Source organism: Physcomitrium patens, chromosome 9, assembly GCF_059467195.1.
Source record: "Physcomitrium patens ecotype Gransden chromosome 9, ASM5946719v1, whole genome shotgun sequence".
NCBI classification, from domain to species: domain Eukaryota; kingdom Viridiplantae; phylum Streptophyta; class Bryopsida; order Funariales; family Funariaceae; genus Physcomitrium; species Physcomitrium patens.
In genome coordinates, this window is record NC_143418.1 from 10,317,171 (window position 1) to 10,378,118 (window position 60,948).

Genomic DNA, 60,948 nt, shown 5'->3' on the forward strand with positions numbered 1-60,948 from the left:
GTTTTGTTCCATTGTCCTAAGTGTTAGAGCAATATCGTGGTTCTTGCTGCGGTGAAGCTGCGACTGATTGAGTGCTTGTTCTAGGCAATTTTGCAAGGCTCCTATTGGATGAAAATTAAATAAAAGATGACATATTTAAACATGGATGAATTGTTATTTAAGGATGAATTTTCATTCATGGATGATCTTTTATGAATGGATGAATATTGATTAAAATTAAATAAAACAATAATATTAACAATAAAATAAAATAAAATATATCAATAATGATAAAAAAAAATAAAGAAAAAATTGAAAAAAATTACCGAAAAGAATAAAAAAAATATTATGGCATTAAATTGTTGAGTGATTTATTATTGTGAATGTGGATTAGTTATAGTGTTTTGACTTGATTGCTGGGATTATTTTAAGAAGAATAATAAGTAATTGAATTAGGATCTAATTAATAGTTATAACCACTAAAATTTGTAAAATTAATTTCTTTGTTGTGAATTAGAATAAACTTTTAATCAGTGGAGGTTTTTTTAGCTCACACTAATGAATCAAGCTTTGGATGGTAATTATAATTGGAATAAATTGGTGTTTGTTGAATCAAAGTATAAAGTGTATTATTGTACGCAAACTTTGCTAAAGTCAAATAAGAAATCCAATCATTTTGTTGATAATTAATGGTATATTACAAATATTGCTTCAAAACTTGATTGCCTTGTTTGTTTGACCATTTGTTTGAAAGTGAAAGACAATAGAAAGTTTATTATCCACCTTTAATATCTCAAAAAATGAATTTTAAAAATTTCATATAAATTGAAATCCTTAATAAAAAACGATGTCATCAAGTGGGCCATGATGTTGATATATATTAACAAAAAAGAGCCTTGTCGTTTCTTCTCCAAAATTTCATTTTCATATAGAACAAAATATATCATCTTTGTATGTCATTTTGCAACAATATAGATAATATGAAATGTAGCTAATGATGTTAGATTAGTGATGAAATCCATTGATATTGAAGACCATGGTTGCTTTGGGATTAGTAATGGTTGTAGAAGTCCTTAAGGATGATGTCAAAAATTCTTAGAACTTGATCACATGTCACATGAGATGCCTAAGTCCTTCGTGGTCTTTTACATTTGAAGCCACTTAAAATTTCAAGAAATAAACTCAAATATTTTGTTAATTTCAAAAGGTTTTACAATTAAAAAATCATAACATGATTGAATAAAAAGTTGCATTGGTCTTTTTAGAATATATAAACAAACTTTAAAATACAAAAGATCTTCCATAAACTTGAACGTATTATTATCAAGGTACTCATTGTTATTACAAACTAATGAGTCGTTAGTTGATGCTATAGAAATTTGTTAAAAAAAACTTGAATTAAAAAATGTAACCATATAAGTAGCACAAAGACAAAATTGTTCTAACTTCACGACAATGATATATAACTAATCAAATGTTGCTTTGTGAGCCTTGGGAGTAAGATATGATCTCTTTAATAAAACATTTGATAGTCTTTATTGCTTTACTTGGTTGTTATATAATAACAAAATTAAAATAAGATAATGACATATTTCAATGAGCTTGGCAGTGATTCAAAATCTAAGCTGACAAGAAATATTCTAAATTTTTGTGATCTATATATATAGTCACAAGATCTATAGCACCTTCTAATAAATGATGTCATTTTTAAAAAGTATCTACAATTATAAGAAGTTTTTTATTGTGAATTTTATAATTAATCTCTCTAGCTGAAATTTTCTTAAAGTAGAACACTATCGGATGGAGCTTTCTATCTTTTTTCATTTGCGACTATATAGCTCCTAATACAAACTCAAAAGCATCAATCTCTAAGTAGAAGGCCTTCTTAAAATCTAGATGTAATAAGATTGGAGTTGTAATAAAAGCTGCCTTCAAATCTTGAAAAGTCTTTTGTACTTAAGGTCCCCATTCCAATTTGTCTTTAGATGTCAACCGAATGAGAGGAGCAACAACTTAGGAGCAATTCTTGATAAATATCCGATAGAAATTAACAAATCCATAGAAAAATTGTACATCTTGTATTGTCTTTAGAATTGTCTACTCCGTTACAACTTGACTTTTTTTTAGTTCCATTAACAAGCCTTTATTGGATATAATATTTTCAAGAAATTATACTTTTAATTGATGGAATACATTTTTTTCTAATTTGGCATATAATCTTATATCTCATTATTTTTTCAAGACTAATCTTATATGATCTTTATATTCTTTATGTTCTTCAAGAGTCTTGGAGTAGATTAAGATATCAACAAGATAGCAAACAAAAAAATTATCTAAAAATTCTTGAAAAATATTATTCATCAAATGCTAGAATATAACTTGAATATTTGTCAATCCAAAAGGCATGATATTATATTCAAAATATAAATACTTTATCTAAAACGTTGTCTTCCATTCATCTCTTTCTTTAATCTATACCAAATTATATACTCTATGGAGATCTATTTTGGTATAGATCTTTGCTTAATTGAATTTTTTTAAAAGCCTTGATATCAATGGTAATGGATAATAAATTTTTACCATTATTTTATTGAAGCCACAATAATCAATACATATTTACAAAGATCTATCTTTTTTTTTTTACAAAAAATATTGATATACCTGCTACAGATTTAAAATGCCAAATAAAGTTCTTTGCAAGATTTTTGTTGATGTAATCCTTCAATACCAAAATTTTATTATATAATAAGTTATAGATTGGGCCAAATGGTGGTTAAACCCCTTCTTTAAGATTAATGGCACTATCATATGGCCAATGCTTTAGTAATTTATCAGCTTTTTTTTTTTAGAAGGCATCTTAAAACTCCTTCTACAATGCTAAGATAGCTACTAGCAAGCTTGCTTCTTCACGAACTAGAGTTTCATAAATAGCAAATAGAATTTTCTTCTTAGTCATCTTTATAAAAGCACTTGCTCTAAAAAATAAAGGCTTTGTTGTTAATAACTTCTTAATAGGTTTTGCCCAAAAAGATTTTATAGAGAATTCAATCTTATGAAACCTCCAATCTATAGATGGAGTCTATCATTCTAATCATGAAAGTCCTAGAATGATAAGATTGAATGGAATTCTAATAATATTGAATATTATTTTGCTACTATGACCGTCAAATAACATTTCTAGCAGAATAGTCTTGTGAGTAACATTGCTTGAAGATAAAGGTCAACTATCTATTACTTCTATATGTATAAATTTTGACTTTTATACTAAAAGAATTTTATGAAGTTTGAAAAACTCCTCTTTGAAAAAGCAAGTAAATGCTCATGACTTTTAATAACCCATTTCTTTGAAGTTTGTATTGGCCAGAAAATAAAAGTATAATAAAACAACAAGTAGGTTGGGTAGCAAGAGAGGGACCTTGATGAATTTGAGGTGTTGAAATGTCCAACTGCACAATCCCTATTGTCATTGGCTTCTTCATTTTTCTTCAACAATTTTCCTCCTAGTCTTGGTTGTATATTGTTTCTTCAAACAATTTTCAGATTTGTGACCTTTACTACAATATAAGCATAGGCCTTGTTGAAATCAACCCTTCTTCTTCTTTGTTGTAAGAGGATTGAATCATATTGCATCAATTTGCATATCCTCAGTTCTAAAGTATAGAAGTAATTGTATTTGTTGAAGTAGCAAAGTACAAATTTGGAGTGTGTTATTTTATCAAAGTCCACAAGCATTGATCTTAACGATGTTGAAATAATTGATTATCACACTTCACAACTTAGCTGATAGCTTGATTGAATATTTGAGGATCAAGTAATCATAATAATAGGTCTTTTACATTATTCCTTAGTTCCTAATAGATTTGGCTCATAAGATCTTGTTTATCCCAATTCATGTCAAAAGCCAATTACCTAAAATTAAATACAAAATGTGACCCTAGACGTAATAAACAAATCTTTCTTATTGTCCATTAGATCTTATCATGTTTTCTAAGTGCTTCCACAAATGCTTCTAAAAAAGCGTCAAAATTACTCAAAATTGGAGATCTCTTCTCAAATAAATAAGCAAACAAAGTTAAGGCTTATCCTATCACCAAGGTTCCAACTAAATCAACTTGCAAATCTTTTGTTGAATAGTCTTCAGGTTGTAAAAAAATTACCAATCAAATTTGGTTAACAAACCTTCAAAACTTCAAACATGTGTCATCAAAATTTTCTAAAAGACTAATTTGAGGCTCCTTACATTGTTGAATAGGTGAATTTTACTATTGAGGTATATGTACCACTACCTCTTTGGATGTACAAGCTTAACAAAGTGGTTGCATCATAAACTCATCTACTCCAAGACTTCCATTATTATGAAATCTTGTAAAAAAATCCCTCAATTTAAGCAGTTTTATTAACTAAAGCATTCAATGTCTTCATAATAACATCTAACTTGGACTTGAGAGATCTAACCATACTAACATCTTTACCTCCAACCATCCTGAAAAAATTAAATTAAAATTAAAATTAAACAATGTCAGTTTAGAAGAGGGTACTCTACAACCTCTAAAGCGCCTAGATGCCTTCAAGAAAAGAGATAATTCACTCTCTAGTAAAAAGAATCAATCTCTAGTTTTGATAAGAAAACAATCTTGACAAATTATCATAGATATACTATACATGAGATCAAACAAGAAATTAAATGGATGAGTTTCAACAAAAAAGCTAACAAGAACTTGATTAAACCTAATGAATACAAGCTCAACACTAAGGAAGATGAATTACAACTCCTAAAGATATGTGGTCAAGACTAAGGATCTTCTTAGTATCAATTCTTATATATACTAGGTATCGAGAAGCTTCTTAAGAAGTTTTCATGTTGCTTAAAAATGAAGCAACCTTAGGAAGTTCCTTGAGAAGTTCCCATGTTGCTTGAAGATGAAGCAACTTTAAACTAGAACCTAATAGAATATTTTAAGAACATTCCTATAATCTTCTTGTTGGATGTCCGTGACAATTGATACTTGTTGTATGGACCAATCAGAAAATCTAAATAATTCCTCACACCAATACATTTTTATAACTCCTTAACCCTGTCTAATTGTTTGTAAATAACTTTGTTTGTATGCTTGTGCGTTTTTCTTTTCTTTTCTTAAATCTCCAAACCCTTAACTCTGCACCCCTTCTACCAATATTTCAAGGGCTCCCAACAATTGGTTTCCATTCTCTGAGCTGTGGTCCCTAAAGAATGAATGAATGTAAAAAGATCAGAGTGCAAGCTGGGTACTTGTACTTCAAAATCGGCAAACACAGAAGTGCACATCATAATTATAACCATAGTAATAATAACCTTCACGTAAACCACTGATTCACAGTGTTGTAGGTTGTACTGCAAGACTTTGAGCTTGATTGCAAGTACAGTCTACAGCATTGGGATTCTACTAACGTCATGAATGAGCTACGAACTCCATGAAATGTTATAAGTCTAACGAAATGGCAGTCCACCTTTTGTTCAACAATTCCTGAAAAAAATGCTATGAAGACCACAGCCACTTGCCAAATTGACTTTCAGGTCTCTCGCCAACTATGCTCATCAATCCATGAACTGTACACTATACTTGTATCTGTATCCATCAATATACTTTTTGCCATTCAAACGTCCAAGTAATAATTCCATTCAGTTTCCTGTTACATTCTGCAATTGATCGTAAAAATATTCCGTATTATTAAGGTCCCATCATAACCAATCTATGAACAACTTGCGAACTCCACAAAAAGTTTATTGTAGAAATCGAACAAAAAATGGAGAGAAATTTTTCACTCTCAATTAGTTCCACAAAGCCCTTCATGTAATAAAAAGCCACAAGCACGTCTTGTTGACTTCTGCGTTGACCACCAATAAGGCTTATCATGTCATACACCACGCATACTACCCATGCCTACCCATGCACTATTTACCACAGATTTCCAGGTATCAATCCCATTAACTATCCTACTAGACTTTGCACCTTATTCGAAATTTTTCACTCTCAATTAGTTCCACAAAGCCCATGTTATTGAGATTCTATTGCCAATCTGTGAACAACCTGTGAACTCCACGAATTGTTCATTGCAGCGGTCGGACAAAGAATGGTAGGAAACCTTTCGCTCTCAACAAGTTCTGGAAAGCTTGTCGTGTAATGAAGGCCACGACTCTCTTGCCGTGTGAGAGCGCTGTTCACAATCAGGTAGGACACCGATACCAAGTTGCGCATCTCACAAACCTCTAAGCTGACCATGGTAGGTTTCCAACCATGTCTGAGGAGTTGTGCCTCCCATTCACACTCCAGCTCCCTTAACTCCGCTTGAGCACGCTTGAGACGCTCTGTAGACCGAACAATTCCGACAAAATCCCACATTGCTTGTTGCAATCGCTTCCTTTTCAAAGCTGTAATGCGGAGAATCTCATCCATCTGCAAGTCATTTGAAGCTGAGGGAGCAGTAGGACGAGGCCACTCCTTCGCTTGCTTCACCTCCGATCGTCCAATGTTACTCTGAAGTGCGTAAGCAACTGAAGGCTCGACAGCTCTCTCCGCAAACACTAAAGCCTCCAGTAAGGAATTGCTGGCAAGTCTATTTGCACCGTGCAAACCGGTACAAGTAACTTCACCAGCGGCAAAGAGCCCCTTGATTGAGGTCTCTCCCACCAAACCAGTCTGTACGCCTCCACACATGTAATGTGCAGCAGGTACCACAGGGATGGGTTGCTTCGTAATATCCAGCCCATACTTCAGGCACTCAGCAGCAATATTTGGAAAGTGAGACATTATCTCGCTGGCTGGTTTATGGCTGATATCCAGATAAACGAATTTCTCATTACGTTTCTTGAGTTGATCATCAATGCTCCGGGCCACAACATCCCGAGGTGCGAGCTCCGCGCGAGAGTCATATAATGGCATAAATCTCTCCATACTTTGGTTATACAAAATTCCTCCAGCTCCACGCACAGCTTCCGTAATCAGAAATGCATTGTCCCGTTTGGCAGGTTTTATTGGTAAGCCTTCATCCGCCAAAGCCGTGGGATGAAACTGTACAAATTCCATGTTAGACACCACTGCACGAGACCGTTGTGCCAGAGCAACTCCATCGCCGGTTGCCACCAAAGGATTGGTCGTAGTAGGATAAACGTGCCCTGCACCTCCTGATGCTAACATCGTAACTCCGGCTAGAAAACGCATAACTTTATTTTTCTGCGTATCTAGAGCATCCACACCATAGCATACTACACTGTCCCCGTCCTGAAGAGTGAGAAGATCCACAGCAGCATGATGTTTAAAAATTACAATGTCCGGATTTTGAGAAACGGTAGTCAAAAGAGCTCTCTCGATCTCTCGCCCAGTCATATCAGCCGCATGAACAATGCGATGATGAGAGTGGCCTCCTTCCCTAGCTAGATGGAGCTGACCATCTTCACTTTGATCAAACAATGCACCCCAAGCCATCAACTCTTTCACACGCTCTGGACCTTCTCGACACACGACCTCTACAGTCTCCTCATCACATAAGAAAGCACCAGCGACGATCGTGTCTCGGATGTGACTCTCTACAGAATCTTCGGGATCTAAAACAGCACTAACACCTCCCTGTGCATACACAGTGTTACTCTCGTGCGGTTCGGACTTCGTGAGTATTGCAACTGAACCGTACTTGGCAACTTCCAGAGCATATCTCAAGCCTGCTATTCCACTTCCGATTACGAGGAAATCGAAGTATTTCGTGATCTCCTCCTCTTCGCCATCACCAGATAAGCTCGCTTCTGCCTGGATGTTACGATTCGAGGCGGCAATAAACTTTCTAATTTCATTTCTCCTGTCCCGCCCGTTTAGCTGCAAGAAAACACCACAGAGATTTATCGGAATAGCGTTCAAAAAAAACATGGGCTTTTATGCTGCATGAATTGATAAGATACGCGACACAAAGTCATCAAGGCTGCACTGACCTGACTTCTATCCTAACTCACAATTCGCAGAACAGAGCATTACAACTGGAGATGTCTGCTATTCTAACGTCCAAAGATGAAGGGTGGAACAAATCTAAATAAATAGATAAAACACAAAAGAAAAAAAAACAACAAATCCACGAAGCGCACACGAATGTTTAATTGAAGATTATGCAACACAGACACTGACAGGGCAAAAGATATCAAGAATCAAGAAACAGGTAGTTATTGCAATCGCACTTACTGCATCACAACAGACGGTCGCAATATTAAATATAAAAATAAATAAATAAAGAAATAAATAAATAAAACTGATGCAGATCCTTACTATGTCCGATTCCAAAACACCAAAACCAAAATCGGAAAAATAAGAAAAATCACACTCATCTCTCACCTTAGCGTGCGAGCAATAATTCCCACATTTCCAGCAACTCGCCAGGAACATATCCCCGGACGCGACACTCGGCAAGATCGGCAACTTGGAAAGGCCTTGCGCACCCCTGAAAATCATCAAAGGACCACCATTCCCCGCCGCTGCACCAGCAAAGGCCGTCACCACACCCGAATTGGCGTTCGCGAGCACGGCAGTACTTGCCATTTCCCGCACTGAGGTCAGTTGGCCTCCAACGAGCGTCATTCTCCACCTCCTCCCCCTCCCCTCGCTTCTATCAATCCCCGGCCTCCTTCCTCCCGTCACTAATCGCACCACCACCACCACCAATCGCACCAACAACAGGCAGCGCTGAGCCACGGCGGCCTCAAAGATTGCAAGGCAGCACAAGATGTTCGGAGTCTTCTACGCCGCCCATCTCTTCATGGCTTCCAGAAGCCGCTCTCGCCACCCTCCGTCCTCGTCCACCGCCGTCGTCCTTCGCTCGTCATCTATCCCGACGGAAAACGACGACCACTCGTATATCAGTCGATATTCGTCGTTGATTGAAGTACGTCAAGCTGAGAATAGAAAAACGGTGGCAGGCGGCGCATACTGGGGACAAAAGACCCACCCTTCTTCTACGTCGAACTTCTCACGAAACTTACACCCCACCCCCCCGTTCACGAAAATCCGAGTACGTCATACAACGGAATCGAATGCCATTGATTCCCCGATCGTGATGGAATCCCTCGCACGGAGCGTGGTGGTTTCCCTTGTGAAGAGAAGGACGGGAGCTTCCTCGAACGCTCTCCCTATACATGTATATTCCACAATTCCAACTTATTCCAAACTCTACAGGAATCACTCATTTTTGGGGGGTTCCAGTCTCTTCTTCGTTCTTCTTCTTCGCTTAGTTGGTTCACTTGGTTCGCTAACTCCACTACCAACGCTGTAGAGCAACCCAGTTGGGTGGTTCGCTTGGCTGTGGATCTCCAGTGGTAGGGCCCGTTTTCCTTTGAGTCCGTATCAAATTTGGTCCAGGAAAATTCTGGTGGCTCTTTTGGGAGCTGACCTGTTCTGCATTAGTGGGCTTTTCGAAACCATTTGGAAAGTGGAACCCCCCCCTTTTCTCTTATCCAATGATGGTTTCTGGTACTTCAAAAGCCAACAGAAAATTAAAATTGGGTGGTGAAGTCATCAGATTGAAAGCTGTTCTGGACTCACAAGAGTTTGCCTATCATACTAACACATTACATAGTATACATGTGTGAGCAGGCAGAGTATTCCTTTAAAAAATGTTCTCCACCATAATTTAAAACAATAATGACATAAATAAATGAATTATAGAAAGCAAATGGTGGCATGAACGTGAGTAAATGTGTTCAACCAACCATGTCATTATTCAAGGCATTAGCCATGGGTTTGTTGTGGCTAAATTCATCCTTGTTGAATGAAGGATTGTAATAAATATTAAAGCATAAAATCACACACTGTGTATTATAGTGTGTTAACAAAATACCACAAAGCTAAATATGTATTGAATTGTAGTAGTGATTTTATTCGTTTATTTAATACCTATCATGGGTGTTTGTAAGATTATTGCAATAATATCACGTGGATTTAATGACATAGGGTTAGTTACACATGTTTTTAAAATAATCAAGTCTATCAACAACTCCTCAAGTTGATCCTCGTATGTAGTAAGTAAAACACCCTGATAAAATATTTCATGGATTCTTCGACAGAAATCCAGAATAATCTCACAAGAGGGGCCTGAATTCCCATATGCTTCTCACAGACATTACAAACCCAATTCTAAAAATAAATAATAATAATAATAATAATAACTTACTCAATTGATAAGAAGAGTGATTTTATTTCATTTTTATTTTGCAGGGTTGTCGGGTTGCAAACAAACGTTATATTCTGCATGTGCTCTCGAGATATGTTTACTCAATTGTTCATGGCGTCTTGAATCTCAAGTCATTGATTTCATAGACTGACAGTTTACACGACCCCCGAATAAGCAAACAAAAATAGGATTCTGAAAAATGGGTTTACTGCTTCTATACACACACAATTTAAAACATCATGTGATAAAAGAAATGAAAAAAATTGGATATTGAATAAACACACACACACATACATACATACATATATATATATATATATATAGCGAGAGAGAGAGAAGATTTTTTTTTTTTTTTTTTTTTTTTTTAATTCTGTTTTCCTTCTCCACCCTGTTCATAGATTATGATGGACACCCTTTCTTTTCTTTTCTTTTTTCTTTTTTTTTTGTACTTTTTTTTTTTTTTTTTTTTTCTCGAATGTGGACACAGAATTACGGTGTGACGCCGGGGAATCTCCGAGATCCAGAAGATTCCTACGTAGTCAGGAAAACTGGGCCGAGCGTCAATCTTTGTGACTACATCTCCCGAGTCGCACAGGACTGGATGGCAAGCAGTTGCAGCTCCGTCGCGAATTGCGATTTTGGGAGAAAAAAATAATTTTTACGATTGGCAGGCGAAAGAGATAACTGAATTCCGTCGTCCGCCCTGCTGCAGCGCTCATTTCGTGGCTGGCCCGGACTCCTCGAAAGCCGATGTGCTACAGAGACTGGAAAAGCGCATTCTCGAGGTGGCTTTCCCCATTGAAAGGGATTCCTGAGCGTGCGTGGCCTCGAATCTGCATCACGTATTTGGTCGATTGATCGGACGCTTCCTGGTCCGATTCCTGTGAACTAGCGTGTCAGATTCTCACAGGCGAACCCATCCCCACCTTGCAACAGGCCTGTGGCTTCCAAGTTGTTCCGGAATCCATTGATTGGTATCGTATCTCCCCCCCTCGCCCCCAACTGTTGTTTGCTTGCGACGCGAGCTCTCGATGGCATCTAGCTTAGTTTTGCTCGCCGAGGGGTCGTCGTTGTCGTCGTCGTCGATGAGTCCATGATCTCACGTGAGGGTTCCTCCATGATCGCAACCCTAATTCTGTGCCACACACAGCGAATGCCTCTCCAACACACACGCGCGTGTGAATGCGTTCAGAAAATGACTCTCTTCTTCTTCTTCGTTGTCAAATCCATGTCTTGATCGTTCAGTAGATTTCGTCTTTTGATTTATTTATTTATATTTTACTTTTTTAGTTCTTCAATTTCATTATTTTACAAAATTACGAAGAGAATAGATAATGGTTCAATTTTGATGAGGTTTAGACAATGAATCTTATTATGTTTAAATTATGTTTATTGCCATAAGTATGCCATAATTTTCTCTGAGTTACTGTTATTATTACTATTTTAATCCAAATTTTTTATGCCTAATATATTTTTCTTACTATGCTCAACTAAATAATTTTACCCTATAGTAATTGTTATAAGCTTAACATATTTTAGATTTTTTGGTTATAGCTTTCTTAAACATGAATAAATCAGATGCCATCTTAGATTTCATCTATTTTACTTTTGAAAAAAGTTATCATTACATTCTAAAGTATCAAGTACCAAGAATAAAACATTTATCTCTTATAAAAGAAGTATTGTTTAACTCAGGTAGATTATTTTTTAACTCTATGAGTATATTAAATTTGAAATACAAGGCAGTAGACCCTTCTGCTATTACATTTATTCTAATAAAATTATAATTTAGAAAAGGTTTTTAAAAGCATCATGTGTTTGAAGTAAGAATAGTTAATAAATTTCAAGATTGTAAAGTTCCAAATAAATATATGTACGAACATTTTCAAAGATTCAATATGATAACCAAGGACTAAATCTGCTATTGTTAAAAACAACAACTAATTTCAATCATGTTACTGCTTTTTATGTTTCAATCTACAAGTGCTTTGGTTGAGCTATAATCATACATTATAAATTTCATATATATTACATGTTTCTACACAAATAACATGTTGAAAGAATTTTATTTAATGTGTGTGTGTATATATATATATATATATATAGATATAAATATAAATAAAGTATTTGACTGATTTTTGTGCCAATTATATTTCTCATGTTTATGGTTTCAAAAAGATAATAAAATCGTATAACCAATAAATAAAAACTCGAAACAAGCATACAGAAACCTCAAAAGGAAAGGAAATCTCAGGAATAAGTAAACCAGTCCAAAAGGATGAAGGAAAGGGCGAACGTAAAGTCTGATGCAGGCAAAAACCAGAAGAAAAATGGTATTTTGAAAGGAGGGTGCTCGTAGTAACTGGGAATCAGAAAAGACTATGGATGACAAATAAACTGGTGGACTTGTTGTTTACTTAGACGTCAATATTGACTTTTCACAAACAAAACGAGCGGACTGCACAGAAATACACGAGGATTTCTCAGATTCTTGTTTCACTTGTAGAATGTTATAAGCAAGTTGAATATAATTTCCTCAAAAAACAAGTCATTTGGGTGGTTAGCATCAGCCTAATCTACAGCAGTCTGTTAACGATGTAAATCTGATGATTAACCCTTTCTTAAGGATACCGTTGAAGTTGTGAGTACTTGGGATTGTACACAATGGAGCACGTGCGTCATGGCTTGCACATTTTACTGAAAGTACGAATGCCAAAAACATCATTTTTGTTTCATTTTCTCAAAGATTGGAAAATGAAATCTGATTGCTTGCCCTTGCAATTCCACCACAAACTATACTGTTGGGACAATGTTTGGGAACAAGTCCAGGCTACGCAACCTCTGAGAATTACACTGTTCGAAAGGAACAGCAAATTGCACACATGTTCTCTGCTCACATGAGTCCTCAGGTGACATAGACATCCGCCTTGTGGTTTATCAAATACAATATTTAGCTTGAAAAAGGGCTGTCGTCGGAGCAAAAGGTTGTATCTAAGATGAGATGTTAACTTTCTTAAGTTTACAGCAGCTGCCTTGGAAGCTTCAGCAAAACAAAGCCTCGTCACCCACATTTCGCTTAATATAAATTCAATTTTAACAGGCTTGGATAAACTTCATATATGTCTTACATGCTTGAAATTCCATTTAAACCTATATCATGTATTTTGTCTTCTACAACTTCATTTTATTGTGATTTCTCTTTCTTGAATGTATAGTTTATGCTGTTAGCTTCCAAGATCATATTATTGCAAGAATTTCACTAAATTAAAAAGTCATTGATATTTGTATTGATAAAGTTTGTTTTGTTTTGTTTTTTTTTAGCAATGTCCAATGATACTTCTTAGATCTTCACATATTGAGCTCACAAATGCATCATCATTGTTGGAACTTCATCCTTGCTTATCATCTAATATAGATGATTGTTGTAGGGTAGAACTGAGATCCATAATTAGGGCCAAATACTTAGCTTCCAACATGGGAATCATTTGTACTTAAACGTGTGACACAATAGTCGCAAGGGTAAGCAAGCATACTCTTTAATTATTATTTATTTTGTTTTCTCTTGATATTAGAGCAGAAGTTCTTCTCTCTTTTGAGTGTTTTTTCCATTCATTGCTTATTTTTTGACTACAGATCTGTATTTCTCATCTTGATTCTTTTGGCATCTTTTTTTGTTTTGCAAATGATAAGATTTATATATATCTATAGAATTAATATGAATAACCTAGAAACAATCTATTTGAAGGAGACTATATTGATAAAACCAAAGAATTATAAATATTGGGCAATTACACTTTAGAACATTTTTTAAAAAAAGGACATGTGGGACCTCATCAAACCTCTACCACCAACGAGCATTTCAAAAATAATAGCTAATTCATAAAGAAAAACCAAAAAAACACCAAATTATAAACATTTTGAAGTGAAACAAGTTGGCACCAAAAGAAAAGAATAAAAGTAATACTCCAATTATTCCTAGTTTCAAACTTACATCATAGTATTATAAATGTTGCCTATGTAAGAAAAAAATGGCATTTCTTGAGTATTATGTTTTATATGAATATGCTATTAAATATTATGGTCTTATTGAATCAATAGGAGTATCTTTATATATGCAAGTAATCAGATGTCTCTATATTGATGGAGAATATCAATAACATCTTCCAAGATCTCAAGGCCATGAACTAGATACAATTCAATAAAATAATAGTACATATGATATTAAACTATTGCCTTGCATGTTTAGAAAATTAGTTTTATAAATCCAATCCAAAAAAGATATTTTGAATTTACAAGCACTAGAAAATATGATGCATATAGAAAAAATAAGCACCATTATTCAACAACTTCATTAAGCACTTGAAGTACTTATTATGTAAATTTGTAATATCTATAGTTAGAAATTTAATAGGAATCACACATCCAAGTATATTGGATTAGAATAGAATCAACAAATCATAACATATTGTCAAAATTCTAAAAGCCAACCTTTGATATGCTCCATCATTTGCTATCATTGTGAAAAATCCAAGCATACTTTTTAGTTTTGCAAAGGCTCCATATCAATGCCCTATTAACAATACTCCATAAATCCTTTCTATTTATATAAGAACCATAATTCAAGAAGAAATTATAATCCAACATATAATTACAATAATAGTGTTAGTTCTACATTAAACTTCAAAATCAATCTTACAAAGAAATACTTTGATAAACTAAACTAATTAGATTTATTTAGTGGTAATGATGTCCTTAATGTACTAGAAATACTCACAATCAGCCAACCAAATAGATTAGATTTTGGCACTTCTACATATTTCTCAGGTAATTATTCAACTTTTAGTAAAGTAGATCACTTGAATGGAATCATAGTAATATCTTAAAGCAAACATTCTTCTATGATAGCTTGAAAATGATTAATCAATCTATTCTTACTCAATAGTGAAATAAAACCCTTAAAAGATGTTTTTTACACAAAAATATATTCTTAATAAGATAGATAATAGACTAAAGAAAGCTATACATATTTAATCTAAAAAAATTTAGTATTACATCCCTTCAAAAATCACACCACATAGTAGCCAAATGTTCCTTGGATCAAACAAATGGACTTTATAAATTTAAAAAAATTAAATAAAATTTTAAGTAAATTCCTTAAAAATCCAGTTATCTCTATCATATCCACTTATAGTGAATTCAATATGTAGTCAATAAAATGCACCATCTCCAACTAGTCACATAACACTTGAGTTGAATATTTTAAGCAAAACCAAAAATAATCAAGACATATAAGTTTTAGAAGCCTAGCTATATTAACTTCACAAGATTTACCAACCAATATATCACATTTTTTCATAAGAAGCCAAAGTTACCTTACTTATTATTAAAAAGAATTAATCCATCAATTTTTTAAAAAATATCCCTTATACTAGCCATCAAATTAGTGGCTCTTATTTATATAGATATTTGTGAACTACTTCTCGTAAAATCATTGATATATTTCAAATATTTCTTTTCATTTATAAAAAATTACAATAGGTACTCTTAGATATACTTTATGGCCACAAAAGATAAAATTCTTTACAAATTTTGGTAGTTCCATATAATGATTGAAAAACAAACATTGTATTGCATAATATGTATGAGATTCAATATAGAAGCAAGTTCATATCAATTGAATTCATAAATTATCTTCAATAATATGGTATTATTTGATTTCTAAGTATAGCCAAAATATGTCAAAAAAATATGCTATCTAAATAAATAAATAAAAAAAAACATACAATATTAAACAAGGTTTGAAACATGCTTCTGAGCAATAGAGTCTATGTCTTTCTTCAGACAAAAGTAACTCATATTATTCTTTAGCTTGTGAACTTCAGCTCTACCAAATTGAACTAAGACCACACTCTCCCCTAAATTTTTTATTAGGAAGAAATCCGACCTTGGCTATATTAAGACATTTGGATGCTTATGTTTTGTTGAATAAAATCATTAACAAAGAAATAAATTAGAATTTCAATCCAATCTTGAAATCTATCTTGGATTGGATGATACCACAAATATATACAAAGTTTTTTTTACCTACATACAAGAAGATACAAATCACGCATGATGTGTTCTTTGATGAAACTCAATTTCACAAAATAGATCTAGCCAAATTAACTTTTAGCATGAACATATCAAATAATAGTTATTTTTTATCTTCACAAACTTTGTTCCTTACTTTCTTGACCTCAACACAATTAACAAATGGCCAACAAATAATGACATAAATGACCTATATACTGATAAAAGCCTACAATTCTATAACCTTGCAAATTATTGCAATCTAAAACAACAAAGAACTCATGATCTTCCAACACAATCACAACATACTAAAAAGCACCTTTCTTAGCTCCATAATTAATTTTGCAATCTTTTAGATCTATCAATCAAGCCTACATTTTTCAAGAAGTAGCTTAAGATGAAGGCTGGTGGAATTCAATGATCAACAAAATCAAGTCAATTTACATCAAAAATGCATGATCACTCACTTCTCTTTTTCTAAAATATTAAGCAATTTCTACAAAATGGATGTATATAACAAAAATAAAACTCAATGGTACTAAGCAAAAAATAAATAAATAAATAAAAATAGACTTAGTAGTTTGCAATTTTGAATAAAAAGAAGATCTTGACCATGAAGAGATTATTGCTTTGATAGTCAAGTAGAGCACCATATGCATGCTACTAGCTCTTTTGCACAAAACAAATCATAACTTTATCACATGGATGTGAAGATTGTATTTCTTCATGGTAATCTCAAGAAAGAAGTTTATATTATATAACCTTAAGATTTTGTATATATATATATATATATATATATATATTTTCATAAAGCCCTCTCTCGCCTACAATAAGCACCAAAAGCTTGATATGATAAAATTATTTCTTTCTTATAAAACTAATGCTTCACAAAAGAGAAAGGTTACTATAACTTTTATATAATTTATCATAAGGAGAGGATTTTCTTCTTAGTTTTCTATATACATAACCTTCTATTCATAGAAAATTGCATCAAATAGATAACTTATTTCAAATTACAACTTGAATCAAAACTCAAGATTTCAAAGTGATATGACACTCTATCTCAAGACTAAAATAATCAAGGTACCACAAGGACTATTTATGACACAATGGAGCTATGTTATATGGGAGATTTGCCACTTTGGCCTTCAAGGGTGTCAAATTGTTTCTGCTTCCATTATTGAGCAACTAAAACTCACACTTGATATGCATGAAGATACTATTGATCCAGCTTACTACCAATCCATAGTTGATAAGGTCATACAACTAAGTCATTCATGACCGAATGTTTCCTACTCAATTAAAATTGTTACTTGATTCATGATAAAATCACAATTACTATATCTAATAGCAAAAAAAAGAGAATCTTGAGAATCATTAGCCTGTAGAGTCCTCTACCTTACAAGTTTAGCTACAATTTTATCAAACTATATTGACTCAGATTGAATAAGAGACTTAATTGATAGACAATTAATCAATTGACAATGGAGTTTGTATTCAAAATGAAAGTAAGTTCAATGATTTGGCTTTCAAAGAAACAAGCTATAATTGCCCTCTTTTCATCTAAAGTTGAGTACATGGGCTTGTCTATGGCATCTAGAGAATTTGCTTGGCTACACAAATTCACATACACCTTTGCACTAAAAAAATTAAAACCAATACCAATCTTTTGCAACAATGAAGGGAGTATTAAAATGACAACAAATCTAGATATCAACCCACTTACAAAGAGCATAGCCACACATCACAACTTGACAAGGGAGAAAATAGAAATGGAAGAAGAAAGTTTGATTTGATTTATATGCCCTTTACAGAGTAGCCGACATATTCACCAAATCCTAGGAGCAAGGTCTATTTGAAAAATTCAGTGCAAGATTGAACGTCATCCTTATTGGAGAAGCACAATCTTAGCATTTGGAAATAATTGCACTACCCTGCCTCTTCTTCTCTAGCCTTTGCTTGTAGCTGTAAGCCTCAACAGATTCCACTCCGTAGTTACAAAAATATGACCCTGACCACTACTCTCTTCCCGCTCCATCGACACAACAATTTTTCAGCCTCTGTCATCCAACCTTCCGAAGCTTGAGACACCAACCTCAATGACTGAAGTAGTCAAAATAGCTCATCATTAGTTTTAGGATCACAGATAAGATTTGGAATTAACACCTTATGGAGGAGCTCCACTGGCACCTCACACAAATAGAAAGCCGCAACTCTAGCCTCTTCAACAATCTCTTGGAATATAGCATCCTCAGAAACAAATTCACTTACGACATGTCAAATCTTTACTCCAATACCTGTTGGCTCCTTCAAAACCTCCGCACTCACTTGCACTGAAACAAAGGCCACATTTGATCGATCAGATATCGATTGAGAAGCATAATGGTCAAAATCTACCGACAGCCGGATCAGATTGTCACTCGGCAAGCGGCTCTCCTGCGACGAACACGCCATGCTACTACAACCTTCAAATCCATGTATGTAATGGTTTTGGAAAAGACTTGCAGATGAAAACAGCTCTCAGTTTGCAACACCATTATCTAACACCGCGACTTCATTCTCAGAAAATAAAAGAGCACACTCACAACCCAAGAATTCGGTAATGTTGTAGAATCAATCTCAGAACATCACTCACTTTGAATTTGCAAACTAAATTTCCTGGGTCATTCAAAAATATAAAATTAGGGCTCATAGGTCAATAGCCAATTTCGTTAAAAGCTTCGTAGATGATTTTGGAGAGGGAAGATGTTGGAGCTTCATCCCTACTTATCATCTAATATCTAACATAGATGATTGTTGTAGGATAGAACTGAGATCTAGAATTAAGGCTGGACAGTCAGCTTCCAGCACGGAAACCATTCGTATTTTAACCTGCAACTCAATAGTCGCAGGGGTAAGCAAGCATACTCATTTATTATTATTTGTTTTGTTTCCACAACCTTAACAGTATGTTTTGAGTGCTTCTCCGTTACAAGTCACAAGAAGTGTTTTCACCGAAATGAACTAGTTACAATATTTTACATCCATCGATAATATTGAACACACCAGACGTTGAACTGGAAAAATATGTAGCACTTGAATCATCTATTTTTTCCTAGTGATAATGTATCAGACTACGCAACTTGAGGATTCAACTCAGTACTTGATTGCGGTCAAAGACACAATTTAGGTTTACTTTGATGCATAATAACAGCATCAAAATTGAGTGCAGAAGCTATATTTGCCATCAATACTGCTTTCATTGACAAGTTAAAAATTGATACTCATATGAGAGCTGTTAAAGATCAAACAACAAAAATATTCACTTTCTTACCCATCATACAGGTTGCATTGACAAAGATTTGACGAATCAATCGTCTTTAAAATTGCGAAAAATCCAAGGAAGAATGTTACAAATGAGCTAGCGAGGGGAGATGCTTCAAGTTACAACCTTTCTTATGGCGTATTAATTGAACGCGTCTCAAAAGGAGTGTTACGAGTTCTACCCCGTCTAAGCTTACATGAACATAAAATCTGCCACATGCTCGAATGTTAAGAAAAGCCACGGAGCCTGCGATGGTCACTTACTGAGAACGGTACCTCCCTTGAGTTACATTGGGCGTCTGCCCAAAGCATGCTCGTGGATGGTGTAGTCACCTGCTAAACTTGCTCTGGTCTAGATCTTTTCTTCCAGGATTTTTGCAGATTGGACTATATAACTATTGAATACAACAAATCAGTATGACATGGTCCCAAATTGAGGGCTGAAAATATACATAAAAATCTTTGAGTCCCGCATTTGAGGGACTACACCAGTGCGCGCATGGAGTCTATTCCCCCAAATTCGATTGCCACAGATCGTTAAAAATTGTACTCCTTGCAAGATAATAATACCATTTCTGAAGCCTGAAATAACGCAGTTGGTGTGCAAATCGTTTGAGTATAAATCCAGATGATATTTAGGAATGGAAAATATCACCTGAGATGAACTATCTCTTGAGTGTCGAGAATACCAGCTTTAAAAGGCATGAAACATCCGAGTGGTCAGCTCCAAAGCTCCAACCTCTGTACATGAATGGAGTCACCGCGCCACTATGCATGGTATGGCTTTTGGCTGATATTAACTAGCTTTCAATCACGACCGCTCTGTTTTGAAATGCACGAACTGGAACCCTCATTTGTACCATCCTTGGGACGCAAGCTGCGACTCCTCCGGGAACCCATCAAGTCAAACACAGAGGCCACTTTCCACACCTAGGCAAAGCTCACATTGATCTTCCGGCTATCATAGCTCTGATAAAATGGCAGGAATGTAATGGGAAAGCTCGGCTGTTAGAGACTGAAAACCAATGACAAGATTTGAATGAAAATCTTGATCTTCCTCTCCAATTAACCTGGCATGAACGCGAATGGCCTTCTTGCATACAGCCATAAACTCCATTAAAGCAGAAATTAGTTGCTGAAGCTCTTCTGGCCGAAGCTTGGGTGTTGGTTCCCCTGACAAGAACGCAGTGCACACTCCAAGAACTCCGCTATTAACCTGAAATGGAAAGACACGGCAAACTTTAGTTGCTGTAAATTGAAATAAGATCAGACTGCGGCAATCCAAAAAATAAGCAAGACACTGCGTCTCCTGATAATTAAAACGCCAGTAAGCTTTAACACCTACAAATGCACGAAAAGCCATAAATGAACATCATTCCAACCAACGCGTTCTGCGCAGAATACCTGGACTGCCACGCTTCCTTGCAATATTCGTTGCAGACTTTGCAACCGTGGTGCCTGGTCGCCATCCATTCGGTCATGCTCTTCGAGTTCTCCTAACAAGGCTTTATAGCGGCCCTCAATCATGCCAATAGCGTTCTCAATGGGCGAGAATTCACGGGACTCTGATTTGATGACCAACAAGCGATTCACGAGCGCAGGGAAAGGTCCCTCAGTTTGCAAAATTGTTCGACGTTTCCACTGAGCTTCTAACCCTCCCTGTGTTCGTCCATTTTTGGTAAAAGGAGTATCGAATAAGAAACGATCAAAAACTCGTGTGGTAACTCTTGAGATTCCTTCCGAGGGTTTCCTTTCTTTGCGGATATCTAGATCCTCATCTTCGAGGACGGGATCAACAGAGGTAATTTGCAAATAACATACTCCAGGTTTAAGATCTTGGTCACTCACTTGACGGGAATCAGGAATGATATGCAATGTTTGACCCCCTTCGACAACTTTGGACTCGTAAATGGTTCCCATTGCTTGCATAACATCACCAAGACGAACATCACGTGCCTCCCTGTAGACATACTCCTTCCGGTCCATTTTCCCAAACTGCTTGCCGTAGAACCCAACCCTGTAGTATGTTGCGTCCTTGAACGGAATGGGGCTTGCTTCTTGCTCTTGTAAAGCCTCATAAATGCTGCACAAAGACGTGTAGCATTTTGATAATTGGCCATATGATCTTCGGGCCTTATGGACAGGGATAATAAGCTCTAGAATGTCAGCGCAAAAGTGAAAGAGCTCTGCTTGAATGAAGAGCTTGTTAGCTAATTGCAGGTACTTTACAGCCGACTCTACTGTCAGCTTGGATGTGCCATAACCCTCTACTTCCGCAGAAGCAGCCTCACCAACAACAGAACCTCTAAGCATTGGACAAATCTTGCAAAGGGCAGCCACATGATCTTTACCCCATACATTGTCCTTCTGCCCAACTATAGCCTGGAAAAAATGTAAAGTAGTGAGTGAGCAAAGCACGAAACAAGTCCTCGTAAATAACTGGACTGTAAATCAAAAAAACACCAGCAATTCAATTTGAATGCTTAGCAGGTAAAGGAGGTAAGACTACCATCGACTGAAAGAGCACCAAAATCAGACCACACAAACCTAAGAACAACAAATCCAAACCAAAATCAATCTAGGTTCATCCAATTTACCTGCATGATAACACCTGCTACAGCAACTGCACACTGAGCAGCTTCTGCCCACGATTGGTTCTGCTGATGAGCATCACATAGATATAAAAGCCACATAATATGCAAATCTGGGACGTTTCTATAAGCCCAAGCTAGGCCATGAAACCCTTCAGTAGTGGAATATTTATCTGTCATCATTGATGGTGCCTGCAAAATGTCATAGATGTGCCGATTTAAAAACAGGAAAAAAAAACTGTATTAAGAGATGCATACTTAAAATCAAATTTGCAAAACAGCAAAACATGAGCTTAGCAATGGAGGCGATCGTTTCCGACAAAATACAAGGTTAGAATACATACCATTAAGGCATGCTCAGTCGCTGCATCAAGTGCTTGCAAAAGAGTCTCCGATAAATCACTAACTTCTGACCACTTCCATAAATCTTCACCCTGGTTGTTAACTCTAGCCTTCAATGCATCTTCGGGAAGACCGCACTCACGCAATAAGTCCTTGCTATGAGAAGGCATAGCTATTAGTTTTAAAGAGCTCTGAAGACGCTGGGCTTCACCACTCTTTTCAAGTCCACCATCCATTTTTGTTTGCGTGACTTGCACATCGGACATCAACTCTGACAGAGTGATAGTCAGCATAACTCTCAGCCTTGAGATGTTCTGAAAGAAACAGAATGAAGTCTGCAAGAAAATGTACATTTGTCAAAGCTCGTTCCAAAAAATTCATATTGTGAATAGAACAAGCTTCAAGACAGACGAAATAGACTCATTGACGCCTAATTACAGCCAGCCTTGCGGAGATTAAACCCAAATGCCAACACTTAAGTCTGGTAAATTACACAGTTATCAGTAATAAAAGGCAGCAAGAAGAGCCAAAGGCGTTGCGAATTTCTAATAATAAATGGAACCAGTATGGTGAAAACTTACGCGAACTAGAATCTGAAGTCCCACAACTGCCATTTTGCGAATAGAGTCGTTTCTGAATACAGCAAGGCGCAGCAAATGAAAAACCACTTGTTTCAAAAACCTGTCGTTCTCTCGAGTAATCAATATTGACCCGTGACTCTTGAAAAGGGTATTGAAAACTGGCAGAAAAGCTTTCCAGAATGGTAGAGGCTGGCTGTGGCTTAAAAAGCCAATAAAGATGGTTGTGATACAGTCAAGCTTGACATAGTCCGTAACTACCACATTGCCTGCTGCAGCATCCATGAACTTCTCTACAATTTCCAATATCTGTAGGGTCACGGAAGCACTAAGGTTTTCCTCCCACAATTCCTGAAGTTCCAACATATTTCCACGCAAGTATCAGAGGGAATGCTTTTACAGCCGCACTAAGTAAACATCAAGAATGAATAAACGAAATTTGCAAATGAGAGTTGCATCTTAATGCAGTAGTCCACACGAAAACCTCTACAGAAAAACCACTGCTAAAGACGAAAGAACTCTACAACATATAAAACATCATTTGAGAAAACGTACAAGTTTGTGTCGTAGCATAGGATGCAGACTAGCACGAAGTTGTGCACTCGTTCTTCCAAGGATGTTGCCTGGGCCTAGTCCCTGCATTGGAGTTTCTCGGTATGTTTGGGTTGGGGAGCTCATTTGTGGACTAACCCGCTTCCAGAAATAACTACCATTGTCTGCAGTGGCTGGGGCGCTTGACCACTGCTCACCAATACGACAAAGGAAGGCGCACAACTTAGTGACATCCAAAAAAGGATGTAATAACTAGGATTCGTTTCTGATTGAAAACTAAAACTTACGCATAAGAGGTTATTAGATTCAATAAACGAGAATCGAAATAAATACTCAGCAAACGGGCAATAAATATGTCCATTCATATTACAAAATAACACAGAAGGACGCAATTCCCAGTACATACAATAAAGAACGGGCCGCGGGAATCACAATTATGAACTAGACTCATCGGAGTGAATGTCAAAGACTGCATCAACCAGCTCAATACATGAGATGTGCATACCCGACTATCCTGACGAGAAGCTTCCGCCAAGAACAAATTAACAGATGGTGATAATTTTTCTGTGTACCGGGTACTTCCATCACCTTGGTCAGACAGTGGCATGGCACCCATTAACCCATCAGCTCCAGCCTTCTTGTACTGTAATATAAAGAAAACAAGTTCATAGATGAGTATTAGCTTGCATAAGTTTATATCTTCTCTGATACAAGGTGCATGCCAATACCTCACAAAGCTAGTTCCAAACAACAAAGTGCAGGATTTTAGCATTCTGATACGTGTTCATACAATGATTGCCAAAAATAAGTATGTCAAAAAGGAACGCAGATATAACACCAATATGACCACTAAGGATATCACAACGTTACAAAATATTCAACTGAAGACCAGACCTCAAACAAATTCTGGCAGTCTTCAAGCAACTTGAAAAACAGTCTTGTTTGGGCTGCACTTTGTTGCCACGTCTTGATCAACGTAGGATCGTCTAAATGATGAAGATATTGGAGCATGCACACCAATATCTCGCGCTTCTCCGGAGGATTCAAGTTGTAGAAAACAGGCATTTCCTCGAGAATCTGTATTTCAAACTTTAAAGCTCTTAGGGAAGTTGTTTGGATTTTTTACCCTAAGGTACTACCTACTATTCCACTCTGGACTCAAATTGAGCGTGTAAATTTGGCGACATTAAAAAAGAAATAAACAAAACAAAATTCAACCTACTTCTGTAACGCCAACACGAGAGGACAGCTTACGTGAGTGATCAATGGAAAATAGCGTTGTGCAATGTACAATTTGTCATCCAAAGTTTGGTATCGGGCATCGTATTCGTGCTTAGCCATGAGGACAGCAAGAGTCCGAGCAGCCTGCGCAACTCCAAACATGAATTGGAATCAGTAAACTGCTGCAAGTTTGAACGCGTACGTCCACGTTTCAAACCGAAACGTGAAGCAATTAAATTACTTACAACAAAAGATCAACAAATTAAGAAGCAATACTATAAGATTGTACAGCCAAAGATTTCAGTCGAAGTGGTACAGATGAAATGCTCTAGGTTGTTGGGTAGTCCGACTCAACCACATTATCTGTATATGATAAAATTCCGCAACAGAAGGACAAACAAGAATTGAACATACTTTGCTTTTCAAAATGGTATCCCCATGGTCAAAAGTAATGAAGAGCTCCTGCATCAATATAGATGCGAGATAGTTTCTGCATAATACCATCAATGTCAATTCGAAAAATTAGTATTGTGGGCATCAAAGGAAAGGGTTCATCTACTAATAAATCAGAATCAGCGGTGTATAATAAGCAAAATTATGAATTTCAATCACGATGGTTTCTGTACCTTTCTGAAGGATCCCGACCAGGCATCTCTACAAAGAGATCATGATCAGCAATGATGCGAAGAAAATTCAGCTTACACTCATGCAGCATAGATTGACAGGCACCACTAAATTTATCAAAGTACAGCGCCACCTGAATAGGTAAAAACAACAATAAAAAACAGGAATATGTAGAGGTCAAACTTTCTTTCACAAAAAAAGATGAAATACCAGTTATCTAATTCAAATACCTTTCACTTTCAAAGGATAAAAAGTCACAACCAGTCCATTTTCTCCCAACTAAGACAATCAATACCAAGTCAATCGAAAAAAACATAACAAAAGCACAGGGACGCACCAGCTGAAAAACTTGTCTAGGTTCAACCACTGAGAGAAGATCATAGCAGAAAAAAGCTATGCTACTATTCAGACGTTTTGCAAGTGCTAGACCCTTCTTACAGCGGTCGTAGACCTCTGTAAGCAAGCAATCATAAAGCTGGCCAACACTTTTCAAGACCTCGTCATTAAGTTGCAAAGGCGGTAAATCTTCGCCTGCGAGGAACAGTCAAGCGATGTCAAAGTACACCCGAAAGTACGACGGAAACGATGCAAAAAATGCTCATAGCCGACAATGCTCTATTGACCTAAAGAATGAAAAATTCGAAAACTGAAAGTGTATACGCACACATTGATCTAAAGGTGGGTTCAATGCTGCGTTAATGGCATGCTACTCCACAAAAGTTTTAAGCCGAAATTCAAGACGTTCAGTACCGGGAGGAAGATTCTCAGAGTACTTGCGGGCCTGCTCAAGTGCCATGGATTTCACAATGAGTTCAAGAAAAAACCATGACATTGATAATACGTCGTCGTAGACAGGGCCTACCCTGTAGCCTTTTGCCTGCAATCGACAATTGCCAATTAGCATACATGGGCAAGAATGGGTCGTGCTGATTTTTCAAACTAACTTAGTCATATTATTAATATGATAACCACACGGTATGACTTACAACAAAACCGCTATCAAATTAACACTGAAAGACCACTTAAGCAGGATCATAAATCGAATAAAGAACACACATGTAGAAAATAAGGATTGGAATGACGCAACAGAAATATAGCACACCTTACTGCGAGCAAGGCTACGCCAGACACTACAAAGGCCTGGATACACAGGTTCGGAAACACCTCCAAAATCATCAAAGGAGTAATCAACATATTGCACCAAATACTTGTTACGGTCTGCTCCTACATCTGAACTTTCTTGTTGTACCCTGCTAAAAAAAGAACATTGCAAATTAGTTAAACCAATTTCAGGAGGACTTAGCAACACCACTCATTACAGAAATGTCGAGGACATTCATGCCAGAAAAGTATAACTGAATTCAGACATATCAGGAAGAATTACGATCGACACCCCTTGGTTCACGAAAACCTTGAAAAACATGAAGTTCACGACAAAACCACCGGAAATTGATTAACTCAATCGGTGTCTTTTTGTGCATTTTAATTTACTGCATTATTATGCAGCTTCAATAAGAATAAAGTCAAACCGATGATAGTTACTTTTAGATAACGAGCAGTTCTGAGGAGTATAAGCACTGAAAGAAAAATCTAACCTTGAGATGATGTTCACCATTGCCCGGAATGCAGCAACCTATCAAATAGATCAAGCAAACAAAAGATCACAAGAGGTTCAAAACGCAAAAATATTATAACCCTTATATGGCATTATGAAATATGAAGTTCAAAAGTATCGAAGACGTTATCAAACTAGGCACCCGAAAAACAAAACAAAACAAAAAACAAAAAAAAAAAAAAAAAAAAAAAAAAAGTAAAGAAAGATAGGTAGACCTGAAGAGTCTCCCCGCCGTCACCTATCATGCGAAGTAACATGTTCAGTGAAGGCAGCAGAAACTGCAACATGGCTGATGGCTCAACATGCTTCAACCCATTAATTGCCTGCACATTGAGCAGCATCACAATTTTTATGAAATTCAAACTAAAAAGAAAAGGGAAAGAACTTAAACTCCAATCGTGTAGAGAAGTAAAATGAGTCACTATAGGTCGTCAAAAAGATTCAATTTCACCAGACATACATGACCAAAATGATTCAGGAGCATGTTCTACCTCAAGATGCAAATGCACACAAGATTGTTAACATACAATAAATCAACAGCTACGTAATGCAAAAGTACAGAATACATGCAATAATCATAAAATTAATTCTACCGCTTGTTACAGATCAAAAGCTAAACTATATGTTCTTCACAACTGAGCATTAAAATCCTACCTCCAACAGCTCACTCCCCAAAGGCTGATTTGTGTGAAGGACATATCTGTCATATTCAGCAAAGAAATCTCGGATTTTATCATTCACGGCGTAAAGAGATGAACACAATCTGGAACGAAGCCTGAAAACTGCTTTCCCCTCGTCCAGTAATTCCATTTGTTCCTGAAGAGAAAAACAGACTTGAGTTTAGATCATATCAGTTCGTCAAACTTAAGTAAGATAGCAAAGAGATGCTAAGTTATATGACCAAAGATTTCATCCACAAAATCATAACATAATAGAAGGATAAGAATTGGAACCTTAACACTCTCCTCCAAGTAATGAGGGAGGAGCTCTTTTACTACGGGTAAAGTACCATCTAGCCGTTGCACCCTGCACCACACAAAACCTCACATTGAGCGGACTTCATGAATTTGAATCGAGAAGTCCATACGTCGAAAGAAGCAAATAGTCTTGGAGAATACAATCGGTAAAAAGCTGAGAAAAGAAGAGAAACTGTTATTATACAATAGAGAAGGATAGATCAGGCATGTCCATCCGATAGATTGGGACAAACCAGATGCTAAGACAGAAGAGCATAATAGAAGGGTTAAAGGCTTACTGGACACCAATAAGCAAAGGAAGAACTGAATATCCAACAACAACCTGGGACACAAGCAAAATTTCACAATCACAGTAAGTAAATCACAGGATGGATGAAAAAAAGAGCGAAATTTCGAGACTTCAAACGAAAACACAGCACATAAGTGCTCATGGAAATTTATCTAAATCACAGGCACAAATGCTTGGCAAATAGACACGAACACTTCATAAGGGGGATGGAAGGTGAGAAACATTTGACTTACTGGCTTCGGAGCCTCCAATTTCATCTGAAGATCGACATGAAAGAAGGTGAAAAGTAGGTGATGCTGTGGAGTGATCACAGCAGGAAGGCGAATCTTGAATTCATCGTGAAAATGGGGAGTTTTAGAGTTGATATCAACTTGAGAATGACCGTACTTTTGCATGTTATTGTCAGTATCTCTTGGATAAAGAGCCTGCAATATCAGAAAAAACATAAGGAAGCCATTTTTCAAGAACAAACCAACTGGATTCGCTTCATGGATTCAGTCAATGGACGAAATCAAGAAAACGACAAATCAAAGAAAGTATCAACTTAGAAACGAATTCTGTTCTTCATCAAATTCTTCAAAAATCTGGCTTTCCTTGCGGAGATATTATAAGCGAAAGCCTTTTTCCAACCCAAGGCACAAAAGACAAGAGTGACGAGTCTGATACTTTCCCAACCCATTTATACTGAACCCCTTCGCTTCCTTGCTTATGAACACGCATGTGCGGTATTCAGTGACAAGAACTTACTTCTAGTGGAGGTTTTCGAATATCGTAGTCGTCCTTACGAAGCTCCACACGTACAAACAAATTTCGCTTCTTGCTGAGATTCAAAGTTTGTGGATATATATACAAGCAATGCAACATCTGGGACATAAGGTCGCCTCTATTCGAGGTTCGAAACTCAATAGCTTTGAACTGTATCACCAAAATCGACAAATTTACTCATTAGCTTCTGAACAAGGAGATCCACTGGAGGTCGTCATGCATTGCTACGACGAAACTTAAGCAAAACCAAATTTAGTAGTCAAAGTCATTGCAGACGACAAGATGACAACTAGAGTTACGAGATGTACATGAGGTCGCAGAAATTCGAAGCTGTTAGCGCTAGCGGAATGCGCAAGTCGACGCTTGTCCATGGAACTCCACTTGGGACGTCCACTGAAAGCTCCCCTCGATACACCAGAAGAAGCCTGCGGTAAATGCCTGGATAATGAGGCTTCTCTACCCTCCCCTTCAATTGAACTGTTGCTAAAACTGCCACATTCAGATATAGCGTCTTGTTCCACTTCATCTTGTGATACCCTTTCTACTTCAAGACGCAGGGTAGCCTTCACGGGTTTGTGCGCTAAACGTTTCGGATCCTGTGCGTCAACGCAAATGCGGATGTAAGAAAATCGAGCCATCCCACAATATGCTGAACATAATATCGGATGGAAAATCATAAGATACAACACTACAACTAATGAAAAAAAACACAAAGTGGTTTACACGGTACACACCAGCAGAGTCTCCTCCATATAGTTCTCCTTCACACGATTAAGACCAGGAACATCGACAAGGACAGGCTCATGTTGTCTAGTATCATGGTGCTTAGAATCGCCGGATGTAAGCAACTGCCCGTCAATGTCAACAGCTGCTTCCATCAGGCCCGACCCCAATAAACTAGAAGGTAATGGACTGCTGGGTGAGGTGAAACCGCCTACTCCTCCTGTCACACTAGAATCGAAGAGCGACACAGTGGCCCACGCGAAAGGTTCCCTAAAAGGCATCACCCGTGCCCAGACTTGCAGCTTTTGCTTCTCTCTCTCTGATAAAAATGCCTGAAGTACATACACGAAAAAATATCAGAATTCTGAAATCGAAACTAACTTATTACTGCAGATTCAGATTCATGTAAGATAATTCAGATTCAGATTCAGATTCACAAATTTTAGATTCATCAGAACAAATTTCACAAATTGAAATGCATTTTTTTATTGATATGAAATGCGCATACAGATTGAACGACTGACTTGGCATGACTTAAAATCTGAACAAGGGAATCGAGATTAAATCTGTGAACTCACGGGCTCTTTGCGAGTATAAACAGAGGGAGAGACTCCTCCTTCCTCAGTCACATGCTTCTCCAATTGAATGAGCAAACATATGGCCGGTGAACCAGCTTCCAATGAGAAAAGCACACTCCTCTGACCTCCACCATTATCCTATCAAAAGATCATCGAATATGAATGCACTTCATGACTAAAAATTAAAATGATAAAAACCATCTTGTTAGTATAAAAAAATCTCATGCGGGTAGATTTTATTCATGACAAGATAAAAGAAATTTAAAAAAATAAAAAATCGTACATCTTGAAACTCTGAGGGAAGAAATCTGAAATGAAAATCTTCCGAAAGCTTTTCGCGCTTCTCTTTGTTGTACAGACACATTGTTCCATAGACAGGTTCTGCACAAACCACCAGAAACTTGAAGCCGTACGTCTACATCATGTACAAACATGGGGTTCTAGTAATATAGAATAGTTATCAACTATTGAGATGCGATCTTTTAGTACCGAACTTACCAACAAGCCCAGCTTGCATTGTGAGCGATACAAGTTTCACTGAAATTTTCAATCCACTGCAGCACAACAACCAAGACGGGTCCGTATAAGAGTTACACCCCCTCCATAACAATGCAAACGAACAAAACAAATTGAGTCCAAAAAAGACCTCAGTTTAAATCCAAATGCTACTGACAACCTCGTGGAGAGTGAAGGTGGTAGCTCTGGTGTTCTTTGACCGTAGACAGCGGATCTCTCGACATGCCAGTTGAAAACAGGATAGTAGCATGGTAAAGGAGGCCCTCCATAGTGCTGCAAGGCGAAACATTCGCTGTAAGTAATGTCGTTAACATAACAGAGACATAAAAGGCTCGGGCATCGAACACCAAAACCCACTAAGAATGACGAACTAAACACACTCCGAAGAAAAACTGCTTAAGTTAAAGACCGAGGTACACGAACTTCAGCTCTAAGATTCTGAGTAGCAAATACAACCGAAAAGAAACCAACGAGTTTTTGATCAAATCTAGCCCTCAGTTGAAAACCTTTTTCACATATGCAGCATCTGGATCACTTCTTAACGAAAGCCTTCCTGATGTGCTGACTTCTTCCTCTTCAGCATCCCGGCCCCTTGCTGCAAGACGCAACTCTGCGAAAACGAAAATCCCGGTACAGAAATCAATCACTGAGAGAGAAGAATAGAGACAGCAATATTAACAAAAATAAGTTTCAAGTACAAATGCAATCGATTTAAAAGGGAGAAATCTCTCCTCCCAGCTGACCTGTCTCAACATCTGTATCAGGGCCTTCGAAGATTTGTGGCTCGAATGCAGGAGGGGGTACAGCATCGTAACGCCCATATTTATTGTCGTCTTTAACCCACTCTGCTTTGTAACTCTGTAATAGCTCCTTCAAATGAGGCCAGCTGTCCAAATTTCCGCTCAGCTGCACCACCCACCTCCACAGTCAAATGCGAACGATCCAAAAGCACGAACATTAGAAAAGAGGTTACTTGCTACAAAAATGAAGACCTAAGTATCATCAGTGGTATCCGACTATGGAAATCCAAGTCAATTCGTTATAATATTCTTACCAAAGGGTCCAAATCCAGGCTCTGACTAGATGATCGGTGTATGATGCGCTTGAACCGCTGCCCGTTAACTCCATTTTCACTCACGCCCTAAACACCATTGAACAGAGATGAAATACTCAGTAAGAAAATGCTTGCTCGGGAAACAGTCTGACTACTAAAGCGATTACACCCCGTTAACATAGACCTCACATCCACGCCGAAGCTGCGGCAAAGGTCGACAGCTTCGACGGCGCATCAAGCATGATTAACAACCACAGGCCTTTTCACGAAGCAAAGACTTCTAAAAGTTCAACTAACGTAGTAATTCCCAGATTGATGAAGAACGTCATAGATAGAAGACACTTTTCATACCAGAAAATATCCACAATCAAACATAATTGTCACACGATATATCCTTCGTCTGTTGGACATATTCCACTTAGTATGATAGCGCAACTTAATCAGACAAACGTAGATGACCTGGAATTCTACAATCGAGCAAGTCTCGTGTGGGCTAATCAGCAAATGAGAACATCCCGAATATGCGAATAGATTAGCGATAATATGCTCCGTCAAGATGCAGACTAAGCACAGTTTCGAATGAACGAATACGAACAGTGCCATGCCGCATGACCGAAATCACAATTGTGATGATAAGAGAAACAAATACCGGTGAAATACAAAAAGCCGTAATGAAGCAGCAGAAGCCACTAGCCATGTAATGCGACCTATAAGAATTTATCCAGGTAGTTCACATACGTTTTCATCTTCGCACTAGTTGAACAAGCTCTAATTCACAATAAATACTCGTCGTGAAGGTCTAACTGTCGAGAAAGAAAGAAAGAAAAAAGAAAAAAACGAGTCATTGACTTTACTACAAGATTCGAACTTCGCAAAGATGAGGGGAGGGATTATTGTGGATTCACCGTTCTCGAAGAATGAATGGAGAGGCTCGAAAAACCTTCATAATCTCTGCCGCTGTCTGAAAAATAATCTCGCCCGCTGAGTTTGCCAGAATCCATGCTGGTTAAAGCCATAGTAACTCCCTCGTATCACAGACGTCGAACGCGCCTCAAAGCAACCGAGACACGATCAGGTTTGCTTCGGCACAGAAGTCTGGCCTTGCAGGAACAATTTCAACGTCACCTCGCAAGCACCGCTGGTTACCAACGCAAACCTTTCATACTAACATTCCCATCCAAGGATGAGCAAAAAACAAGATAGCACCAGTCACGTTCTAGCTCCAGTTGTGTCTCCTATCCTAACAACACTAACTTTCCATTCTGGATACTCCCATAAATTCGTCCTGGTCACCAGTAAGTGAACTTCCTCTTAATTTTTTCTTCCAGCCGAACCAGATCGCCATGAATGATGTAACATTGGTCCATTCTTCCCGATAAAAGCAGGCAAGGAACGAGGATTATTATCCTCCATTCGCGCCCTACGTTGTAGTCTGTAGTTGAGCAATGTTGCACACTGACCTATAATATGTACGCCCTTGGATGCTTGACAAATGGTAGAAACATTCAAAAAGCCTCCACATTTCAGAATGATATTGCATCACATCATCCATTCACAGCAAATACAACGAATAAGAGCATTGTTATGAACATGTCTTCACTTGGATCGCGGACATCCTCGAGATGGAAATTATAGAACATGGAGTAAACCCCGCGGTTTCTTGCCTCCTGTTCAATGACAAGCCACGAAAACTCAGAATCGCAACATCAACTTCCCGCGCTGCTACTAAGACAGCTTCTACCTCGATTCAAAGGCCACATTGCACTCGCACACTTTTTCTAGAACCCCTACTCTACAAAATTTGCCAGACATTCCTCTACTGCCACGATCCCATAGTCGAAGTGATCAACATCATTTCACTCGCTTCGACAGCACTCCAAAAGGTGAGATCCAAGACTGTAGTAGCACCAAAGCCCCTTCAAATGCGAAAGATAAAACAGCTTGAAGACTCAAAACACTTCATTTCCCTTTTTTAAAATGTGTTCACGCACACAACAGTTCCTCCGTCATAATGAGCGACACGGCATTCCAAAAGCTGCTATCGTAAACAAAAGCGCCGCACACCTTACCGACACAGATCCAATGTCTCAAGGGTGCGTGGAAGCAGCCACATTCCCTGTGCCACCGAAGTGAAAACTGACCTAGTAAATGTAAAGAAGTGACCCAAAGTGTCACAACCAAAGAGTAGATCTGCGCGCCCGCACTCCTCGTTGTTCCAGAACTATGAAACACAAAAAGTGCGTGTACTGGCTATCTTCCGAAAACCCCCCGCGCAACCAGAGACAGCAACCACGACGCTCCCGTCCTGAGATTCTCAGCACCGATGCAACGTGGATTCAGAGAACCACCTTTCCCCTATCTCTCACGACTTCCATAGGCCGTCTAACAACACGATGCACTTCCGTGGCGTCACATAAATGAAGGCGTCATCATCACCCCGAAAGGAACCGAAGAAAGCCATCAACACCCAAGCGCACGCCCGCCAGCAGCTATTCTCTTGCGGTACGCAATTCCGCCCTACCAGCATTGCACCGAAAACACAAGATCTTGTGTTTCCTCCTCCATCATCATCATCGCCATCATCATCCTCATCATCCCCTTTGAGAAAGCAAGCGGCTATGGCGAGAGAGGGAGGGAGGGAGGGAGGGAGGGAGGGAGGGAGGGAAGCGTGTGTCGCAATGATCGGAGGGAGAGGGGGAGAGGAGCGGGGAAGGGCGTCTGCGATGCCTGTGGACTCGCCTCGAGCCGATCCGAGCCCAAGCCAAGCTTGCCGCCCGATCTTCACGTTGAGAGTGCAGGGCCAGCGAGCGAGTCCGCTTACCGGTAATAGTGACTAGTGAATCCCCCCTCCCTCCCCCACCCCCCCTAGGCGCTATATAAAGAAATCATCCCCTCCCCGGGCGCACATGGGCCGTCCGATTTCGATGTGCACGATTGGGGTCCGTGCGATGAGGGAGGGGGGCTTGCTTGGGATGGGATCTCGCATCTTCTTCTTCGTTCCCTCCCTCCCTCCTCTTTCTTTCTATCTGTCTTTCTAATTCTTTCTTTCTTTCTTTCTTTCTTTCTTTCTTTCTTTCTCTCTCCCTTGGTCTCTCTCTGTGTGTGGCTTCTTCGACGGGTTTCCACCATCGTTACGGGGATGGGTGATTGATGTTGATCACGAGCTGGGCTAGCTTAGCTGCGACACCCAGAGCCAGGCCCCCCTCGCCCACGCCTCGGTGCTGTGCCCACATTGCACTCTCTCTCACTCTCTTTCACCAGCTTTGCTTTGCGCTGTTGCCACAAAGTATGGAATTTCTCTCGTAGCCTGGCCTCCTTTCATAACCTCTGTCTCTATCTCTCTATCTCACCCTGCTTCACGCATTTCTATAAACCCGATGGTCCACAATAAAACTCCCTTGGGATGGTGATGCTGATGATGCTGATGATAATCGATTCCCTTTGGACCTGTCTTCCATTCCAAATCACTGAAGTACCATCGGAATGCGTTGAAACTGGATTAAAATATATTAAAATAAAATAAAATAAATGAGGAATCTCTGGCACTGCCGGAATGCATCCGTGTTCTTCAATATATATATATATAGGAGCTTTTTCTTTTGTTTGATCATATACCAATGCAATGATATGACGAGTTTAATTTCTGTTGTTTCGAAAAACAAATTGTGGAAAGAATATAAATGCATCACAAAATGAGGTTTATGAATTACCAGGATATAATTCAAAAACTGAAATTCTGTGTTATAGAGAAGCAATGAAATAACTTGTAATCAATGATGCATCAATCACTTCAAAAAAATTGTCATTTTTTAATTAAGAAATGTGTGTGTTTTCTTTCTTGCTTGCTTTTTTCATATGGATTACTAAAGCAATCAACCATTAGAAACATTAACACCTTTGGCATTGTTTAGAAAGGATTAACTCTTGAAAACCTTATTGGAGAAAAAATAAGTGAAAAATATATTATCATATCGTAAATATTTAAATATTTAAAAGATTCCACATATGTCCCAATCAAATCATAGAAAAGAAGATTTGGTCTCAAAATTTGTAAAAAGATCCACAAGGCCAGTGGGGTGGTTTTCTAATGAAAGTTTTTTATGGGATAAAACTTCTTTATTATTGAGAAAAAGATATACTAATTCTCATGAAAACATCACACATAAACATAAATAATAAATAATAAATTTTTCTCAACTTTTGTGGTATGCAGTATTAAGTCTTCAGAAGTTTGGCAAAGCAAGTGATGTCACAAATATGCAACGTTACCAAGTCACAAAGAACTTATTTAATAATTTCAACACAATTGCCTTGTGTTTTTGTACTAATCTTATTAGTTCTTTACAGGTTGTGGGCATAGTCTTAAAAAAGGATATATGAACCTGAGCATGAGTCATATAAAACAGTTGGCTTCATCTTGGATGACAATTCCATTTGAAATCACATCAAAATATTATTTACCAACGTGCATAAAAGAGTAAATGTACCATCATAGATGGTTAAGCTCATTAAGAAATATTATTCTTACAATACTTTGGGCAAAATGAAATCATATGTTCCATTCTTGAGTAGACTATTCAAACTATTATATATATATAATCAAGACATGTGTTTGTTATCCACCAGAACAAACAAGTCCAACAACATAAGAACAGCTGAAGATTCATCAGCAACGGCTGGTAGTAGGTAAGAGAGACACTCACAGTACCACCACTAAGCCCAGAGGCACAGCTCAAGCTTGGGTCAGGAAGATAGATTACTTAAAGATTGAGTAGTCATTGTATTAAGCAGTTGTGAACTAGTGCAGACACAATCAAACTCCAGGTAGAGTAGCCTGGGCTGGAGGCTATGTATATTTAAAGTGTGCAATGAACAAAGTTCATTCCTGAATTGGTGTGTATTACTAGTTTTAGACTTTACAAATTTTGTCTTGTGCTTACTTGTTACCCTGAGAGCTTGAGTAACAATGTTGAAAAAAATAAAAAAATAAAAAAATAAAAATAAAAGAATAAAAAGTAAAATAATATGTGCAGGGTTTTTACAAATTAGTGCTAAGTGAAATTTAGTGAGCTATAATTAGAGTGAATTCCACTAAGATTATCATGTGTTGAAGTAAAAATACAATTATGTACAGAATTATAAAACCTAACCTTCTGAGGAGCATAAAGTACATTACTTTATTGTTTTTTATGTAATATTTAGAAAATAGTAAATGAACATACAGAATTTAAGGCAAATGAAGACATTAAACCCCAACTCATTTGAATTTAAAGAGTATGATAACTTCACAAACAATTGTCATGCACTAATCAAAACTATAACTTTTTTCTTAAAAAATATCATTACAACTTAAAGGTTGCATTTACAATTTATGAAACCAGGTTGAGATACAACAATGAATCCATACAAACCTCAACTATATTTCCTTATTTATAATAGTTGCTATTAGAAAACCATGGTTAATGTAAGTGTACTCATACAGATAATTATTTTTACTTTCTTGTGATTAACATACTAATACAGTTTTAAATTATAGATTAGCTATGTATGTATGTGTACACGAATGCATTTTCTTTGTTATCATTTATACATATGCTTACATCGAATTTGTTTGAACCAACTAATAAAATGTTTATTTTCTGAACCAGTAAATGCATCATTTATTGAAACACAATCAACATGTAATAAGTTTTACGATGCAGTACCGATCATTCAAAACCATCAACTCATCGATCATTTACTGAATACAATAGGAACAGGATTTATGATATGCCATAAACCCCAAAACGCCTTTTTTTCTCCAAAATTTTGAACAGTGCACATCTTCACCAACCTTCACATTGGAAAGCATCCAGCACTTAACTATTAAAATACATAGGAACGTGCATCCGAGAGTGAGATACTGAATATTCACTTACATCAGCACAAAGAAAGGAGCACATATGCACATGTGGAGCTTGAATGTGCTTCGGAAACATGTTGAACACTGTCCAGCATGCGGTTGCGATACACGCAACGAGTCTATAAATGCGACGAGAGGAGAGGTGTGCGCTCGTGTGGGTTCGGGAGTCATTGCACCCGCCGTGACGGGGGAAAAAATCACCTCGCAGTGGGCTTCATCAGTAACATCAGGCGATGGATTTGAGATTGGATAGAACTGAACCACTCGCAGACAAGGAAGAAGCTGGATCTTTGGCAAGCAAAATTAGTCCCTCTCATGACAAGGTGCCCATGCATGAATCACAAGTCCCACAGATTCTGAGCGTTGGGCTGGTCTGGGCACGCACCGTTGCACATGAGCTGCAGCGAGGAGTTCCATGTCCCCCGAACTGAGAATAGCGGATGCGAAGTGCCGAACCATCGCAAATGGGGTCAGAATCGTTTCCTTTATTCCCTGTGAGAAGATTCCCCTCACTCACCGAATAATGCTGTGGAGGGAGAGAGGGACTCGGAGGAATATGGGAGATGGACTCAGCGGTAACCGGATAAAAAGTGAAAATCTTTATAATAAGAAAAAAACGAGTATCGATAAAAGAAATGAAGGGGCGCGTGAGGGGCATTCAAATGGACATCCAGATTATCCAGCAGCGGGGAGAACGACAGCCTTTCTCGCTCTAATTCAGGGCCAGGGGGGGATGGGGATGGTGGGTTGCATGGGAGGGTTGTTCTTGCAAACCGCGTCACTCTCGATTGTCTGCAACAATCCCCCACTTGCCCAACTCATTGGTCAAGGTCCTGCTTCTTCTTCTGCTTCTTCTGCCGCCATTCCTCCTTTTAGCCCAGCGTCGGGGATGTTGGATATTCGGTGCCATGTACCTTTTGCGGGGTTGCGACGTGGTGCCTCTGTCTTGTGAACGGGGACCTGCGTCGCTCGTATTCTTCACAGCGTCGGGGATTGCCTTTCACACGGTGGCTTCTCACACTCACCTTGCGTGCGTCCGTCCGTCCGTTCGTTAATTCCTGTCTTCGTTCGTCACTCTCTCTCTCCGTCGGTGCGTTCGTCTGTCTGTCTGTCTCGAGGGGTTTGCCGTTGCAAGAAAATTCCGGTGGATGCAGTGAGGAAGAGTATATTAAAGCTTCTTTTTTTTTTTTTTTTTTTTTTTTCTTCCCGCATTTTTCTAAGTTTGTCTCGCTTCATTCTCTTCGACCCATGGATAAGGGCAACAACCAAACCTTAGTTACCATCATGGTTGTGATTTCAACGCCATTTACCACAATAATATCCCCTCACAAATTTCATGGCATTTTTGTAACTGTACACATTAGTAGCTTGGAAAAGAATTAGAATGTTACTTAAAGATCCATTCAGACTGTCTCTCAGAAAATCATATCTATTTATATATATATATATATAGTAAGAACTAAAACCATAGGATTATGATGACATCAAATTTCAAGCAATAACTTTACTTTAGCAATGGGTGCATTTTTGCATGTTGGGTGTAACTTTTCAACTACTTGTGTGTCGCTCTGTTTTCAAAAGTTAAAAGTATCCTGTTGTAAGATATCTGGTATGATCGTGATGTCATGTTGTAACCGGCACGGGTATATGCATAATTCAACGTCTTTGTATGAATTTTTGATGTTTACTTTTTATGCTAATAAGAAAGAAAACTGATTCTTGGATATTTTATTCATTTATTTTGTCATTTAGTGCAGCATAGTATTACATTAAAAGATACATATGTGTGTGTGTGGGATATATCTATATATATATATATATATTTATAGAAAATATGAAACCCAACAAACATGTGTTGTTAAAAATGCGTGGGATTGATTATATCTTTGGTTTTTGTGCCAGATTTATATTGTATGTAAACATTCTACTCCATGTAACTGAGCATTGTGAACAAATCACCACTGCCATTTGTCCTTGATTTCTATTTTTTGATACAAAAATTATACTTTATTCCATATCCTTATTAATTTTTGCTAATAATTTCAATTCCAATAGTGCAACTGTAGTTACCAAATTTAAATACGTAATACAGTAAATTCACCACATTAAGTTAGGTGGAATGTCCAAGGCATTAACCTTGACTCTATTATTTGTAAATATAATTGCATGTTGTCTATCTCTCTATCTCTCTCTATATATATGTATGTATAATACCATTACTCATCATTTATTTTCCAACATGGTACTTGTTTTAGTGATATGTAATGTATAACATTATGTAATGGCTGGATATATAATTTCACAATGAAAATCAGATTTGCGTATTAGTTATTTGTCTGTTTCATCTTTGTGAAATATGTTATAAAAGGAGTAGCATGCCATATGTGAAATAAATGCATTGGTGTTATCAGAGCAAGGAGTGCATGTACAAATACATCCTCACCCACCAATCACATTACGGAAGTATTTTGTATTCTCCATTGAAGTCACTCATCTTGGTTTCGACAACGCCTTTGTCACCACAAGAGCAAAAAATAGTGACCATATCGCACTTAACATAATTTACAACAACAACTAACAAACAAACAAACTTTTTACTTGACACGCAAGCATGAACTCAAATCCGTGCATTCTCATTTGTTTCTTTCTCAGTACAACAAAAACCAACGATACACACAATTTTTTTCCTCCAAAAAGCATCACACTTGAGCGGTGATTACAATCGTAACTTACAACTTTCCTGCAGGCTTTGGATACATAAGCGCATAAATAATTATCAAGCAATAGTGAAGTGGGCAAGGCACAGTAGGTTCGCTGAATGTTGTTACTGTGGTGGGGAAGCATTGTGTGTGCAGGAATGCAGAGCTCGGTGTGTTACGGTGCTCGCGTGCGGCACAGCACGCGGTGATGAAATGAGGAGGAGTTGTGTCGAGGAGTGAGCCAATGATGCCGCAAGTGGGTGAGACAGAGTGTGTGATTATGTAAGTTGTGGCCTTTCTGTTACCCAATGGTCGTGAGAGCAAGAAGAATGCCGTCATTTCGGGGCTGGGCGACGCTGGAGCAGGAACCGTGGGTGGGAGATGCGCAGCTGCGCTGCCGAGTCTGCACGCTCGCCCCCACATCGCGTTATTCATTGATCGGTGCTTTGACCCACCTCCAGGTTTAGGTTCGATGAACGTTCGTTCGCCACTGACCGCCGGAATCACCACTCTAGATCCGTTATCAGCCACTGAAAGCGCGGTTCCTCGGGGCTTTTGACAGGATCCCTTTTGCCTTTGCTGCCGTTTACCGCGTGTGGGAACCCTTCGTCGTCGGGATTGGAGAATCGTGAATCGGGATACACTGGACGCGAGGCTTTTTTTTCCTTTTTCTATGTTTTTTGGCCTCCAAGTTTACTTAATTTTGTTTTTTTTCCTCGTCTCGCAACTAGTAGCTTCGGGATTTAACGGGAAGTGTGCTTTATCGTGTCAAGGAAGTAGATGAGGTGAAGTTAGAAACTGAGGATTCACGTTAGCATTGTAGCTGTCCGGGAAGTGCCGATCGGTAGTGCCCACTCATCGTCCTTTGCTGGATTTAGTGAGTACGGTAAGAGTGGATGTTGTCAGCAGGGAGCAACGTTCTTGTGCCAGAGAGCCCATGAGTTATTTAATTATTTAATTATTAATATTTTAATAATGATCATCTGTTGTACTTGCTGCAGGGTTTTAAAGCATGCCTTCACTTGTGGAGCATCCCTTGGACTTTAGGGCATCAAGTGTGTAGTTGTGTCGCAAAGAGCAAATACACAGAGGGTATGCAAGATTGTTTGATCCATGATTAAGCTCCAACTACTAAAAAAATAAGATATGTCACAACGAGAAGCATTTTGTGTTCCTTTGAAGGCCAACAGTAACATAATTGTATAGCGTTCTGCTATCTGCAACGTCGAAGACATTTCGAATGGAGCCAGAGAATTCGTTTTATGATCCATTGCTGACCTTGCTGCCAAAACTACAATCAATTGGAACTACAGGACCACTGTGGTGACCTTTTGGATTGTTGGGGCTTTGAATCTCGCACACTATATCGTGTTGGTCGCAAATATCTCAATGAACGTAGCGGCTCATCCCCAAGCACTGGATTATCAACAAAGAAGAATCCAACTGCGATGGTTCTGTGTCGTTCTATCTCAACCAGCAATAAGATCGGAAGTCCATTACTCTCCAATTGCCAATATGCGACAGTTTTAACCCTTGCATGAATCGAGCCGACTCAACCCGTTTGCATGAGGAAGGTCGAGACAAAACGATCATGTCCCGACCACAACGGATGAGCATGCGTTTCTTCATGGTTTGGTACCAGTAAGTTTTGCTTTTTTCCATAGAGGCAAAAGTGATTCTCTCGCCGCGTTAACCTTCTGAAATATTTAACAGAACCTCAATTCTACAACCTTCAACTGATAATAAGATATCCAAATCTCCTGCCGTCAGAGTCACCGTCTCTGACTTTACCTTCTTGCGCAATGCCTTGAAGTGCTCTTTGTTTCTTTTCAAAATTATGATTGCCCTCTGCCCAATTGGATTCGTTCTTCTTGTCTGCCCTTGCCCACACAACGAAGTTCATTCGAAAATTTCAGGTCTTGCTTTGTTGGAGTGAAGGCAACACATGTTCGTTTCCAAAACTGAAGAATATTACACTTTTCAAAGACGTCTATGTGATCAACTGAGTTCATGAGCTTAATGAGCATGGCGCACTCTTCCAATTGAAATCCAATCACATTTGGTTGTCGACGTACGAGACCTGCAGTTTTCCTCCAACTATAGTAATGGACTCCTACTGTCACAGAAAAATAATATCCTTGCTCTATATTACTAAAAATAGAAGAAGGTCCTCCTTCGGCAAGATTTGCTCAACTCCAGATCACCACCAATATGCACACACAACAGAGTAATTCAGCATGAAAAAACCTTTTGAATCAGCTTCAGTGACGTTTAAAAGTTGCTGTGTTACACAGCAGTGAACAGTTCCTTACATCATACAAATATGTGCGATGATAGCATCGTTCTTCACATTTACAACATCAACGTCAACCTGAATCCTCAAAATTCGAGCATGACTTGAAGCACTCTGTCGAGTTACGTTATTCTAGTGAAGCTCAAATGAAACGATGAAGTTTGTACGCATCATCGACCAGATTAAGCTTGGTCCATTTCGGCGTTGTAATATAATGGGTTAGATTCGGTGCAGATGGTTCTGACTGGGCAAAGGCTTTTCCAAGAACCGACCTGCCAATCATCAGAGATGGTATTTATGTGAGGAAGAATGCATCGTTTCTGGGACGTCGGTGGTTAGCTACCACTCGATACTGAAAGGTTGCATCAGCATTTCGTGGGTTCTAGTCGAAAGCTTCGAATGCTTGTGATTGAAGATTCTTTTCGAATATTTTTAGGTCTTTGAACAAATGGGTATCTGGTCAGGGTTGAGACCTGGGTTTTAGGACGATGGTCGGGTGCCGTTTGCTTTCAGAGGAGCTGCGTGTTTGTTGAGAGACGTAGGTGCTGAGTGTACAACGTCGTCACAATCTCGTAAGGAATTGAATCCTGGCTATGTGTGTGTTGCGGTGCGATGTAGCATTTTTCCCTTGAAGTGTTTCCTGGAGCAAAGAAATGCAGCTTTTTTGAGTAGGAGGTGCGACTGGTGTGCTGGGGCTGATGGGGAAGTGGTTTAGGGTTTTGAGGGCCAACGTGAGTGGAATCTCTTCTCTATGATCTGGTCAATTGAATTTTGACATTGTGTTTGGGAACGAGAGTGTGAGGTGTAGCGGTGTTAAAGACATGTTCTCGTTCTGTAATTTTTTGGTCAGAATTCATTCCATGTTGTGGCTTGTTCGTAATTTAGGGGAATCTGCAGCCATCACGCGCATGCGCACACTGGGGGATGTAATGTCATGGAAGAAATAGACTATTTTAGATGACTTGTTTGCTGTCTTCGATTGAACATTGATAATATAGAGAATGCTTTCTAATGAAGCCAACCTTTTGCCTTGCATATCTTCGCAGTATGTTAATTCCTCCTGATCAATTTCGTTATACTGCATCTTTCTCAGCATAATTTACACTAGTTTTTTTTTTTTTTTTTTTTTTTTTTTTTTTTTTTTTTTTTGTAAAATCCTCCTTTCCATTTTTTAGGATTGTAATGCAGTTTGATGCTTTAGATTATTTTGGTGGCGTGGTGGAGTTTCGTTTGACGTTGGATGATATTTCCATTTCCATTTATATTGGCTATTTAATCTGTATTAGGTTTTTTACTTGTCTCGGGACTTTGAAAATTATTGTCTGAACCACTCCAGTGTGTACTCTTGACAGGTCTAATTTCCCAGAAGTTGGTGACCATCTGATATGTGTTCACTTACGACGGTTGGGTTTCACATGACCGCTGTGAACAGTGAGCATTCTCGGTAGTTCTCATTTAGGGAGGTTGGATTGGAAGTCATGGCACGTAGCGAAGCTGTAGAGAAAGGGAAAGGATCCAAAAATCGACTTGGTTCGAAATTTTTTGGTGTCAGTTCTAACAGTGCCGAGAAGATCCCGCCACTTTCATCACGTCAAAAGTCTTCAAGAAAGAGAGCTTTGGATGAAGTGATCGAAATAGATGCGGAGGATTGTTGTGATGCCAGCACAGAGAAGAGAAACTCTGTCATCAATGGATCATCACGGAAAGTCATTCGTATTGATCCACCAGAGAGGGAAGATGGCCATGATTACAAGGTCGTGGAGGGTCTTGGAACAAAAAATTCCAGGGTTCCGGAATCGAGTATACAAGAATTTGGCAGCAAGCTATCAGACGTATGTGATTCTCAGAAGTCCCAGATTCTCCTAAGCAAGTGGAAAAGATTACCAAAAGTCTTAGATCATCAGAAAAGATCCTCAGATAGGAGTTTAAGAGGAAGTCTTGAAAGCTTCTCTGAAGAAAAAGATCTCCTTGCAAATGATGTAGGACCAAGTTCGGCTGCGGAGGAACGCAAATTTGGAAAGCAGGAGAAAATTAGGGAACATGAACTGATCCGAAAGGTCTTGCGAACCGCTCATTTGGCAGAGGAGAATGAGAGGGCTATTGAACAGGAGGAAGATGCTATTCTGTTGGAGAAAGATACTGTAAGCATTTCGTCAAGGTTGAAGCCGAGAGCTTCGACCGATAGGGACAGAAAAAGAAGAGCTGGCAAGGGAGATGCATCACCACCAAAGCAAGAACAGAAAAAGCCACGCATTGATGTTGTGACAACGGAGGGATCATCTAGGAGTGGTGAGCTAAAAGTAAGAACTAGTCTTACAAACACTTGGAAGCGACTAAAGAGAGAGAATACAAGAAACAGGCCTTCTGCTTCTATAGATATGGGAATAAGTGTTTCAGAGGCTTGGAAACGATTGCGGGAGGAGAAAGTCACTGAGACGTCAGGTAGCTCGTTGAATGGGCGGTCGGACAGTGACTTGTCCATGCGTTCGAGTGACTCGGAATCAGACATGTTCGAGGAGCGATCGAAGAAAGCTCGCTACGACCTTTCATTACCATGCCAAGGTAGAGAACAAGTTTGTAAGATTAGTGAGCCTAAAGAAACTCCCCTCAGAAAAAGGTTACGACAAGGCAGTGAATTCAGGTCCTCAAGTAGCTCTGGAAGCCATGTAGCACACTCTTCTTACCTTCACAATAGAAGGTGGAAAAGGCCCCGGTTTGAGGATTTGATGTCCATGAAAAGTGGGTCCTGGAAAAGGCAAGACAGACAGCTTCAAGAAGCTGCAGAGGATTCCGGAGAGAGTTCTAGAAAAAGGATTCAATGTGATACACCTGAGAAGCCCAGAAAAAAGCAACGGAAGTAGGCATGAATTATTATATTCTGATCTCAAGTTACAACTCCTGTGGTTATCCCTTGGTTCAGAGTGATGAGGAGGTACGATTGTCACTTAGCCACCTCGAAATGCTGGAACAGTCTTGCACTTGTATGTTTGATACTTCTACTATTCGGAAGTTTCACTTCAGATAGCGTCTAGGTTTCGATTTCTTTTCGGCATTGTGACAGTTCGGCAAGAGCTTTTTATCATTTTTGAGGTACAACTTACATTCTTTTGGAAAACATTTAAAAAAAAAAAAACAGAATCACGATGATCAACTTTTGTGTGTATGTGTTCTACTTTTTTACTTGTATTATGTGTATATAGCTCATTGAGGGGTTTGATTCGTGTAATGTTAGTAACAGCCATTTCACCACAGATTGAGTTTTTCAATGAATACTTTTTAAAAATTTGGAAGAGGATATTTTTTTCATAAATCTTTTCTGGGTACACAATGCTATCTTTAAGACTTCAGTGGTGGTGTGAATGAGAACATACACCTAATCCAGAAGTTTAGCTATAAAATCTTCAAATCTAACACCAAATACACCTAGACTTTGATTCTGAAAAGCTTGAGGTAAACTTAGGATGTATAAAAAAGTTTAGCTTTAAAATCTTCAATTCTAACACTAAATATACCTAGAGTTTGATTCTAAAACGCTTAAAGTGAACTTTTGATGTATAAAAATAAAGCTCAAATTCATTCATTAAAGAAATACATTAAGCATAAGATAAAGAAAGGATTGAAATTGGTATTTGTGCATTCAGGACAGCATTGACAAGGCATTGTAAATACTTCGTGATTCTTCTTTTGTCAAGTTTCAAACAATTTTTTGTGAATATTCAAAAAATACAATAAACATATGGAATTCTAAATACAACCAATAAATATTAATATAATTATACATCACAAGTATTAATTTTAACTTTCATTCTAATATTTCTAAATGTGCCTTCAAATAATAAAGATATATTTTGGTTCTAAAATAACTACTTAATCTAGTTAATCAAAGAGATTCATAAAAATTGTTGACTTTATATACATATATATATATATATATATATACATAAATATATAAATACATATACATAAATATATGCATACACATATACATAAATAAATATATACATAAATAAATAAATAAATAAATATATATATAAATATATACATAAATAAATAAATAAATATATAAATATATAAATATATACATATATATAACTATATACATAAATATCTAAACAAATAGAAATACATAAATATATAAATATACACATATACATAAATATATAAATATATACATATACATAAATATATAAATATATACATATACATAAATATATAAATATATACATATACATAAATATATAAATATATACATATACATAAATATATAAATATATACATATACATAAATATATAAATATACACATATACATAAATATATAAATATACACATATACATAAATATATAAATATATACATATACATAAATATATAAATATATATATATATATATACATAAATATATAAATATATACATATACGTAAATATATAAATATATACATATACGAAAATATATAAATATATACATATACATAAATATATAAATATATACATATACATAAATATATAAATATATACATATACATAAATATATAAATATATACATATACATAAATATATAAATATATACATATACATAAATATATAAATATATACATATACATAAATATATAAATATATACATATACATAAATATATAAATATATACATATACATAAATATATAAATATATACATATACATAAATATATAAATAAATACATATACATAAATATATAAATATATACATATACATAAATATATAAATATATACATATACATAAATATATAAATATATACATATACATAAATATATAAATATATACATATACATAAATATATAAATATATACATATACATAAATATATAAATATATACATATAAATAAATATATAAATATATACATATACATAAATATATAAATATATACATATACATAAATATATAAATATATACATATACATAAATATATAAATATATACATATACATAAATATATAAATATATAAATATATACATATACATAAATATATAAATATATACATATACATAAATATATAAATATATACATATACATAAATATATAAATATATACATATACATAAATATATAAATATATACATATACATAAATATATAAATATATAAATATATACATATACATAAATATATAAATATATACATATACATAAATATATAAATATATACATATACATAAATATATAAATATAAACATATACATAAATATATAAATATATACATATACATAAATATATAAATATATACATAAATATATAAATATATACATAAATATATAAATATATACATAAATATATAAATATATACATAAATATATAAATATATACATAAATATATAAATATATACATAAATATATAAATATATACATAAATATATAAATATATACATAAATATATAAATATATACATAAATATATAAATATATACATAAATATAAAAATATATACATAAATATATAAATATATACATAAATACATAAATATATACATAAATATATAAATATATACATAAATATATAAATATACACATAAATATATAAATATATACATAAATATAAAAATATATATATAAATATATAAATATATACATAAATATATAAATATATACATATACATAAATATATAAATATAAACATATACATAAATATATAAAATATATACATAAATATATAAATATATACATAAATATATAAATATATACATAAATATATAAATATATATATAAATATATAAATATATACATAAATATATAAATATATACATAAACATATAAATATATACATAAATATATAAATATATACATAAATATATAAATATATACATAAATATATAAATATATACATAAATATATAAATATATACATAAATATATAAATATATACATGAATATATACATATAAATATATACATATAAATATATACATATAAATATATACATATAAATATATACATATAAATATATACATATATGTAAATATATACATAAATATATACATATAAATATATACATAAATATATACATATAAATATATACATAAATATATACATATAAATATATACATAAATATATACATATAAATATATACATATAAATATATACATAAATATATACATATAAATATATACATAAATATATACATATAAATATATACATATAAATATATACATAAATATATACATATAAATATATACATATAAATATATACATATAAATATATACATAAATATATACATAAATATATACATATAAATATATACATAAATATATACATAAATATATACATATAAATATATACATAAATATATACATATAAATATATACATAAATATATACATATAAATATATACATGTAAATATATACATAAATATATACATATAAATATATACATATAAATATATACATAAATATATACATAAATATATACATATAAATATATACATAAATATATACATATAAATACATACATAAATATATACATAAATATATACATAAATATATACATATAAATATATACATATAAATATATACATAAATATATACATAAATATATACATATAAATATATTCATAAATATATACATATAAATATATTCATAAATATATACATATAAATATATTCATAAATATATACATATAAATATATTCATAAATATATACATATAAATATATTCATAAATATATACATATAAATATATACATATAAATATATACATATAAATATATACATATAAATATATATAAATATAAATATATATAAATATAAATATATATAAATATAAATATATATAAATATAAATATATATAAATATAAATATATATAAATATAAATATATATAAATATAAATATATATAAATATAAATATATATAAATATAAATATATATAAATATAAATATATATAAATATAAATATATATAAATATAAATATATATAAATATAAATATATATAAATATAAATATATATAAATATAAATATATATAAATATATATAAATATAAATATATATAAATATAAATATATATAAATATAAATATATATAAATATAAATATATACAAATATAAATATATATAAATATAAATATATATAAATATAAATATATATAAATATAAATATATATAAATATAAATATATATAAATATAAATATATATAAATATAAATATATATAAATATAAATATATATAAATATAAATATATATAAATATAAATATATATAAATATAAATATATATAAATATAAATATATATAAATATAAATATATATAAATATAAATATATATAAATATAAATATATATAAATATAAATATATATAAATATGAATATATATAAATATGAATATATATAAATATGAATATATATAAATATAAATATATATAAATATAAATATATATAAATATAAATATATATAAATATAAATATATATAAATATAAATATATATAAATATAAATATATATAAATATAAATATATATAAATATAAATATATATAAATATAAATATATATAAATATGAATATATATAAATATGAATATATATAAATATGAATATATATAAATATAAATATATATAAATATAAATATATATAAATATAAATATATATAAATATAAATATATATAAATATAAATATATATAAATATAAATATATATAAATATAAATATATATAAATATAAATATATATAAATATAAATCTATATAAATATAAATATATTTAAATATAAATATATATAAATATAAATATATTTAAATATAAATATATATAAATATAAATATATTTAAATATAAATATATATAAATATAAATATATACAAATATAAATATATATAAATATAAATATATATAAATATAAATATATATAAATATAAATATATATAAATATAAATATATATAAATATAAATATATATAAATATATATAAATATAAATATATATAAATATAAATATATATAAATATAAATATATATAAATATAAATATATATAAATATATATAAATATAAATATATATAAATATAAATATATATAAATATAAATATATATAAATATAAATATATATAAATATAAATATATATAAATATAAATATATATAAATATAAATATATATAAATATATATAAATATAAATATATATAAATATAAATATATATAAATATAAATATATATAAATATAAATATATATAAATATAAATATATATAAATATAAATATATATAAATATAAATATATATAAATATAAATATATATAAATATAAATATATATAAATATAAATATGTATAAATATAAATATATATAAATATAAATATATATAAATATATAAATATATACATATAAATATATATAAATATGTAAATATATAAATATAAATATATATAAATATATAAATATTTACATATAAATATATATAAATATATAAATATATACATATAAATATATATAAATATATAAATATATACATATAAATATATATAAATATATAAATATATACATATATAAATATATAAATATATACATATAAATATATATAAATATATAAATATATACATATAAATATATATAAATATATAAATATATACATATAAATATATATAAATATATAAATATATACATATAAATATATATAAATATATAAATATATACATATAAATATATATAAATATATAAATATATACATATAAATATATATAAATATATAAATATATACATATAAATATATATAAATATATAAATATTTACATATAAATATATATAAATATATAAATATATACATATAAATATATATAAATATATAAATATATACATATAAATATATATAAATATATAAATATATACATATAAATATATATAAATATATAAATATATACATATAAATATATATAAATATATAAATATATAAATATATACATATAAATATATATAAATATATAAATATATACATATAAATATATATAAATATATAAATATATACATATAAATATATATAAATATATAAATATATACATGTAAATATATATAAATATATAAATATATAAATATATACATATAAATATATATAAATATATAAATATATAAATATATACATATAAATATATATAAATATATAAATATATAAATATATACATATAAATATATATAAATATATAAATATATACATATAAATATATATAAATATATACATATAAATATATATAAATATAAGTATATACATATAAATAAATATATATATACATAAATATAAAAGTCTCCATAGAAATATCTATATATATATTTACATATTTATTTATTTTTATATACATGTTTAAATTAAATGTTAGTATGGCAGACCAATTGTTGTGGTAATAGTTCCTTTGGAGCACTCAATATCACTTACGACACACAAATTTACAAGTTTGTTTTGTTTATAGACCTTCTTCAACATATAATTAGAGATTAACTAGTTGACATCTTTAAGGATGCCATGACAAGGAGCTTCGATTGACAATTGACAGGGTACACATCTTTTTGTAAGAAAATTGTGCCACATTCTCCTTATGTATATTCGCAATACAAAACTTTATGCACTAGTATATGCCATGTAAAGAAGTTTGCTCAATCTTAGATAATGCCTAAGGATGTAATGTATGCTTTTAGCTGTAGAGATTATTAAATTAGCAAAGTAGCAAATCTTGTTTGCCTAAGCAGTAAGAAACATTTCCTTGTACACATCAATCTATGTATTCTTAATATTTGTAATTACATTAAAAAAATTGACATTCCAAATTTCTATAAAGACATTCCATTGTGCTTCAAACTTTTCCTTGGAATGTGCAAATGCTATTAAGTACTGACTTTGCAAAAACACTTGCCATTGCTCATTAGTAAAGTCTTAGTTGTAATTTTTCACAACATTCTTATTAATATGTTAGAGACATAGAAAAATATTTGCAAATGGAAATATCTCTTTTATTACATTGATTAAGGTCAATTCACAATCACAACAAAGATTTTAAGCAAAGGTACCTCATTTAACAATTATTAATCCATTTAAATGTTGTTATGCAGTTAGACAATTATATGGTGAAAGTAGAAAGGAAAGATTTTATTACAGAGGAGTTTAAATGTAAAATACTTTAGCAAATTTTCTTATAAATATAGATAATAGACAAAGAGTTAGCAAACAAAAATTAATAAATGTTAATATTAACTTCTTGAAGAAGAGATTTTTTTTTTTTTTTTTTTTTTTTTTTTTTTTTTTTTACTTTATTAAAGCTTAAATAAGCTAAATCAAAGTAAATAAGATAAATAATTACTAAAAGAATTTTTAGAAAGGGCTAATAATAGATCTTAGCAAAAATTACCTCAAAATATGAAGAATTGATATCCAATGAAGACCAACTATGAATCAAGGTCAATATTAGATCTTGAATTATAAAATTATATACTAATGGCAATTTTAGGGTTCTTTGATTGATTGGAGAGCAAAGTTTGAGAATAGACTTAGAAAAAAAATTTAAATTTTATTTCATGTGATTAGAAGGTATATTGAGGTTTTGAAGACTTTTCAAAGTGGAAGATGTATTTAGTGGGTTTGGATTTTGAGAAATAAAAAGAATATCACAAATTTAAGGATCATATTAGTTTATAGAATATTTATGGATAAAATTATTTTAATCTATATATATATATATATATATATATATATATATATATATTTATTTATTTTTAATGTAGTTGAAAAATTTGATATTAACCAAACAATTAAAATGATGGTTATGAGAATTTTTGTGGATTATAGGCTTGAATATTGATATCAAGGATTACTTAGGATTTTTACAATTTTGCAATATCAACCAATTTGATTTAAACATAAATTGGTAAGAATAATTAGATTTAAAAATCTACACATCAGCCAATTCGTAAAGTAATTGAATAGTTTAAGAAGAAGAAATTGTTGTTAGAAGATCAACTTACAAGTTGAAGTAGGAGGTGGTATTAAGGACAGTAACTCCATGAAAGTAAATAAATAAGTGAGGCTTTTCAAAGTAGTATGATAAAATAGAAAAAAGAAAGTATGTATATTAAAAATAAAATTTGAATGGCTATTTTCAAAAGACAAGGAAACTATAGATTCTTGAAACTAGACTAGAAGTAAAAAATGAGTTGATAAGAGTGAAGAAAGCTTTATTCTTGCCTCTATATATACTGTCTACCTAGAAAGCATATAATGACATTCTGTAGGACCTTCAAAGCATGTTAACTTTGTACAATACTTATCTTAACTTGTAAGGCAAGTTTTCTATATGGATGCCACATAGTTAGCTTATTTTGCAAGCTATCAACACATGTAGTATGTGGTTAACTTGCTGATCAAGTTTCTAACCTAATAATCAATTACAAATATATATTAAGTCAAAAAAAAATCTATGAAGCTTTTAAGAAGCTTATCTAGAAGATATTATGAAATTAATCTATTTTTATTTACTTCTATCTATTCATATTATTTAAGTAACAATTATAATAAATATATGTCCATGATATTATCTCCCTTTTTAGACACAAGTTCTATAAAAAGTACTGATTACATGTTGAAGAAGTCTAAGATGTGATAAATTATATTTGCCACATACTCTGATCTTTATTTATTTTAAAGGTAATTGATAGGTCTTTAACCATTGATAATGTCTCATTCCAGGGCAAAAAGATTACCTTATTATTTGATCATTATTGAAACCTTCATAACTTCTTTTTAATAAAATATTTATAATACCATAAATAATTATTCCTACCTCCAATAAAATCATCAAATATTGAGACTTTTTTTTTTTCAAGTTGTGATATTAAATGCATTGTATCATGCCATCTATTTTGAGAAGAACATGTCATTCTTGTAGGTCTTCATTCCTATTACGTCGTCTTAAAGGTTGTGGTAATCACAATATCTCATCCAATTAGTTAGCAAATGATGGCTCTTGAGTTGAATCTATTAGCTATTGATTATCTACCTCGTTAATGCTATAGTTATATAAAAAGTAAAAACAAGGATAAAAAATAGAATGTAATCTTTTCTAAAATTATATTTTTTTTATAATAAAGGTTTGCTATCCTTCATCTTAGTTTTTATTGATGTCATTGATTAAAAGTTTTGATTAAAAGTTTTGACCTTCTTTCTTGCATTTGTAAGATATTTCGCTAACTCCCATGTGCATTCACTAATATTGTATTTGTGCCAATGAATAAGATATTCCAACCTATGTCAATTTTGCCTTGAGTCTAAGATTTCTTCTATCTCAAATTCTTTATTATTATCCACTTTTATTGGAAGCAGTGGTGCTTGTATTTTTCTCAAGATATTCATTCTCTTATATGGTTCCAAAAAAGATATGTGAAATACAAGATGATTTTTTATAGACTCCGGTAGATATAATCAATAAGAAATTGAATTGACTTATTCACAAATAGAAAATGATTGAAGTCTATGGTAATCCAACTTGTCACAAGAGTGAATAGTTTTAATGTTATAATAAAGTAATCATTATCTTATCATCAACATGGAAATGAGATTATTCCTTATAATAGGTATTAATCTTGCTCTTTTGTTGTTCTTGAGCCTCTTTTAGTCACACCTTCATTATTGTATGTAGTTGAAATAAATAATTTGTCAAATATTTTGCCACACAATTATTAACTTTTAAAAAATCAAAAATATAAAGTTATGGATAATAGCCATAATTAGTAAAAAAATATATTTATTGTATAGAAGAATGTATCATATTATTATAAGTAAACTTTACCAATGGCCAAAAGAGTTATCCAATCATCTTGTTGGTAGTTGATGATACACGTTAGATACTACTCCAAAACTTGATTTACATCCTTTATTTGTCCATCAATTTGAAGATTAAAAGTCAAAAATAGATTTATGTCCATATTTAAAATCTTAAAAAGTATTTTCTAAAATCTTGATACAAAGTAAATTCTTCTATTCAATATAATATTCATAGACAATCCATGATATCAATAGATGTTGTTAAGAAAAAACTTGGATGTTGTTCTACTTGTGATAGATTTTGTACATAATACAAAATGTGCCATCTTCGTGAAATAATATACTATTATAAATATATAGTCATAAGAAATTAAGATTGGAAGATTTGTAAAATTCATAGAAACAAAAGACTATGATTGTTTTAGAATGGATAGTAGTTGAAAAAGTCCATAAATTTAATGATAAGAAGTTTTTGTTTTTAATCAAATATCACGAGATTATACAAAATCTTTGATTGCCTTTTATATTTGGAATTACTGAAAATCTTTAGATATTAGTTCCAAAGTCTTATTATATCCAAAATATCTTGATGTTGGAAAGTCATGATGAGCTTAAAGAATACATTATCAAGTTTGACCTTCTATAACATATAAACACCTCTCAAAATATAGTAGATTGTTCTTGAATTCAAACTTAGAAGTATTATGAGACTTTGAAGGATTTTTTTAATATCACAAATGAAAAGAATAAAAGACATATTTGATTGAATTTACTAAATAAAAATTGAGTCAAAAATTAATGTTAATTTCATTGCTCAGAGATAAAGATGCTCTAGCTTTAAGTTAATTATTTGCTGTTGACAAAAAAGAACAGCATTTCCTTTGTTTATTATAAAATAAGATCATCTAAAGAGTGCGTCTAATAAACCTTCTTGTTTTTTTTAGTTGATAAAGAATCTTGAATTTAAATCTTCAGAAAGACATGCCAATAAAAAATGGCTTAAAAAAATTGAAGAGATGTAAGATTGGTATAAAAACAAAATTTATCATTAAAGCTTTAAATATTGCTTTTACTTCTTGATTCCATTAAAATTTGTCTTTATAAGTTAAATGTGTGAGTGAAATTACAATTTAAAAGAAGTCTTTGATAAAGATTCAATAGTAGTTAGAAAATTCTAAAAAATATTAGACATCTCTTATTATTTTTGAAATCTTTCAATCTATAATAGTTTGAATTTTCTTAGGATCTATCATAATTCTATCATTTGAAATGATATATTTTAAGAAGTTAACTTGAGTAGTGTAAAATATATACTTTTCTATTTTAGCATAGAATCTTGTAGCTCTTAGTTTTTGTAATACATAATAAACATAAAGTTCATGTTCTTTTGTATTTTTAAAATAGATTAAGATGTTTAAATAATAAACAACAAAATCATCTAAAAATTCTCAAAAGACATCATTTATTAGATTTTGGAAAGTTGCTAGTCCAATATTCAATATATTCTTTAAATTTAGCCAATCTATTTTGTGATAAACTATAAATTGATCCAAATGGTGATTGAATTCTTTCTTAAAGGTCAATTGAGTAGTCATAGGGATGATGATTAAGAAGAGTATTTAAATTCTTTTTTTCAAATATATCTTAAAAATCTTGATATTGGCTTAGAATTTCATTTGAAGTCTTTTTATTATTAAAAATAGAAGTGGTATAGATAAAAGAAGGCGATGCTTCTTTTGCAGCATGTAAGAAAGTTCTTATACTTACAAATATATGTTTATTTTTATTAGAATTATAACTTTTTATTTGATTAATTACACTCTTAGTTATATTTAAAAAAAATGAAGACTACAAGAAATTCAATATATTCAATGATTGTATTATTTTAATAACAAAAAATCTAAAATGACTAGATAAAAAAGAGATTTAATGATATTAAATACCACAAAGCTACTATGATCATAAATTACTATTTTTGGAAGAAATGTTCTATAAATAATATCTCCAAAGAATAATAGACAATCATCTATGACTTCTACATGATTTTTTTTTTTTTTTTCTTTACTAAAATTATGTTATGTCTTTTAATAAATCCTTCATCTAAAAAACAAGCTAAGGCTCCTAAATCTGGTAAGACAGAGGCTTTGTAATATTTAGATCCTAAATTAAGATCTATTGTAAAACAAAGAGATGATTTTTGAGGAGAAAATAGGACCTTCAATAGATGTTGTGCAAGGTTCCAGCCACTTGGTGTTGTATTACGTGAAGTCTTACTTAAGAGTAAGCTGGGCACTTGGCTATGAAAGATAAAAGGAATTTACAACAACAAGTCCTAACAACCTTAATAAAATCATATAAAAATTATCATAGAAGCTTAACAAATATAATCAAGCATCAATTAAGTTTAATTACTATTATTTTATTTTATTATTATTATTTTATTATTATTTTTGAAATAAATTATAAAAAAACTTAAGAAAATCCTAAAAAAATCTAAAAAATCTTAAAGAAAGCCTAAAGAAATTTAAAAGAATCTTAAAAGAATCTTAAAAGAATCTTAAAGAATCCTAAAGAAATCCTAAAGAAACCTTGAAGAAATCCTAAAAAAACCTAAAAAATCCTAAGCAAAACCAAATCCTAACTAAATTCTAATCTTAATCAAATCTTAATCAATTTTTTAAATCTCAAACAAATTTCTAACAACCTTAGAACAGATTTTGAAATTTAATAATTAATATTTGAACCATTGATTTTAACTCAATTTTTGCATATTTTTCATTAATTAAATTAATAATAAGTTTTTTTTTTTTTTTTTTTTTTTTTTTTTTGAAAAAAATCAAAATTACCAAACAGATAATAATCTCAAAAATGAATTGGGTGTCGATCGGCCTCTTTTTCCAACCTTGATGCTAATCTCTCAAAGCTAATTACTCTTGATTGATCTATTACTTTTCTTCCAAAATTTACATACTTATTAGAAATCAAGCTGACTACTTCTATGAAAAAAATTACTTCAATTTAATTAATGGATTGATAGATATGTAAGAAAACCTCACAAGTCTTCAAAACGCTGAATTTTGAGACTATAACCTACAAAGACTTTCATGCTTTTTAATCTAACTATTCAATCAAATCCAAATTCACAACACTTATCAAGTACAACTATATCCACAAACCCAAAAAACTTCACTTATAGATCTATTACCAAATTCCTAAAATTTCCTAAAACATCAATCCTATTTTATTTTCTAAAATATCAGAATCACTAAAAACAATACCAACTTTGTAAAGCTCTTACAAAGATATTATCGACTTAAATCTCTCAAAATTAGTACTTACAAAAATCTTATTAAGTCTCCTCTCAAATCCCACTTTCCGATCACCAAGAAAACTCCAAAATCATTGTTGAGGCTTGATTTTGTGCCTTGGGATCTGATGTCGACCTTGGTTGGTAACTAGTCTTCTTTGGATATCAATTTTTGTCCCTTTTGAGGTTAATTCAGTTAAAACCAACTTCTCACTCCCTCTTACATATGCCTATATCTTTTATTTTTCTAATCTACCTTATTTTGCCTTATTTATGGCCCTACCAAGTAAGTAGTATTGACTATTTTAAAATGGCAATATAACTACTAAAAATTTTATTATCTTCCTATCTTTTATCCATATTTTTTTTACTTTATCTTTTAACTTGGCTCTTCTATAATAAGACCAATATTATTATCTTTCACCATATTGTCATGTTACAATACAACAACGGTCCCTATTGTAATAGGACTAACTCATTATTTGATATATTGTCTATGTTGATAGTTATATTTCTTATTTAATGATTGCATTGCTTCTTTAGACAATGTTGAGTAGTCTCACGGCCATAATCATGTAAGCTAATAATTACATATAGAAATAGGTAGAAGTAAGTAAAAGTAGATAAAAGTAAGTTAATTCTATAATATTTAATATAGAAGCTTCTTAGAAACTTCTTAGACGCTGCTTTGACTTCATAGGTGTCTTTAATTGACTTTTTGGATTAGAAACGTAGTCAACAAGTTGGCCATGTGCCACACATGTTGTTAGCTTGAAGATCAAGCTAACTATGTGGCCCACACGTAGAAAAACTTGCCTTGTAAGTCAAGGCATGTGTCCTACAAAGTCAACACATATTGGAGGTCCTATAGAACGTCGCCACGTAGCCCCTAGTTAGATAGTATATATAGAGACAAGGATGAAGGCTTCTTCACTCTTGTCAACTCCTTTCTTGCTTCTAGTCCAGGTTCAAGAGTCTTTAGTTTCTTGTCTTATGGCAATAGCCATTCCAGTTTCCTTTTAATATACCTACTTGTTTGTATTTTGACTTATTATATCGAGATAGCCTTTTTGTGTATATTTTCCCTCATCGAGTCTTTGTCCTCGACAGATTGACAAGAGTACACTTACAATATCAGAGCTTTGTTTTTCTTGAGTGAGAGTGGATTATCCCTTTCTCTTGACAAGACATAAGCATATTAGAAGTTTGCGGATTACCCACTTCTAAACTGATATTGTTCTTAGTATCTTCTTTGTTATTAAGTCTTTCTTTTCTTTTGTCTTGAGCAGTATCAAACAAATTTTTCTTCTTAGTGTCATTATGGCAGAGCTTGTTGAAATGAAGAGTGCAATGGCACAAATGCAAGAGCAAATGAGGGAGTTAATGCTTGCGATGCATCAATTCAATTCACCAACACAGTAAAGAACAAGAATAGCAGAAAGTGGGGATATAGAGATGATCGGAGCTGCTTCAACATCTACAACAAATCACGTTCCTTCTCCAATTGTACAACACCCTGTAAGCACTAGAGAACCAAGAATTGCCTTACCCGAGAAATTTGATGGTATGAGATCTAAGTTTCGAGGGTTCATCAATCAAGTACAATTGGCAATTGAACTTCAACCGCAAAGCTATCCAACTCCAGGATCACAAGTCAGGTTTATTGGCACTCTACTTTCTGGTTCTGCATTATCGTGGTTTTTGTCTTTTCTTGAACAATGAAATCCAATATTGGACAATTTGGAAGTTTTTTTGGCAGAGTTTCGATCTATGTATGGTGAACACGATGCAATTCGTGTTGCAACAAATAAGATCCGAATTATGCGACAAGGAAATCGCTCAGTAACAGTGTATGCTTCACAATTTTGATAACTTACAATTGACATCAAGTGGGATGATGCTGCACTCATCAGTCAATTTCTTTATGGATTGCAATACGAAGTAAAGAAATTGATGCTCAACTTACCTGATCCTCAAACTTTGAGTCAAGCAATCGATTTTGCGGTAAAATGTGATAATCGACTTTTTGAATTTCGATCT

General features: G+C 33.5%; 3 protein-coding genes and 2 long non-coding RNA genes across 15 annotated transcripts; 2 read left to right on the forward strand and 3 right to left on the reverse strand.

The window, feature by feature from the left end:
- Window positions 1–5,710: 5,710 nt before the first annotated feature.
- LOC112286914 (L-aspartate oxidase 2-a, chloroplastic) lies at window positions 5,711–8,731 on the reverse strand. Its single transcript, XM_024529310.3, has 2 exons — window positions 8,334–8,731; window positions 5,711–7,826 (listed from the first exon to the last, which is right to left on the reverse strand). Exons 1-2 carry the CDS (start codon window positions 8,574–8,576, stop codon window positions 6,015–6,017), a joined length of 2,055 nt encoding a protein of 684 aa, XP_024385078.1. The 5' UTR covers window positions 8,577–8,731; the 3' UTR covers window positions 5,711–6,014.
- A 1,809-nt stretch (window positions 8,732–10,540) lies between these two features.
- On the forward strand, window positions 10,541–12,711 carry LOC141045798 (uncharacterized). The gene is made up of 2 exons (XR_016504751.1): window positions 10,541–11,859; window positions 12,392–12,711. It is a non-coding gene; the product is annotated as an uncharacterized LOC141045798 (long non-coding RNA).
- A 5,295-nt stretch (window positions 12,712–18,006) lies between these two features.
- LOC149988369 (uncharacterized) lies at window positions 18,007–19,035 on the reverse strand. Of its 3 annotated transcripts, XR_016504753.1 has the most exons (3): window positions 18,819–19,035; window positions 18,505–18,566; window positions 18,150–18,336 (listed from the first exon to the last, which is right to left on the reverse strand). It is a non-coding gene; the product is annotated as an uncharacterized LOC149988369 (long non-coding RNA). The 3 variants fall into 3 exon arrangements; XR_016504752.1 differs by having other exon boundaries at window positions 18,007–18,293; window positions 18,531–18,820; XR_016504754.1 differs by having other exon boundaries at window positions 18,007–18,336; window positions 18,531–18,820.
- Window positions 19,036–19,563: 528 nt separating this feature from the next.
- On the reverse strand, window positions 19,564–34,797 carry LOC112286556 (guanine nucleotide exchange factor SPIKE 1). 4 transcript variants are annotated; one of them, XM_024528525.3, is made up of 32 exons: window positions 34,103–34,797; window positions 32,867–33,628; window positions 31,962–32,048; window positions 31,651–31,813; window positions 31,414–31,517; window positions 31,068–31,180; window positions 30,890–30,945; window positions 30,675–30,772; window positions 30,392–30,529; window positions 29,825–30,145; window positions 29,399–29,686; window positions 29,073–29,240; window positions 28,559–28,750; window positions 28,315–28,358; window positions 28,013–28,085; window positions 27,714–27,875; window positions 27,275–27,382; window positions 27,040–27,077; window positions 26,547–26,694; window positions 26,195–26,321; window positions 25,782–25,975; window positions 25,447–25,577; window positions 25,235–25,310; window positions 24,854–24,964; window positions 24,494–24,676; window positions 24,105–24,242; window positions 23,603–23,788; window positions 23,051–23,398; window positions 22,472–22,804; window positions 22,134–22,319; window positions 20,941–21,918; window positions 19,564–20,752 (listed from the first exon to the last, which is right to left on the reverse strand). In XM_024528525.3, exons 2-32 carry the CDS (start codon window positions 32,975–32,977, stop codon window positions 20,498–20,500), a joined length of 5,658 nt encoding a protein of 1,885 aa, XP_024384293.1. In that variant the 5' UTR covers window positions 32,978–33,628; window positions 34,103–34,797; the 3' UTR covers window positions 19,564–20,497. The 4 variants fall into 4 exon arrangements, with proteins under 4 accessions (XP_024384293.1, XP_024384292.1, XP_024384290.1 ...); XM_024528524.3 differs by having other exon boundaries at window positions 26,547–26,697; window positions 34,103–34,786; XM_024528522.3 differs by having other exon boundaries at window positions 31,065–31,180; window positions 34,103–34,786.
- Window positions 34,798–40,639: 5,842 nt separating this feature from the next.
- Window positions 40,640–46,006, forward strand: LOC112286421 (uncharacterized). Of its 6 annotated transcripts, XM_090253142.1 has the most exons (3): window positions 40,640–40,844; window positions 41,564–43,214; window positions 44,208–46,006. In XM_090253142.1, exon 3 carries the CDS (start codon window positions 44,334–44,336, stop codon window positions 45,714–45,716), a length of 1,383 nt encoding a protein of 460 aa, XP_090109268.1. In that variant the 5' UTR covers window positions 40,640–40,844; window positions 41,564–43,214; window positions 44,208–44,333; the 3' UTR covers window positions 45,717–46,006. The 6 variants fall into 6 exon arrangements, with proteins under 6 accessions (XP_090109268.1, XP_024384059.1, XP_024384060.1 ...); XM_024528291.3 differs by lacking the exon at window positions 40,640–40,844 and having other exon boundaries at window positions 41,064–43,214; XM_024528292.3 differs by lacking the exon at window positions 40,640–40,844 and having other exon boundaries at window positions 41,064–43,146.
- Window positions 46,007–60,948: the final 14,942 nt, after the last annotated feature.

What these genes read in the sequence shown, in the direction of transcription:
- LOC112286421 (XM_090253142.1), top strand. Translation starts at nt 44,334, where the DNA reads ATGGCACGTAGCGAAGCTGTAGAGAAAGGGAAAGGATCCAAAAATCGA.
- LOC112286914 (XM_024529310.3), bottom strand. Translation starts at nt 8,576, where the DNA reads ATGACGCTCGTTGGAGGCCAACTGACCTCAGTGCGGGAAATGGCAAGT. An exon ending in ATTATTGCTCGCACGCTAAG is followed by an intron (nt 7,827 to 8,333) that starts GTGAGAGATGAG and finishes GTTTTCTTGCAG; the next exon opens with CTAAACGGGCGGGACAGGAG.
- LOC112286556 (XM_024528520.3), bottom strand. Translation starts at nt 32,977, where the DNA reads ATGGCTTTAACCAGCATGGATTCTGGCAAACTCAGCGGGCGAGATTAT. An exon ending in CCTTTGCTTATTGGTGTCCA is followed by an intron (nt 28,086 to 28,314) that starts GTAAGCCTTTAA and finishes TGTGTGGTGCAG; the next exon opens with GGTGCAACGGCTAGATGGTA. An exon ending in ATGGTGAACATCATCTCAAG is followed by an intron (nt 26,698 to 27,039) that starts GTTAGATTTTTC and finishes TTCTTTTTTTAG; the next exon opens with CAGGGTACAACAAGAAAGTT.